Source organism: Ambystoma mexicanum, chromosome 2p, assembly GCF_040938575.1.
Source record: "Ambystoma mexicanum isolate Mex_15411 chromosome 2p, UKY_AmexF1_1, whole genome shotgun sequence".
Taxonomy (NCBI): Eukaryota; Metazoa; Chordata; class Amphibia; order Caudata; family Ambystomatidae; genus Ambystoma; species Ambystoma mexicanum.
This window is the reverse complement of record NC_090923.1, coordinates 1344283414-1344355502: the sequence shown is the minus strand read 5'-3', so window position 1 is coordinate 1344355502 and position 72089 is coordinate 1344283414.

Genomic DNA, 72089 nt, shown 5'->3' with positions numbered 1-72089 from the left:
GGCTTGCTCCCTTATTCAGGTGTGGAGAGAAAATATGAAGTTCGGGGAATAATGCCTCTGGCGGTAAAATTCGGTAAGTCTATTGTGGTGAGAAGAGTTCCCCTGATTTGTCCCTTCGTCTCACTTTGTTGTCCTTTTGTTCTCCTTAGGGGCCGGGGTACGGCAAGGATGCAATGGAGACTGCGCTGACCCGTGAAGAGGAATAGTAACCCCGGCGGTAATCAGGTAAGTCTATGGGGTAGTTACTATTGCCTCTGTTTATTCCCTTGGGTCACCTTTGCTGTTCTTGTGTTCCCCTTAGGTGCCAGAGTGCGGCGGGAACGTGCAGAAGGATGCAGTGGATCGTGAGGATGCTGCAAAGGCCGGTGAGTTCAGCGCTGCAGCAGGCGAGGCAGCGCGCGTAAAATGCTTTTCTCCAGCATGGGGTCTGGCATGGATTCACATGCTCATGAATATTCCCCGTCGTCAGGCTGGGAATCCTCGGTAAAGAAAAAATCAGTATCAGTTTCGTTTCTGATCGGTCTTTCGTAGTAGTAACTGATCTCTGCGTCATACTGACCACAGCCAATGACTGCCCTCTACCTAAGCCACGCCTCTGGCAGCCATCTTCAGATTTTTACCGCACGTTCAAGTGTTGGGATCCTCGTGCTATTTTTCACATTTTCTCTCAAAAAATTTATTTTTTCAGTCAAGAGCCTCAAGCTCCACCGTTTCTTCATCCGATCAACGGGGACCCGTGTCGCATTCGTCTACACCCCTCAAGGGTGAAGATTTCGTCGAGCCACGCTTTTGGAGGACTCCAGAAGTTTCTCAGGCCCATCTCGGACATGGCCCAGGAGAAGGGAAGCTCGACGCCTGGAAAGCTGTTCAGGGTCTGCCCTCGATGCCAGCTTCAGAATATCTTTAAGGAGGACGAACACTCCCTTTGTCTTTACTGCCTACATGAGGACAAGACGCACGTGGAGAAGGACTGTGCGTTTTGCGGCAATATGTCGGAGCGGACCATGAAGGACCGCCATCAACGTCTCGCCAACTGGCTGGAAGGGAAGAGCCTGTCAGGCGAGAAGAAGAAGTCCGAGCGGTCTTCTAAGACCTTTGAGGGTGCCCCGGCGACGGGGATCCAACAGAAGGCCAAGCACCGTGAGTCTGCTGGCACCGGGGGCGCCGAACGGTCGGGCTCTATGGGCGCCAGGCAGGGCGCATCCTCCACAGCGCCATAAACCACGAGCCAATGCTCTGGCTCGGGTAAGAGGAAGGCCGAGCACCCGGCGAAGCTCCTGGAGAGACCCTTGTCGAGCTCGAAGGCCCCATCGAAGGGAGAGCGAGGCAGTGACCCTCCCCCCAAGGAGAAGGCGGTGAGCGCACCTAAGGTGGTGAAAGCCTTAATCCATCCGGCCAAGGCCTCTATCGAGACAGTCGCGGCGGCCCTGGCTCAGCCTGTGGAGGCTACACCAGTGGTGGCGACCTCGGGGCAGAGTCTCCCTGCCACCGCGGAGGGAGTCCTTGTTTATGCCCATCGACAGGACCCCCGTGAAACCTCCGGTGGAGAAGAAAAAGGGGGGTCAGGGGGGTGTCGTGGATTTGGCCTCAACCTCTGAGGAAGAGCTGATTGAAGTCTTAAGCCACGGCGTTGGCGTGGAAGAAGACCAGCCCGTCGGGAGGGACCCCGACAGAGACGACGATAACGTTGAGGGTGCCGACGGGGCTCCTGACCACCCGTCGGACTCCCCTCAACCAGTGCCGCAAGACAACTTGGCGGCCATTTTGTTGGCTATACAGTCCTTATGCTCGGAGATAAGGACGAGACTGCCGTTACCACCAACGGAGGAACCGCTCCCGACGGGGGACCCGGGGCCAGGCCCTTCTGGGAGCCCTCCCCCTAAGAGAAGAAGGATTCATCCTCCACCTCCTTTTCAGCCATCGTGCCCTCTTCAGCCCTCCTCCCCGACACGTGGGGATGATACGGGGACTGACACGGCCGCGACGGGTACAGACGACGAGGTTTACGACGAGGATCTGCCGTCGTCACCTCCCACCTGGGCTTCTCCGCCCGACGAGATTGGATCGTTTCACTCCATGGTCGCCAGGGCATCCGAGCTTTTCCAGCTTTGCCTGGAAGAGAAGGAGGAAGGTTTCCTTTATCAACGGTGCGAGGCCAAGAGGAAGACGGTCCTCTCTGTACCTCTACTGGACGATGTTTGGGATGAGGGCCTCGCCCTCCTCAAGAACCCATCCACGACGCCGGCTAGAAGGGATCGGTACGAGAAGAAGTACCGGGTCCCGGACGCGGCCCCCCTTGTGCCTTTGGGCACAGCCGACCCCGGACTCGGTCGTCTCCGCGGCGGCCAGGAAGAAAGCGGGGGGGGGGCGCGGCCTCTACATCGACCTCCCCGCCAGACGGCGAGGGAAAGAAATTAGATACGATGGGACGCAGAGTCATCTCGTCTGCAGCGACGACGATTAAGGCGGCCAACGCCTTGGCTATCGTAGCACGCTACTACAGGGAGTTGTGGTACAAACTAGCCCCCCTGCTGGACTTCCTACTGGACGACAAGAGGGCGGAAGCCCTAGAGATCTTGCAGGAAGGAGAGGTGGCGTCGGACCACGCCATTACGATTGCGACGGACATCGCTGACACTGGATTTCGCCAGTTGGGCAACCTTGTGTGCCTTAGGCGGCGTGGATGGCTCAAGGCAACTGACTTCCGTCAGGACGTGCAGACCAGAGTCTTGGACATGCCGTTCGACGGAAACAATCTGTTTGGGAAAACAGTGGACGATTCCCTTCAAGCCATCAAGGCGGACAAGGAGACGGCCCGGGCTCTTGGGATTCTCCAGCAACGGTGGCCGCCCTTTCGGAGCGGCGGAGGCAAACAGGGTGCCTCCAAAGGTTCCAGTGGCGGATTTTCCACCTACCGTCAAGCGGCCCGTTCGTCGTCACAGGAAGCTTACAGGGGATGAGGCAAGTCAGGCGGACCCCGCCGTCGTCGACAAGGCGGCAAAGCCTCGTCTAAGCAGGACTGAACCGGCCGTGGGGTCGGGCCCCCACCGAAGCACCCCGGTGGGAGGCCGGCTGGCGAGCTTCGTCAGCGTGTGGGAGTCCATCTCCACCGACCGTTGGGTGCTGGACGCCCTAGCTCAGGGTCACGCGCTCGAGTTTCTAAAGAGGTGCCCGCGCGTCCCCCCTGTGGCCAGGAAAGAACATCACGTCCCTCAACTTCTCTTGGAGGTAAAGGCGATGCTCAAGAAGGGCGCCATCGAGCTCGTCCCAAAGAGGCTTCGGGGCTCCGGAGTTTACTCAAGATCCTTCCTCGTGAAGAAGACGGGAGGATGGCGTCCTATCCTGGACCTACGACGACTGAACAAATTCATCAAGGCACAGAAGTTTCGGATGGTCACCCTCCAACACGTCCTGGGTCAGCTGGAGGAGGCCGATTTCCTGTCGTCGTTGGATTTGGAGGATGCCTACTTCCATATTCCCATCCTAAAGGGACACCGAAAGTTTCTCAGATTCGTGGTCCAGGGGCGTCACTACCAGTTCAGAGCCCTTCCCTTCGGATTGAGGTTGGCACCCAGGGTGTTCACCAAGTGCCTCGCACCGGTGGCGGCGCAGCTGCGCCGAGAGGGGATCCACGTCTACCCCTACCTGGACGACTGGCTCATCCGAGCGAAGACGAAGGAGCTTGCTGTGGAGCACACGGCAAGGACCGTCCAACTACTCACGGACCTGGGATTCTCCATAAACTACGCCAAGTCCCACCTGGTGCCCGCGCAAGACGCACTGTTTCTGGGAGCGAAGCTCGACACAGTGTCGCTTCTGGCCTCTCCGTCGGAGGAAATGACGAGGGCCATCTTGGGCAAGGTGCAGCGGATGCTGGTTGCGGACGCGGCCAGAGTGAGGTCCATCAAGTCCCTCCTCGGAATGTCTTCTTGCATTTACCTCATCCGCCTGTGCAGGCTCAGGATGCGCCCGTTGCAGGAGTTCGTGGACGCGCGCTGGATCCAGACGACGGGCAGCTTCGAGGAGAGGATCACACTCGACGAGAGTTTCCGACGAGCGATCCGGTGGTGGGGCACCCGCACACATCTGACGGCGGGCATGGACTTCCAGACCCCCGGCCACCAGGAGCCAGTGACCACGGATGCCTCCCTGGAAGGGTGGGGAGCGCACACGGAAAATCTCCACGCGAGAGGCCTTTGGCTTCCGACTGAGAAGTCCCTCCACATCGTCGTTGAGCTCCGTGCAGTGTTTTGGGCCCTCAGGTCCTTTCTTCCGTCCCTCAAGGGCAAGGTGGTGAGGATCTTCACCGACAACACCACCACCATGTTCTACATAAGGAAACAGGGCGGAACCAGGTCCCCAGCTCTGTGCAAGGAGGCGCAGGGTCTGTGGCATTGGGCCGTCGCCCAAGGGATGTTTCTGGTGCCGTTTCATCTGGCAGGGATAAAAAACACCATCGCCGACTCGCTCAGCAGAGAGCTACGCTCGTGCCACGAGTGGGAACTACGACAGGATCTAGTGGACCGCCTCTTCCGACGGTGGGGCACACCCCAGATCGATCTGTTTGCGACGGCGAGGTTCGCCAGCAGGTTTCCCCAGCCGAGGAGCGTGGGCGATACTTTCTCGCTCCCCTGGGAGGGCCTGTTTCTATACGCGTTCCCTCCATTGCCATTGTTGATCCGGCTCATCAACCAGCTCAAGAGGTCACGGTGCAGGATGATCCTCGTCGCACCTGCGTGGCCAAGGCAGATATCGTTCCCGGACCTTCTGGACTTGTCAGCGTCCCCGTCAATCAAGCTGCCAGTGGACGCGGATCTTCTCTCCAGGGAAGGAGGTGCCATCCTCCATCACGACCCGAAGTCGCTGAGCTTGCAGGCCTGGCTCCTGCAGCGTTAGAGTTTGGAGGATACGAAATACCGGCCGACTGCAGAGAGGTTATTGCAAAGGCCAGGGCGTCCTCAACTCTTAAATGCTACGGACACAAATGGAAGAGGTTCTCTGTCTGGTGCCACGCACAGAAGATTAACCCTCTATGGATTACGGCTCCCCAAGTACTGCCGTACCTACTGACGCTGGCCAAGGCTGGACTGGCGCACGCGTCCATCAAGATTCATCTTGCTCCGATACACCAGAACCACGGGGCGGACGTCTTTGTGGTCTCATCGTCTGGTGAAAGAGTTCATGAAGGGACTGTTCAGATCGTTCCCGCCGGTGAAGGATCCGGCCCCGGCGTGGGAGCTCAACGTGGTGCTGACCAAGCTCATGGGACCTCCGTTCGAGCCTCTGCACTCGGCTACGTTGAAGTTCTTGTCGTGGAAAACAGCGTTTCTTGTGGCCATCACCTCCGCATGACGGGTGGGAGAGATCCAGGCCCTTTCCTGCAAGGCCCCGTACTTGACTTTTCACGACACTAGGGTAGTGCTCAGGACGCACCCCTCCTTCATGCCCAAGATGCCGTCGGACTTCCACCTCAACGAACCCTTGGTGTTGCCTGTTTTCTTCCAATCGCCTTCGTCGCCGGCTGAAAGGACTTTGCACTCGCTGGATGTGGCTAGAGCGCTGAAGTTCTACGTGGACCGCACAAAGTGTTTTCGGAAGACGTCACAACTCTTTGTGAACTTTGGACCTGTCAATCAAGGGAAGGCTCTCTCGAAGGCTTCCATTTCCAGATGGCTCTCCGGCTGTATCATGTACTGTCATCGGTTGGCAAACCGACCGCTGCCTGGCCGTCCGAGAGCCCATTCCACCAGAGCGATCGCAGCTACCACGGCGTTCCTATCTGGTGTGCCCTTGCTGGACATCTGCAGGGCTGCTACGTGGAGGTCGACGCACACCTTCACGAAATTCTACTGCGTCGATTGGGATTCCAGGGAGGAGTCCAGGGTCGGCCAAGCAGTGCTGCGCAACCTGTTCGCCTAAGGTGAGCCTGGTGAGGAGGTAAGAATTGCTTAATGTTGAGTTTGATCTAATGCTTAATGTTGAGGCTTTGCCACCTCCCGTGATTGTGCATGTGTGTACTGCTATGTATTCTTTATTCATGAGCATGTGAATCCATGCCAGACCCCATGCTGGAGAAGAAACAAGTTACTTACCTGTAACTGTTGTTCTCCAGCATGGGTCTGGCATGGATTCACATGCAAACCCTCCCGCCTTCCCCTCTGCGGCTCTTCACTTGGTCATACTGCCACTTCACGTGCTACCAAATCTGAAGATGGCTGCCAGAGGCGGGGCTTAGGTAGAGGGCAGTCATTGGCTGTGGTCAGTATGACGCAGAGATCAGTGATTGGTTACTACTATGAAAGACAGATCAGAAATGAAACTGATACTGATTTTTTCTTTACTGAGGATTCCCAGCCTGGAGAACAACAGTTACAGGTAGGTAACTTGTTCCTTCTTCCAGCTCGAACGCGTGGTGGATCTGGAATTCAGGTAAGGATCGAAGGTTTTGCTCTTATTCTAACCTCTTCTCCTTCTGTTCCTCCCTTTTTCTAGGAGCTGCAGACTCGCGGTGGGCGTGGCAGACGACTGGATGCAGGCTTGCAGACACGGTGAGCGTTACGCGGCTGGATGCAGAATCACGCTTAGTGTGTGTCGCTCTTCGGGCGTGGTTTAAATAGCCTCCAAAGTAGTCCCAGGTAAGTATTCCTCCCCAGCCCTGCCCGAGTAAAAAATAGTCCCTAGGTAAAATAGTCCCTTCCAAGCCTCATTGGCTTGGAGCTCTGCAGCATGGTCTGCATCAGGTAAGTTCTACTCTATGAGCCTGGCGCCAGGACTGACTCTCCATATGAGCCTGGTGCCATAGGTGCCAGGACCGCACCCAAACAGCCCCTAGCAGGGGTTTTTGGGCTTGATCAAAATAACTTGATGCCTGCTTCCGGGGTTGCTGGACCTGGTCTGGTTCCCCGGGGGTAGGCATCATGACACAGCGGCTCTGCTCGTGGAAGAAGAAATTGTTCAGCGTTACTATTGCTCATTTAGCAGAGGAAATGGTCAATTTAACCAGAGGGAACAGAGAAGGCAACCTCGAGGCAGTCGAGGACATACAGGCAGAGGAGCTGGAACAGTATCTGCTGCCTTGCCTTCTGCACCAACCGGTGCCACAAAACCACTTTGAAAACTTGAATCATTCGACAGTGATGGGGGGCAGGTTATCCCAGCATCTGAAAGAATGGGTTGTATTACAACCAATGCTTGGGCACTACAGTCATCCATGGTTACTGTCTACCTTTTCTAAAGAGACCACCCGACTGTCCCCCAGGAGGCCAGTCCTTGAAAGTACCAGCTCTGCTCCTCCCACCGGGAGTTCAGACACTGTTGGTAAAGGGTGTAATCGTCCAGGTACTTGTAGCAGAAAGAAGTCAAGGCTGGTACACTCCTTATTTTCTGATCCCGAAAAAGGATGGAGGGTTGCGGCCCATCTCTGACTTGATGCTTGATCAAGTTCCTTGGTAAGGACAAGTTCAAGATGGTCACTCATCGGATCTTCAGGATGTTTATTTTCATGTGCTGATTCATCTGAAGCACAGACAATACCTGAGATTTGCTGTTGGCATTTCTCCCTATCTGTTTTGGGTACTGCCATTTGGGCTGACCTCGACCCAAGGGTTTTGACCAAGCTGATGGCTGTGGTGGCAGATCTGCAGAGGGTGGGGATTCACATCTACCCCTACCTGGACTATTGGCTGATTAGAGCGTGTTCATCCAAACAGGCTCTGGAACATCTGAACAGCACCTATCATTCTCACCACAAGCTGGGCTTCTCCCTCAAATTCAAGGAGTCCACCATTACCCCTTCCCAGAAGTTGCAATTCATTGGAGCAGTCCTGGACTCTGCTTCGGGAAAAGCTTTGCCACCCGAGGTGAGGCCTATCCACATAGTGCAGATGGGAAACACATTTAAAAGTTCCTCAGATCTTTCGGCCTTTGACTTTCTGAGCTGGCTCGGTCTAATGGCATCAGGATGGGAGACCCACACTTTTGAGATTCAGGATAATTTTAGTTTAATCTCTGAATTTTGGTGATGATACATATATCAATTGTTAGCATAATGACAGTTGTACATTTGATATGTAGGTGTACCACTAGATACCACCCTCAAGAGTGTGGAGGGTGCAAGCCTTCTGATGGTGCAATATCTCTTGGATACACAGTTAACAAGGGTTTACAACACAAGAGTGAATGCAGCCCAGGACATCAGTTGGTCCATGGGTATTGTCATAGGGAAAAAAAACACAACAGGTGTGTACAAGTAAGCAAATGGTGGATTCTTGTACACACTTGTTGTATATCAAATGTACAACTGTCTCTTTGTTGTTATGCTAACAATGGATATATTATATGTATCCTCACCAAAATTCAGAGAGTAAACTAAAATTATCCTGAATCTCAAAAGTGTAGGTCTCCCATCCTGTTATTTTGTTTGAATATATGTTCACCCTCCTGGGCATATCAGGACCTAGCCAGGTTCCCTGTATTGCCTGCTCGGTCTCATGGCATCCTGCATGTTTCTGGTGCGAGAGGCCCGTCTAAGAATGTGGTCTCTTCCGGCAGGATGGTGGATGTGGTACAGATTCTGAAAAGGGTTGCGCAGGATCTCCTGTGGTGGTCTGTCAAGGAATGTGTTGAAGGGGGCGGGGGGGCCCTTTTGGCAACCATGGCTGGAGATTATGGTGGTTACAGGCGCCTCCCTATTTGGTTGGGGAGGTGACACCAACGGTCTAACTATCCGCAAACGCTGGTCTCTGTCTGAGTCCAAACTGCATATCAACCTTTTGGAGCTGAGGGCAATCGGATTAGACCTGATGACCTTTCTGCGCGAAGAAAGAGTGTTCGGATAATTATGGACAAGTGCCCCCATGCATTACTTCCACGTGGGGTGGGGGTCACTGCCTCTGTACAAAGGGGCAATGCAGCTCTGATTTTGGGCACTGAAAGAATGAATCTGTCAGCAGGTTCATCTGGCTTGGAGAAGAAAACCAGCAGGGAATGCTCTAAGCAGGCAGAGCAGTCTCACGCGAGTGGGGGTTATCTCAGGAAGTCCTTTAAGAGATCTTCACCCTCTGGGGGGTGGGGGGGGGGGGGGGGGGCCTACAAGTGGATCTGTTCTCGACCATTGTCAACCAGAAGTGTGAACATTTCTGCTCCACGGAATTTCCCCCGAGAGGAGCTCTAGGCAGCGTGTTCGTAGTGGACTGGGAATTTCACCTTCTGTACGAGTTTCCGCCAGTCCCCGTCATTCCTCATGTTCTTGGAAGGCTAAGAAAATTTGGGAAATACATAATCCTGATTGCCCTGGTCTAGGCCAGGAGGGTGTGGCACCCAGAACTTCTGGAAATGTCCATCTGCCCTCAAATTCATCTTCCACAAAGAGAGAACCTTCTCACGCAAAAGTGGGGTTGCATTCTTCATCCAGAGATCAGGGCCCTCAATCTCCAAGCATGGTTTCTCAGAGATTGGGACCTTCTAGAAGATGTGAGGTGTTGATTTCAGCCAGAAGGCCAGCAACAAACTCTTTATACTGCTGCTATTGGAACACATTTTGTAGCTGATGTAGAGATAAATGAATTGATCCATTTATTTGCGACACACCATTGGTTTTGGCTTTTCTGTTACGTTTAACTCCTCAGGGGCTACAGGTTGCTACAGCCAAGGGCTATCTGCCTGCACTGTCCATTTTCAAGTGTTCTCCGCATCAAGGTTCCTGTAGTAATCCAATTCCTGAAAGGGTTGACCAACATCTTCCCACTGGTTCCTTTTACTTTTCCGGTCTGTGAAATTAACCTAGTTTTAAGCTTCCCAATGGGTTCTCCATTTGAACCATTACATCCTTGTCCACTTAGAGTGTTGTCTTTAGAAACTGTATTGTTAACAGCCATTATTCTGCTCGCAGAGTGAGCGAGCTTCAGGCCTTGTTTTCAAAGCCACCGTTCACAGCGGTTCATGAGGACAATGTAGTTTTGAGGGTTTGCCACTCTTTTCTGCCAAAAATAGTCTTGGAAGCTAACGCAAAAGATTCTTACCGGCCTTCTACCGTCGTCCTTGTCAATCTAAAGAGGAGAGATTACACAGAATTGACCCTAGAAGAGCCTTGAGCTTTTTCATCAACAAGGTTTCTAAAAGAAGGGTAGAGGACCTATTTGTTGGCTATGTGGGCCCCAGAAAGGGACAAGCGATCGCTAAACAAATGCTGTCTCAATGGATCATACTTTGTATAGCAGAATGTTACAAGCTGGCCAGGAAAGAGGTTCCTGAACGTGTAAGGGCCCTATGAACCAGAGATGTAGCCACTTCAGCCCTCCAGAGAGGGGTACCGCGACATCTGCAATGCTGCCACCTGGTCTTCTGTGCATTAATTTACGTAATATTACTGTTTAGATTCCCTTTTGGGTTGGGAATCCAGATTTGGAAAGGCTGTGCTACACCGGATAAACCTAAAATGAAAACCCTTCTTTACGACGCAATGGGAGAATATCAAAGATGAGGAATAGGTGGTAGGACACAGTCCATTCGAACGCCAAATTACCCCTTGTAATGTTCTTTTGACTGGATAATCCTTGCACGTCTTCAACTCCCTTCCATCCTTCCCCTGTCGAGGAGATTCTGTGGTTTGCACAGTCCTCTCCGTTAATGTTCCAGTATTCTCATCTTAGACTGCTGTGCTGATTAGTGGAAAAACACTAACTGAGGCAACGGATGCGGTGTGTGCCATATATACCAGCGTTGTTGTAATCTAGGAGGATAAAGGCTCTCGAGGGACACAAGGTTGAATAAGATGCATCCCGCCCTCTGAGAGTTTCCAAGCTTCCAACAGGATATCGCAGTATATCAAAGATGAGGAATACATGGGAAGAACATCGTCGAAAAAACATTACCAGGTGTATGTTTTTGAACATTAGTTTTGCTGAAATTCTTTGAACACCCCAGTTCAAGTACTGTGTTCCATCCATTCTCCAGCATTGGATCTTTCATGGATTCACATGCTTAGAATATTCCCCGTCGTCAGGCTGGGAACCTCGGTGTATTTATTAAAACGTTTTCCATTGGAAATAAAACAATACTTTTGTGTCCTATCGACGTCCTTTTGGGACGCTTACGCATGACCCAATAGGATGTAAGGTATAAATAGCCCCGCCCCCATGGCGCCCTTCAGATTTCAACCGTCTCCAAGTAGTCTGGATCACCTCGTGTTTCTACACTTTGTCAGGTTGTACTTTTTTCCCCAATGTCGGGGAAAGCGTTTTATGAAGGGTATGGGCACATGGATTGCCTTTGTCTTTACCCCCCACCACTCTGCGGACAACTGTGGTGTCTGCAAGGGGTTCTCGCAAAAGACATTGAAGGACTGTAATTGGCGTCTAATAATGTGGCTGAACGAAGGGGCCTACCCTCCATCAGAGGTAGGATCAGTGCACAGTCTGGCATCGAACAGGCCTAAGTCCCTTGTAGTTCCTCGCCCCTCTGTGTTGGCGGAGCCTCTGGTAAAGAAGCAGCCTACGGAAAAGAGTTGCTCCTCTTTGGGGAAACATCTGGCGAAAGCCGCCCTTTCATCAAAGCATGGTCGTGTCGACCAGGACCGTAAACAAGATAAATCTTCCTCTTAATTTACCTCAAAGGATAAGAAAGACCCTTTATAGCAAAGCACCAGTCTAGAGAAGGCGGGATCGCCTAAAGAGTCTGTGCCACAACTACCACCGTCGTCAACGGAAGTCCCGTTGCCAACGGCTTCACTACTGCCCGCGCAGTCAATACCTGCAGTGGCCTTGTCGACCCCGGCGGCGACGATCGACCGGGAAGGGGAAACTCCTAGGTTTCCATCGTCGACGGTGGATCCTCCAGAGGTTTGGCAACCGGCGGTGTACGATACAGTTCTGCCGGACACCCTATTGCAGCAGGAATCTTTCTCGGTATCGTTGATGGAGGAGGAGAGGTAACAGGTTGTTCATCCAGCCGATCTCTGCTTACAGGACGTTGGCCCGTTGACAACCTCGGGGATTCAAAATGCCCCCTCTACATCTTCTCTGCTAAATCCGCAGTTGGTGTTGTCTTTACAAGATTTGTCTACGCTGCAATCCCTCTTAAGCCAGTTAGATGCAAGATTGCCTCCCATGGGTACACCTCCAGTAATACCTGTCGACGATGCGGCAGTTCCTACTCAATGGTCAACATCAACAGCTGGGTTGCCGGTCTCCTGTCTGGTCAGCGAAGAAAGCCCCGCCCCCCCCCCCCCCCTCCCACCCGGAGGAAGGTGAATTACAAGACTCTTGCATCAGATCAAGGTCCTAGAGACTCCTTCTCGGACATTTCATTGTTGCTGTCGAGGGACCCTACGTGGGAATAGGATGGAGAAGTAGAAACTCCTAGAAGCCCGGCACAACAGTCACCTCCAGATGACATTGGGTCCTTTCATGCGATGATGGCGAAAGCCTGTATCGAATTTGGTCTGACCCCAGAGGAAGAACGGAAGGAATGCTTCTTATTTGACCATATGGAGAAGAGGAGAAAGTCAATCTTCTCAGTTCCGATTCTGGACCACGTTTGGCAGGAAGGCTTACTTACCATTTCGGAGCCTACAATCAAGGGCAGGTTAGAAAAGGAAATGTAAAGCCCCAGACTCTACACCTAAGTGTTTGACTGCACAGCCCTCCCCGGAATCAATAGTGTCAGTGGCGGCTAACAGAAAAGCTAGATCGCAACAAAAGTGCACAACACCTCCAGACAGTGAAGCTAGAAGGCAGAATGCCTTTGGTAAGAAAGTCTTGGCAGTGGGAGTGTAAGGCGTCTAACTCATTAGCTATCATGGCAAGATAGGACTGTGAAATGTGGCATCGCTTTGCCCCCATCTTGGAACACTTGCCTGAAAAGCACAGGACGACAGCCATGTTACTGGTGCGTTAGGGGGAGGAGGCATCAAACCACTCTATCAGCATCACTGTGGATTTGGCGGAGTCAGGATTAAAAAAAATAATAATAATGGAGTGGTGCTAAGAAGGCCGGGCCGGTTAAAATGTACAAACTTTAGGCCGGAAGTCCAGTATAAAGTGCTAGACATGCCATGTGAAGGTGAATAGTTATTCGGGGAAAAGGTGGACGACGCCCTTAAAGGAATGAAGGAAGATGCAGATACGGCAAAGTCACTGGGGGAGTTACAAAGCGGACGAGCATTTAGTCCTTTTTGCCCCTTCCGCAGAGCTTCGGGGAATTCCCGATTCGCTGCATCCAGGGATTGGAATTTCAATAGATGAACATACTCCTCCCAAGGATACAGGCGACACGAAGAAGCTGGGATTTCCAAACTTCTAGAAGGAGTGGAGGACAGTCTTCGTCAACCAAAAGTAAGCAATCAAAGTCGCAGCAATGAAAATCTTTAGGACGTCCTGGGAGGGAGAGTGTCCCGTCGCATTGACGAATGGGCAAGAATAACATCGGACCGTTGGGTGTTGGACACGGTGAAACTAGGCCACTCTTTGCAGTTCAAGATCATTTCATTTCACATTCCACCTGTGTATTCGGCGCAACCCCATCTTCACATATTACAGCAGGAGGTTGTGCTTATGCTGCAAAAAGGGGCTATAGAATTTGTTCCGATGGCCGAGAGATGCATAGGGGTTTACTCCTGTAACGTCATGGTAAAAAAAAAAAACAACGGCAAGTGGCGACCCATTCTGGACCTTCGAGCTCTCAACAAGACTCTGACGCCTGTAGTTCAAAATGCTTTTGCTTCAGGAGGTCATCCGGTCGATACAGCTGGGGGATTTTCTGGCTTCGTTGGACTTACAAGACGCATATTTCCACATACCCATGTGTCGACGACACAGAAAATTCCTGAGGTCCGTGGTGTCAGTCATTACCAGTTCAAGGTGCTTCCATTCGCCCTGGAATCGTCTCCCAGGATGTTTACGAAATGTTTAGCTTGGGTGGCAGCATGGCTACGAAGAATCACGTCTACCCTTACCTGGACGACTGGCTAATAAGGGGCTCGTCGCCGGCAGTAGCACACGCAAGCCTAGATGTTACCATGCAACTACTACGACTGTTGGGCTTTGCAATCAACTTTGAAAAATCCTTTCTGGCTCCCTCAACATGCTTGGTGTTTTTGGGGGCTGAGTTCCAGACTGTCAGGACTGGTGAAACCTTCTTTAGAGAGAGTTCAAAAACTCAAACAAAAAGCGGAGGAGTGGAGAACTGAAACCAGAGTGTCAGTCAGAAGATACATGTTGCTTCTGGGAGCCATGGCGGCATGTATTCCGCTAGTGTAGAACTGTCGTCTCTTCATGAGACCCATACAGGAATTTCTGGCAGACCGATGGTCTCAAAGTTGCGGGTTGTGGTCTGACAAGTTGAGGATCGGCAGCGAGCTTCTAGAAGTGCTCCGGTGGTGGCAACTCTCAGACAATCTGACAAGAGGGATGCCTTTGCTAGAACTGGAATTTCAATCGACTATTGTGACGGATGCATCTCAAACAGGATGGGGGCACTCATTCCAGAATGCTCTCGAGCGAGGCTCAGGAACTATGGCATTGGGCCCTCGAACAAGAAATAAGCATAGTGGCGTACCACCTACCAGGGGTGAACAATGTACAGGTAGACTCTCTCTTAGCAGAGAGATGAACCAACTCCACGAGTGGGAGCTGAACGATCGACAAGTGTTGAGCATCTTCCGGAAATGGGGTCGTCCTTCTCTGGATCTCTTCGCAACCTGGGAGAACAAAAAGTGCAAGCAATTTGCCAGCAGATGGCCACAGCCCAATTTGCTGGGGGATGCGTTCTCCTTACCGTGGATGAGCAGGTTCGCGTACACGTTCCCTCTGTTTCCGCTCATTTGACGGACCCTCCAGTGCATTCACAAATATCCATGCCATGTGATTCTAATTGCCCCTCACTGGGCGAGACAGCTGTGGTTTTTGGACCTGCTCCAACCGTCAGTGGCAGAGCCAGTGAGATTTCAAGTGACGCTGGATCTTCTATTCCAAGACAAGGGAGAGATTTGGCATCACGACCCGGGCTCCCTCAGCCTGACGGCGTGGCTTCTGAGTTTGGGGCCCTGAACATTTCTTCAGATTGTCGCCGAATTTTAGAGGCGGCGAGGGCTCTGTCCACGAATAGTTCATATGCATGTAAGTGGAAAAGATTCTGTGTGGTGTAAGGATCAACCGGAGGTGGACCTGTTAAACATTTCATCGGAGCAAGTTCTGCCTTATTTGCTACACTTGGTGAAAAAAGGTTTCTTTCTCCTCCATAAAGGTTCGCTTGGCAGCCATTTCAAGATTTACTCGAAAAAGGCACTTGACTCTGTTGTTCAGTGATCGGCTAGTCAAGCATTTCCTGTAAGGGTTATTTCGGACTTTTTCTCCGACCAAAAAGTACCCTCCTATTTGGAGTATGAATCTCGTGCTATCAGGGCTAATGAGGGCTCCTTTCAAGCCTATGTCGTCGTGGAAAATGGCCTTTTTGGTAGCCATTACTTCAGCAAGAAGACTCTTGGAGCTGCAAGCGCTGGTGATTGATTCCCCCCTCCCATACTTGCGTTTCTTCAAGGACAAGGTGGTGTTGGCAACTAACCCTCATTTTATTCCAAAGGTTCCCACTACATTCCACAAGCACTATCCGATTGTGCTACCAGCATTCTTCGCTGCGGCTTCTTTCGCAGAGAAGGCTCCCCATACGTTGGACGTCAAAAGAGCATTGAAGTTTTATGTTAAAGGTATTTGTACCGCGCACCATCACAAATGGAGTTGGTCTGAGTCGTACTCAAGAATTCAGGCATATGAGACAACTGTTTGTAGCTTATGGACCCTCTGTAAAGGGAAGACCAATCTTCAAACAAGGACTAGCCCGCTGGGTTTCGTCAACGATTGCCTTCTGCTACTCTAAAGCGGGGGAAGCCTCTGGAAAGGCATCCAAAGGCTCACTCGACAAGATCCACCACGTCATCGGCGGCATTGTGGTCCGGAATCCCGCTCGTGGACATCTGTCAGTCGGCCTCCTGGTCGGTACTGCATACATTTACTCTGCATTATTGCCTGGAGCAACAGCATGCAGCAGATGTGCAGATGGGATGGGCAGTCCTGCAACACCTGTTTCAGTAAGGTAAGCCCCCCACAGAGGGGGTTACCATACTTTCAATGTACCATGGTTGTTGGCCTTTCTTGCAAATTGCAGGTTGCGTTCCTGTAGTATTGGTTTGCATTGCACACCTACAGGTATAAGAATACTGCTATGTAATCTATTCTAAGCGTGTGAATCCATGAAACATCCAATGCTGGAGAAGGGAGTAGTTTCTTACCTGTCACTCCATTTCTCCAGCGTTGGTATCTTTCATGGATTCACATGCACCCGCCGGCCTCCCCTGAATGCAAACTTGGTATTGCCCCTACTTTGGGGGTTAAAATCTGAAGGGAGCCGCGGGGGCGGGGCAATTTATACCTTATGTCCTATTGGGTCATGCGTAAGCGTCCCAAAAGGATGTCGATAGGACACAAGTGTCAGGTTTTTTCCAATGGAAAACTTTTTAATAAATATACAGAGGTTCCCGGGCTGATGACAGGGAATATTCTAAGTATGTGAATCCATGAAAGATACCAACTCTGGAGAAATGGAGTTACAGGTAAGAAACTACTCCCTTATGATCTGCAATGTTTGTCGTCTTTCTTATAGAGGTAGGATTTTTGCTTTTGTTTTCAAACAATTCTTTAAATTTTGGTTATTATGTAAGTCTAAACTTGATTGCTTTTTTTTTTTTGTTTTTTACAAATGTTGGATTGCAGTTTGGGTTGCTGCATCTCCTCCCTCCCCTCTTGAAAGTATAGCCTGCCTTTGACCTGTGTTAACACACAAGGTCGAATGAGGTATACCTGTCAGCTGTCTGGTTTACCTCCATGATTGGGATCAGTGTTGGTTTAATAGTAGTGTGGTGTTTAGTAGGCGGTTTTATCTTCTCCTCATCAGTCTACTCCTGTAGGACCGTAATTGTTTTCTCACACCAGAGTAGAGGAGGATTTGGGCAGTCTGTGTCTGCACCCTCTAAAATGGGCAGAGCGATGTTTCAGCTTTACCTCTCGAGGGAGAAAGGTCTTGAAGCTAAGCTGGTCCGTCTGCATGTGATGGCGAAGATTCTTCTGAATCTGGTGGACCAGGGTTGCTACTATTGAATATGCTGCCCAAGAGGGACAAAGTGGAATGTAGATTGATCCTCAATCTGTCTGCTATCATTGAAGTCCTGCCCAAGGGAAGGTTTGAGATGATTAACCTGGCTCAAATTCTTTAGTCCCTGATGGATGGGGATAGGTTGTGCCTCCAGGACGTACATATGCACATCACAATATGGGAGGCTTGTAGAATTTTCACAGATTTTCATTACTGGATTGCCATTATCAGTTCCAGGTACTCCATGTGGATCAATTGGATCCCAAGGGTATTTCCAAAGAAATTGACTGTGTGATGTTGCATTTGTGTATCCACCGGATTAATATTTATGCCTGTTTGGATGATTGAATCTTTAATGTGGAGTTGAATCACAGATTAGCCAGTTGATTTTGTTCAACTGGTTTGTTCTGGGCCTTTCAGTGAACCAAGAGAAGTTGAAGGTGCCCGCTCCCAATCAGAGAAAATCTAGTACAGTGTATTCATCAGGAACTGTGAAGTGGGCCAACACCTTCCCTCTCATGTAGTAGATTAGGCATCTGGATCGATTTGCAAGAAATTTCTGAAAAGCGCAATTTTGGCATTGAAATTACAAGGGCTGCGTGGACTGATGGCCTTGTGGCTGGGTTCCTCACGCCAGATTGCATATAAAATGCACCAACTCCCATGAGCATGCCGCTGGTGTTGGGACACACAACTTCTTTCTAAATTTATTCTAATTTCCATGAATCTGCTCCGGTGACTGGACAAAGAAAATATCATACTCCTACATCCTGTCCCTTTTCCTCCAAACTTTTGGGACATTCCGTCCATCGGGATGGCACCAGAGCACTTTTGAAGCATCAAAAAAACGTTTTTGTCCTTATTTTTACACACAGCCACTGCATGTGACAGTAGCCCGGCCTTCCTGGGCTCTTCCCCACGCATCACCCTTCTGTCCTTTACTCCATGCGATTAGGGTCAGATGCACTAGCATCAAAGATTTTCTTTTTTTTGTTCAATTGTCTTCCTGCTCCGGTTCCATGGTCTGCTTTCCTCTGTCTATGCTAGAGCATCTGGGATTTGTATCCTGTTCTTCCTGTGAACGTCTTTTTGCGGGGGCTGATCCCCATTATCTCTGTCTGGAATGCTTGGGCCTGGAACATTGGTGGGACGCTTGCTTCTACTGCAACTCTCTCTGTCGTCCACTCCAGCGTAGGCTCGTCCTACACATTTACAGCAGTTAACAATTGAAAAAAAGGAAGTGTTCGGTAAGTTCTTTCCATTTTAGGGCACCCCGGGTCAGAGGACTCCTTCCTGTGGTCTTCCTGGAGGGGCTAAAGTGGCTCTGGTACCAGGGTTCTCCCTGAGGTGTTCAGAAAGGGAGAAAACACTGGAATCCAGGTTAGAGCTGAGGTCCCCTGTCAAGGGGCTGTAGGGACCGGATATTCATCCGAGGTTCCCAGTCTCTGGGGCTAAGCCCAATGTTTCTGGGGATGTTTTGACTCTGGTTATTCCTGAGCTTTCCCAAGCTGGAACTAAATGTACCAAGCCTAGTCTCAAGGTTTCCTGTACAGTCACTAAAGGTACCAGGGCTATGCTTGAGGATCCCTGAATAGGGGCTATAATTAAAACCGGTAAGATTGAGGGGACTCACCAAGGGGGTCTGACTATGGAGTTTGACCCTAAGCCTTCCCACAAAGTTTCTTGTGGCTGTACTGATCCTGCTGAGGGTGCAAAGCAGGAGGGCAAAGGCCCGAAGTCGTCAAGTACTGACTCTGCCGAGGTTCCCTGTCACAAGGCTTTTATGGATAAAAAGCCCCTAAAACCCCTGTGGTGGCAATGGCCTCACTGAAACCTGTGACGCAGATCACCTCCGGCAGTGACAAAATGGCAGTTCATACCATGTGGCCTGAGGGAGCCAGAGCTCTTTCACACCAACGTTCTCAGCGGTTTGTGCAGAGGGGCCTATTTTTGGGGCCGAACAGCGTTTTCCAGGGAGTTTGGACAATGGCAATCTCTTCCGCTCTCCAATGGATTGACATGCTTGGTTTCCACTTAGTGTCTCGCTTCTGCCTGCGTCCCGATCTTGGGAGGATAGCTCAGGGACAACGTACTTGTCTTGGAAGCAAGACGACACGGAGCAACACAGGTTCGATTCCCCGTGTCCGTGCTTAGAAACCTCTGGGTATGAAGCACGTTATAAATAACCTATCAGATCAGTGTCTCGCTTCTGCTCCTTTAGTTTATGTGGATCCTGTTGGTGGAGGGCCATCCTGGCAACCAGCCGCTTTACAATCCTGGGTGTATGCCCCTCCACAGTGGCCTCTACCCACCCCTCTGCATAGACCTTTCTCTGAGGATGTGTTCTTTGGCAAATTCCAGGCCCTTATGCACTCTGACCCGATGAAGGCTTACTTTAAGCATCTATTCAAAGAAGTGTTTTCTAAGCCTCTTGACCTGTAGCCTGCTCCGACTACCCCTCAGCAGGTTTTGGTAGTGCTGCCCCCTCCTCTTCCTGTGGGTCCCCCTCCTACACTGCCACCACTTCCACTAGTGCTTAAGATGCCAGTTGCGCAGACAAGTATGCCAATGGTGTCTGAGGTAGCACATGCTGCGTATCAGTTTTCTGTTCCTGCCATAACTGATGAGGACCAAGTGGACCAGTATAGCGAAGACCTGCCCCACTCGGAGCCTTTCACGACTATGTTGTGGATATGATGGGTTGCTGGATATTGCTATACTTGAGCCTCTGGCTCCACAAGGTGTTCTTTCAGTAGTTGACTTTTACAACACAGGATCGTATGGGCCTTTTCCTTCAAAAGAATGTGCTTGCTGAAGCCGGCAAAGTCTGGTGGGAGAAAACTAATTCCGAGTTGCATGTAAATAGGAAAATTGATGCTTGCTACAATCATGAGAAGACATACCCTTGACTGCATGTCCACTCCCCTCGTTAAAGGTGGTGGCAGCAGCTATGCTCCTGTCTAAAATGCCTCTCTGGTCCTGTCCAGAGAGGACAAACTCTTTGATGCCATTGGGGGAAAAGTATTTTCCAATTCTGGTCTTCGGCTGCTCCAGGTGAATACCAAAGTCGTCCTTGCAGCAGCAAATCTCAAGTTGTGGAAGGAGCTTTCAGAATTTCAGGAATGTATCCCTCAGGACAGGCTGGAAGATTTTAAAGTTTCCCTAATCGATGCCAGTGTTCTGGCTCAGCACCTGCTGGAAGCTGCTGCCCATCGTGAAGACACTTCTGCTCTGGGCCTTATGGTCGGAGTAGACATCTGCTGCCAAGCGTGGTTGAATGCTGCAAAGTTCTCGAAGGAGGTTCAGGACAAAGTACTTGATCTTCCCTTCGAAGGTAAAGAGCTGTTCCACTTCTCACTGATGAGGAATTCAATAAAACAAAGGCAAGCACGCAAAGGGCTAAATCTTTGTTGGTCCTTGCAAAATCCCCAGCTAAAGCAGCCTGTATGCAGAGGTTGGGGACCCAGACAGGGTCCTTCTTGGGTTTCGGAGGTTTCCAGGAGCACCAAGCACGCCGGCAGAAGGTTCCTCTGCACCTCGTCACAGGCAGCAAAGGCAAAGTGGCTGTTTTTTCTCTTGGTCATCAGCCTCCACTTTGGCAACAGGTGGTCTTGCCGCTAACAAACCATCGAAATGTTTCCATCGGTCACACAAGACTCCAGTGGGAGAACGTATATTGTTTCATCTGGAGCCGCGGCAGACCATCACAGACGACAGATGGGTTTGGTCTGTCGCGCAAGTGGGCTTCAGCATACCCCTCCCCTTCAGCAGAGTGGGTCCCCCTCCCTCAGAGCTGAGGTACAGAAACTGCTGAACCTTTGAGCGGATGAACCTGTGCCTTTTGTGGGAGCAAGGGGAGGGCTATTACTCCAGTCTATTTACAGTGCCCAAACCCATCCAGGCTGGCCTGGGCACTATCCTTGACCTCTCCGACTTCACTCTTCCTACCCCAATATAAATTCAAGATCACGCCCAGCCAGATAAGGTTCTTTCTCCGGAAGGGCAATTTGCTCAGTGTGGTAGATCTTCAGGACACTTACATGCATATCCTGATCTGGGGGCCCACATCGGAAATACCTACTGTTCTGTGGGAATGGAACACTTTCAGTGCTGCTGTTTGGTCTCGGCACTGCCTGTCTTTACAAAGATGATGGCAGTCATCGGAGCGTTCCTCAGACTGCAGGGAGTTCATGTCTATCCATATTTGGACAATTGGCTTCTGCTGAGGTCTTGCCCACGGGCTGCAACGGTCAATCTTCAGTCACTCTTCCAGCTCCTGTTCCAATTGGGGCTGTCAGTGAACTGGCGAAAATAGACTGACGGTTGCTCAAAACTAGATTTTTCTAGGTTTCTGATGGGATACTGTCAGTGCCAGAGTGTGCCTTACAGAGGACAGAATTGTGGATGTATTCACCACGTGCCATCTTTTCCTGAATTCCTCCCACATGTCAGCCTGGTGGTTCCAGAGACTCTTGGGACTGATGGCTTCATGCGTGCTAGCCCTGCCTCTTGCAGGACTGAGGCACACACAGCTTCGGGGCTGCTGTTCCCAAGCTGTGGACCAGGATTTCAAAATGATTCCCATACCATCTTCCATGACAGTGAATCTTCAATGGCGGTGAACCTGCAGCAACCTTTCAGTAGGAACCTCCTTGCAGGATCAAGATTACGGTTACAACATGCTCATCCCTCCTATGCCTTCAAGATTCCTTAGGTCAACATGAAGGCTTATGCCTTCCCACCTTTGCCTTCGGTTGCTCTGGAAACTCGGGAGTGCATCCAACGGCTCTCGCCTCTTCATAGCTCCTTGGTGGTCAGCCAGGTTCTGGTTTTCAGAGCTGCAGTACCTATCTGTATGCGACCCGATCAGGTTGCCACAGATTCCCAACTGCCTTCACCAGAGCAATCACCAGGTGTGACACCTCTCCCCACAATCCTTCAGGTTGGCGCCTTGGTACCAGAGTTCAGGTCCTTAGCACAGTTTAACCTTTCAGGTGACATGTAAACCTTCTATGAGGGCTCAGTACAAAAGTAAATGGCTTTGTTTTTGTCATTGGTGTCTAGCAAAACAGCTTGATCCTTGACAAGCTTCCAATTGACTGGGTCCTGTCTTTTATATCAGACTTTGCAGCCTTTGGCATCCATGTCTTAGCGTGCAGAACAGATGTCAGCCATTGCAGCTTATCTGTCTACAGACAGTTGATCTTGATCACTGTTAAACCCAGTAATCAAGAGGCATTTTGCACAGCTTCACATCTTTCAGCTGGTCAGGCCTCCTCACTCGAAATGGGATCTGAACATAGTCCTGACTGCTTTCTGCCATAAGCCATTTGAACCAATGGCCTCTACCGAGCTCCAGTACTTTCTTGGAAAGTGGTCTTCTTGATTGGGGTAAAATCTGTGAGAAGAGTAAGAACAACTCTTTGTTACTTTTGATGACCCAAAAGGGAAACTAGCTTCAAAAGCATCTACCTCAGGCTGGATCGCTTCATGCATTTTAGAGGCTTATACAATTTGAGGCCTTCAGCCGCCAAAGGGCGTTCATGCTCGTTTGGTCTGTGGCTAAGCAATGCTGTTGTCTTACAGAAATATGTTCCTTGGGAATCCATTAGCCAAGGCTGCTACGTGGATTTCTCCCTCAGCCTTTTGCAGACACTATTGTCTTGACCTGAGCTTCTGGACTGATGCCCAGTTCGGCCAGGCAGTTCTTTATTACCAATTCCCATCCTCTTGTTTCTTTGGTCAGCGCTTGGGAATCTCCCAAAAGTATGCAGGAAAGGGGGTGTGATGTAAGAGTATAGCAAAGTTACTCCTGTAGTGACTACCTTACACTTAGTCCCCTTTCCTACATAAGCCTGCCGTCCCCTCTAAAAAGTATCCTCTATTTTGCTAATGGTACTTTGCCGATAAAAAAGCTGCAGGGCGATGGGTGGAGCTCAGGAAGGTGGGGCTGTGGTCATGTGTGGTGGCCCTTGTGTAAAAATAAAAGGACAACGTTTTTTATGCTTCAAAAGTGGTCCTGTCCTGATTAATTGTATGTCCCAAAATGATGGAGGAAAGAGGACTAGAAGAAAGGTAGTCACTATGGTAACTGTTATTGACAAGCTACCCTCTGCACCCAATGAGCATCCTTTTGACGGACTACTCACTTACGCAGACGTTCTGGTGAACAGTGATGGTTTCTTCAGTGGTGCACAGTCTCGAAATGTCAGAGGAATATCACTGTAGCTTGAACAGTTTGTAGTTGAAGGCAACCTTCCTGGTGAAGAAGTGCTTCCTGCCCAATCTTTACAGGTTGCACGTTTTCATCTGCACAGAAAAGCACATTGCTAGTGTTTTACGTTAGCGAACTGGGGCATGAAGTCTCAAGCCCTCTAGCTTTGGAGACTTGGAAACTAGTACTTGGGACATTCAGTCTCTCGGATAGTCTCCATCTAGCTAGAGAGGAAAATGTGCGGGCAGGTTTGCGCTGCAAGAAAGCGCCCGTCACGGTAGTTTTGAATCCCATCTTCAAGGCCTGGGAGACTCATCTCCTAGTTCTATTAGCACACATAGAAAACCATACGTGCTCGAGGGAAAAGGTTATGAACTCTATAGGCAATGCTTATCTTCTCACCTCAGTTGGGCAGACCTATGCCATCATCTGTTCTCACAGAAGGTTTTGAATACATTGAAAAATGTCCTTGGGCTGTTGTCTCTTTTTTTTTCTTTTTTTTTTAAATTTAAATATATATATATATATATATATATATATATATATATATATATATATATATATATATATATATCCCTTATCCTGAAGAGTGAGCCTACCGGTCTTCTCCTGCTTTGCATGGATCTATTCTATTCTGAACACTGGGGAAGTGGGACAGGCCTCTTCCCACTCCCGCCGCCTCAGTTGCAGATTGATTCCTCCTTCAATGGTGCTTCAATCACCTTGGGACTCAATGATTGCCCTTCCTTATTTCATTTTAAGTGCAAACACCTTTGGAGCCAATGGCAAACTTTGAGGTTTGTTACTTTTGAAAACTGTTGTTTGGTTGACTAACCCATCTACCTGGTGTGTATGTGAATTACAAGCAATGGCCAAAGAACCTCCGTTCCTGTTCTTTCAGAAAGATGAGATGGTTCTGAGCACACCTTGTTCCTGAAAGTTGTGACCACCTTCCACATTAATCAGGAAATCTCTGCATGTTTTTTCCTGAATCTTACCTCTGATTGCAGATAGGATGCTACATTGCTTGAGAACACAAAAATTGTATTGTCAAAGAAGAGGTTAGAAAATTATGAAACTCGATTTAACCTTTGGAGAAGGCTCGATCAAAGTGGACTGTACTTTATTGGCTAGTAACTACCATCCTAAAAGTCACTCTACAAGGGAAGGAGTACAATACCCCTTCCTGAGTGCTTTCTTGGCTGTTTGAGGGATTTGTTTAGCCTCTTGACTTTCAAATAGGTGTTCGTTAGAGAGCATATGCAAGGCTTCTTCCTGGGCTTTGCAATTGAAATGCTCTTAATTCGAACTCATGGGCAAATTCCTTTGTTTTTAACTTGGCTCTCTGTTCAGCGATGCTTAGGAATCTCCCATAGGCTTAAGGATGTAAGAAAGGTTAGTCACTGGATTGGCTACTGTACACAAAGTCCATAATTAAGCAATATGCCCCGAGCGGTGGGGGCATTACCGAGTCAGGTAATGCCCCGGGCCTATAGTTATAGGCCTGGGCGAAGTGAGGGCCTTAACGAAGGCTGTGGGCATTACCTTGCTCGGTAATGCACCGCCGTGAGAGGTATATTGTTATTAGTACCCTGGCCTGCAAGATCTGCGAGACTGGGGTACCAAAAGCAGTTTTTTCTGTCCTGAAACACTGTGTTTTGGAACAGGGAAAAAGAAAATGACTGAGAAAATGGCCGCTGTGGAAGGGAAAACTGAGTCTGTTTTCCCTTTCCATGGTGGCCATTGGGTGCAGACATGCTGGGAACACTTCTGTTCCCAGCGCGTCTGCTCCTGAAAAAATAAAGAGAAGGTAAGTGGGGTTGGGGAAGGGGGCGGGAGAAAAAAAAGACTTACCTGGCTTCCCGGCAGGGGACGATGGAAGCCTCCAGCCATGTGAAGGCTCAGAGCGGGGATGGCCCCGCTTCGAGTCTCCACACAGCTGGAGGCTGTCATCGACCCCCCTGCTGTGGACAAAGCAGGTAGAAGGTAAGTGGGGTTCGGAGGGTGGCGAGGGCCAATCAAAATGGTTCTTTCATTCTGATTCTCCCTCGCCGGGTACTAATACCTGTTCATCCGCATGCCCCCCTGCTTAAGAAGTTTCACTTGATAAATAGACTGATGGTTAGGCGCTGTAGGCATGTGAGAGGGGATCCCATTGTGGTGTTACTTGTGTGCATGTGTGGTATAGTCTATTAGAAAGTAAAGCGCTGCTGCTTAGCAACAGCTCTGGTCCCCTCCTTGTTGCTTGGGACATCCAAATGTATGGGGCAAAAGGGACTACGGACTAAGAGTCCTTTAGTCATTTAGGTGAATAACCTTCTTTTTATTGTTTATTAGAATATCTTATTTCTGCAACCAGTCCAGTGCAGAGAAAAGTTATCATACTCCATGTGCGTGCAGAACTTGTTTTCTCTTAGTGTAGAAATGGAGTCCCATCAGCAAAGTAGGGCTATCCAAAAGGCTAGTGTATTGAATGCTACAAGCTAGCAAACAACTCTAAACCAGCGCTCATTCCACTAAGACAAAAGAGCCCGGCAATTGCCTTCTTAGCCAATGTTGTATTGGTTAACTTGTGCAGCAGTAGATAACTTGTAGCTCAGTGCATACCGTCACAACGCGTTAGGCCACTGGTGCAAAGTAGGTTTGCAGTGGGATAAGCAGTCAACATATAAATATTTCCTCAATATCGCGCCCTTAACAAGGAGGAATGCTAAAGTTTGCAAACTATGAAAAGCAGGTTCACAAGCTGCGATTGTATTGCTTGTAGAGTCATGCTCTCATAACTACCGCCCCTTGGTGGTTACAGTAAACGAGAACATACATAGATTTAGATTTACTTGCCTTGTGAGGTTAGTGTTCTGAACATAGTGTATAAGAAATGCACCTTTATTAATTTGCTTTTCCTAGCTAACAAGTAGTTAGTATGGACCTAGAATGTCAAAGGGAAAATGGCAAATCAGGTATGTAGGTATCATGTGTAGCATACTCTGCTGACTGCATAAATAGGTCTACTGCAGCAGTCTTTAAAGTGTGTGGCTGGCCCCCTTGGGGGGAGGGGGGGAGGCGAGGCCTAAAGGATGTCTCGTGGGTGCAGGGGCATGAGGTCCTTCAAATAAGGGCCCAGCGGCGCCAGCACCGCCCCATGTAAGTGGGAGGAACTGATGCTGGTTGGGTACAAAGCAGCTGGCGGTTCACACAGGTGTGCTGCAGTAAAGTTAAGTGGGGCGGGATGTAGGTTGGAGGATACTGGGCTGGGGCATGCAGGCAGAAGTGATTTATCTGATCGCTGTGCTTTAATTGGAGTCAACGGTTTCCTCGGATGAATTACGCATAGCGCATTAATCACATGGCTTTATAAAGATTTACAGATTAATTTCCTATGTGTAGAGGTTTTCTTTCTCAGACTGATTATGGTGTCTAGGTATGGCACCCTTTTTGATTAAATCACATTACTCATACGTCCTGTCCCCTTTCCTTCATCCTTGTGGGTGTCCCCCAGTGTGGGTACGCTACTGGAACCTTTTGACAGTGACAATGAGCTCCCCCCTTTACATTTATAGCCTGTGGAGGCGTGCCCCCAGGCCTTGGCATGTCCTTTAGCACCTGCCTTTGGCTGCCTCACATCGGTCCCTTTTTCTGCTTGGATGGTATCGGACCTGGGAGCTTGCGCTGGCTTTTTTTTTTTTTAAAAATATATAACTCGCTTAATACCAGAGTGCGGTTTCTAAGTGGATCTAGGTTTCGAACATCTGTTGCTCTGCGTGGTCTTGCTTCCAAGACCAGCATGTTGCCCATGTGCTATCCTTCGTTCTCTGTTTTGAGCTTCACGTTCTTCCCCATGCTATTTTTCTATCCTTCCCTTACATTGTGCGACAGGTCCTTCCTGGCATCAGACCCCCGCGCACTTTGCTTGGACTGCCTGGGGCCTGACCACTATTGGTAAATATGCGTGGTGTGCGGTCCCCTTGCACCGCGTTCTTTGAAGAACAGTCTTTTCTGCTGGAGGGGGATCTTCAACACTTTGCTGCCTGGACACCTGAAGGGCTTGGTCTCCAAATCATTGCGGCATGACAAGGTTATTCACAAGCCTTAGTGACCTAGGCTTCACCCAAAAAGTAGAAAGTCCTACTCACGCCAAAGGCCGCATTCTAGACTGGATCGCAGACCACAATTGCCTCTCCACTATCACCTCACTGCCATGGACCATCTCCAAGCCCTCCTCCTCCCGTCCCACCAGGACGCAATACACCAACTTACTCCACATCCCACGCATCAAAAAAGCCAAAGCCGGTGGCCTAAGCTTCCCCTACATTGCCGCCAACACCTGGAACGCTCTCCCTGCAGACATTAGAGCAGAGAACTCACTCCCGATTTTTTTGCAGGAAACTGAAGATCTCCTTCCTTACACAAAAATATGTGACACACGCGAACCTATGTAAATATACTGCTCTGTAAATTTGTACAAATGTTGTATTTGCCCATGGATATAATGTACTTTTATGTAACTAAGATATGCCTGTAACAAGCGCCACGATGCCCCCGGGCTGACGTGCGCTCTACAAATCTGAATAAATAAATAAATGTTCAAAAAAGCACCCCAGCAGGAAATTCCTTCTCAAGTCACTGTCGGGGAAGTGCTTTTCCAGCTCTTCCAGCTCTTCTACCGGAGGTATGCCTGAGACCATAAAGGTTGTCGTGCATGTGCTGAACGGGGCCCTACTGGGTCTGCCTCCGAAGGGCTTCCTTGATGCTGCACCAGGGGCCTTCGGGCTCTAGTTTGAAAAAGAGGGAGATGGCATCTTCTTGGAGCTCTTCGACTATGGTGGTCTGCACGTTGGGTGGTGCGCCTACTGGAGCCATCTCTGAGGTCAAGTACCGATGTCAGAGGACTACCAGTTCGACTAAGGTTGCCACACATTCCTGAGTCCACTCTGAGGTCCCTGAGGCTCAGGCTGGGCCATCCTTTCTGGAGGCCGTGAGCACTCCTTGGCTGCTTTTGCGCAACCCCATAATAGCGGCCAAGCATGTGGCACCACCTTCCAGGCCGTAAGCGGGGCCCCAGAGGACAGTTGTGGTCTCCAGCAGGAGGTCCTGGCGCCTCCCATGGGGATTTCCAGGACTGCATTGGAACTGTCAAGGTTGCATTGTGGCCCTGTTTGCGTCCTGTCCCCCTTGGTTCCACAATCTCCCTGGTCGGAGTGTGCTGTTCAGGGTGACATTAGTCCCACCCCTGTTGGGGGCAGGCCAGATTAGGAAAATTGGTCTTCCCATGGGTACCAGTTTGCTCGTCAGCTGTGGGGATCCCCGCTTCAGGTCCCTGGGGGGTGGTGCCTTCCAGACAGGTTAGTGCCCCGGAGGCTCAGGCTCAACCACGTGCCCTCAGTGCTTCAGAGGGCTAGGCTCCCTGGCTAAGCCAGGCAGCATGCAAGGACTGCATTTTCGAGAACTCTGTAACACTCATGAAATAGTATCAGATGGCGGGCTACCTTAAGGATTTTATGCAGGATGTGGTGCTACCTCCACCGCTGGATCCACAGCCACTGGCTGCTCTGGTCCTGGCGGCCTCAGGCTCCCATACCTCCCCCAGGCTCTGCCATTCCAGGACACAAGCCCTTCAGTGGACCCCCTGGATGATCAGCAGGACATTTCCTCCCATGTCCAGGATGACACTGATGCGGATGAGGCCGAAGGTTCTGCGTCTGTCAAGGCCTTTCATGATTTGCTTCAGGGGTTGGCAGATTACTTGGGGCTCCCTGAACCGGAGCAGACTCGGCAGTGGTGGGGTGTGTTGGGTGAAGTCTTAGCTCTCAAATTGGCCAGCAGGTCAGCACGGAAAGATGTCTTTTTGGTTGCCTCAAAGGTCTGGGAGAAGCCCGGAGTCAGCTTGCAGCTGAATAAGCAGTTTGATAGTCGTTTACGGCAGATGGAGAAAGACCAGGTGCTGCTCTCTTAACCTGGGCCTATCCCTAGAACGCTTCAAGATCATGCCCGCACAGATTGCGGAGCCACTATGTTCAGGTGACTGGATGTGTTCCCTAGATGCTTATGTCCACATCCCCCATCTTCCGACCGCACAGACGATTTCTGCGGTTCTGCACTGTTTTCAGTATAAGGTTCTGCCGTTCGGCCTCAATTCTGCCTGTGCATCTTCACCAAGTTTGTGACTGCAGTGGTGAGCCTCTTCAGGCTGGAGGGCCTTCACCTGGATCCTTATCTGGATGACTGGCTGGTGAGGTCCAGATCCCCAGAGTTGTGCCAGAGCCTGGTGGATGTCCTCTTCCAATTAGGATTTTTGGTCAACCAGAAGAGGTCCCAGCTAATCTCTTGGAGGGGGGGGCGTCAGGTGGTATACCATAACTCAGGTTTTCCCTACTCTCATTTGGCTGGCGGTGATCTGCAAGGTAGTGCACCACTTCCTTCGCAATTTCTCAACATCAGCGTGGTGGTTTAGTGCCTGTTGGGCCTTTTGGCCTCCTGTGTTACAGTTCTGAACGCCAGGTTCAAGATGAGGTGGCTCCAGCTACATTTGGTTGCTTCATGGGACCAGGAAACAGGTTCTTAATCGGACAAGCTGTGCATTCCTTTTGCTATTCACCCTGCCCTACACTGGTGTCTTCTCAACATCAATGTTGCGCGGGGGGGGGGGGCCCATGTGCTCCTCTGGAGTCTCTGGTAGCGATTACAGACTTGGTCCCCTGGAGGGGGTGGCGGGTGCATCATTGGCAGCGCACTCCATTCATGGCTTGTGGTCCGATGAGGAGGACGCTTCTCACATCAATCTTCTGGAGCTCCAGGAATTGGTGCTCTGGTCTTTTCTTGCCCTGCTAGGGGGCAGATCGGTGCTTGTCGGGACTGAGACTGAACAGTGTGAGAGGGGGGTAGGTGGGGAGGTTCAGGTCAAGAGCACTCTGTATGGAGGTGGTTTCGATCTGGCAATAGGTTCTGTCTCGGGGCATCTGGATCAGAGCGGTTTAACTCCTGGGGGATAGCAATGCGGAAGCAGACAGGTATAGCCGGTTGGACTCTTACGAACTAGAAATGTTTGGGGGCTCGTTCCCTGGATGTAAGCCTCAAAGGCGTCCATTTCCTGCATGATGATGATGGCCGTTTCTGAGGCCTGCATGGCCATGGGTTAAAAACGTTCCAGAGGGAATCCATGCTCATGCAGTGAGGGCCAAAGCCACGGTAGTGGCGTTGCAAAGGCATGCTTCATTAGCAAGGCTGCTACTTGGGCTTCTCCCTCAGGCATTACTATTTGAACAATATTTCCAGGAAGGACATTGTGTTTGGCCAGGCAGTCCTCCGGAACTGGTTTGCCTCTTGTTCACCACTGAGTCGTTTGTTGTCTCCTTTCCTCCATACGTTCCACCCAATTCCCCCCACAAATAGGCCAGGGGCTAATAAGTTATCAGTTCAGCCAGGTTTACAAGCGTCTGATGTGTCAAAGGGGGCCTAGGTCCTGGTACCGTCCCATGCTGGTAGACACCCACAAGATGGAGGAAAGGAGAGTTAAGGGCTAGCTGTACACAATTTTGCTACAACCATAATTAGAATAATTTTACCGTTTGTTGCCCTCCCACCCCCAAACATTTTACGGCTACCCCTTCTACCCACTAACAGCATGACATGCCTGCGGGACGGATGGTGCCAGTTTATGGGGAGGACTCTGTTAAAAATGTTGCTAAATGGCACAAATGCACTGCTGTGGCTGCACAGGGGAGTGAGTTTCTGCTGATTGGCACATTTCAGGATGGCTCTTGGAACTCTGTGTTCTACTGGACTCCAAGGGGGTATAAACCACATGATTTTTGCGCTGTCATACTAAAGAGTCTGAAAATATGGCACAAGATCTATTGCACAAACATAGAGAAGAAAAAGTTGGAGAAGAAATTGCATGACGAATGAAGTGATAAAGCAGAACATGCCCTTTACCCTGTCTTAACACCCACTAGTATATTACACAGCAATGATGGTGACCCGCCTCCAATATACTACACACATACAGCTACTGTGCTGCCCCACCACCACCATTGCCACACTGGGTGGTGGCATCCCAAGTACACTACCTCTCACTCACAGCACTGTCTTTCGCCCATGTGCGTTAATAAGAATACAGAAATCTCCCTGGCAAGCTTGTCTAGCGACCAATCTCCATCTACAATGAGTCCATGACTGTTGAGGGACTTCAGACAGTAATTATAAAACAATATGTTGGTCTTCAATATGCTCTACTAGAAAGTGTGTCACAGTTGGGTAAGGACCGTACTAATTGGGATGTAAGATCTACTGGATGATGAATTATAGAAAGATGACAGGTTAGGGGGTATACCACCCTTATTGAGCAATGTACTACCCCCAGAAGAAGTCTGAAGGGACACACCTGTATCCTGTCTGGACAATTCCTGCACCCAAGGGATGCTGTACCATGTGCCTGGACACCAGATCAGATAAGGTCCGTTAAGGAAGCATTTCTGCCACTATACAAACCCTAGAAAGTTTGTTCGCAGGCTAGAAAGCATCATGGCTTCCTATAACCCTACAACTGCAGATTTGGCAGGATTACATAAACAAATCCTTACCGCTGAGCATCTACAAACAGTTGGAACAAAGGCAGAATGGCCCCAAAACTTTAAAAAGTTATCAATGGGGAATGCTGCTTGAACACATCTGTGTCTGGACATGACAAATATTGCCCAAAAGCAGTGAAATACTGGATCTAAAGAATTGGCAAAGGCCAAAACAGATTGGTCATAAGTCTTGTCTTTAAGACAAGACAAAGTAGAACATCCTGAAGATTTTCATTCGAGAGTAATGGCTACCCTGGAAGATCATTCTAATTTTGAAGATGTCAATAATGCAGCCCGTAAATTAACAACTCAATATTTTGTTGGTGGTCTCGTGCAATTAAGAAAATGTTGTACAAAAGGTACGTTACTGACTGGAAATGTAAACATGTGCATGTATTTATGCCAATAGTGGTGCATATGTATAGTTTATATTTAGGGAAGAAAGATCAGAAAACTGAGAAACTGCTTATGCTACAGTTGTCGGAATTTGACTGATGGCAGAGATGGGCCTCTGAGGCAGCACTGAACTCGGAAGGGGGATGAAAAAGGGGAGGGGAGCCCTAGAATGCCCCAGATATTGGCTCCCAGAGTGCCCCCAAGAAAGATGGCTGCCTAGATGCGAAGCTCCATGCAATGGCACAAACTGATTTTCCTCTTCAATATTGAATGCAGCTGGGTTTGAGGCGCGCATGGTGTTTGGGGGCTATGATCAGCAAGTTGTTGAAATACCGGACTCCAGGAATGCCTGCATCAGGAAGATATGATGGGGTGGCGACCTGCAGGACGTAAGGCCATGAGGGCAGAGGAGGTGCTGGGCAGATGTTGGTGTTGAAGACTCAGGAGTTCCCCAGTGTGTATCAGTGTTGTGCTCCTGTGAGGAAGCTGGTAGGAGGGAGCTGAGCAGTGTTCTCTCCACGTCTGTAATGAGCTTGGGAGGGTGGGTACGGAGTGCGGGGGCCAGTGGGGAGACTGCACACTCGAGCAGTGGAAGACACAGTGACCCCCCAGCGAGGCTGCATCCCAGGACCACGCAGCAAACAGGAGAGACTTGCGTGTTGGCTGGACCTTCTGGCTGCAGCATTGCTCGATTTGAAATGTTGTGCTACTGTGAAAATGATTAAGATGAAGCACCATAAAACGGCGGTGAAGAATTCTACCATCTTAGAACTCCCAGCATTCAGTATCTGCTTCCCTGCAACGATTCCTAGAGCAAGGCACTGGCAATTAAGTGTGCGCAGGCTTACCACAAGTGGGGTCCCCAAATGGAAGACTGACAGCCAACGCTTGAGTGTCGATCTGGTAGCCGAAGCCATGCTCCGAGTCACTGACCGAGGAGCTGTGAGACTGATATCACAGAGCCCCATCTGAAGGCAGAGGATCATTATCGTCTGCTGGCTGTCGCACATCCCTGGAGTGCTGGGCATATAGAGCCGCTGGCACGCCTGCCCATCACTGAGAAGTGGGTTCTAAGAGAACAAAGGCTACATCCCTCACCACGTAGCTTTATTTCATACAGGATGTGATTGGCAAAACAAGTGCCTCTTTACAGACTGTCCATGGGAGCAGAGCCACAGCAAGAGTTGGGGGACGGATTGCCTGACATCGAAACAACAGTGTACACCGAGGAAACATGGCACTGGTTGGAAGCAGCTGTGTCAGTTTTGTTCTGTTTGTGTCGCCTCGGTTTCATTTGCTGTGGTAAGATAGTGAGAACATGAAACAGTGAATTAATATTTATGACTTTTTGTAGGACCCTCTGTGTGGACATAGAAAAACCAAATGATTGAGCGCAGCAGGTATAACTTCTTTGGGTATGCGGAATGTTACAAACACTGTTGCGATGAAACGCCTGCAAAACAGTGGGCTGCCCTCCCTGTTCATGACAGCTCTTAAGTCGCTGGCCTACAAAACCCCAACCCCAATGCCAACATTTTCTGTCCTTTGGGAAAAAGATCTACTGTGCTCCGCCTCTTAAACTGTACAATACAAACAAGAAGGCGGTGACTGTATTTATTGCTTGGAGTGCGCCGCAGGCATCAGGGCCCACGTGAAACACGTAGAACAAGACAACTTACAACACTGACAGATGCATTGGCTAGTGGATCAGCATAAGGAGACAGAGATTCTAGTTGAATATTATGGTCTTGAGCCGCTTAAAAAATGTGGGGAGACTCTTCTCTATATGCAGCTCGGCTGGGAGTCCATTCCAGGCAAGTGTTGCTATTACCGGAAAATAACATCCCTTACTGTGTGTTCTTTTGACCTTCGGGCATATAAGCCGGAAGATATCGCTAGATCTTGTTGATCTCCCCTGTGATTGTAGGGTGAGACTTCTTTTAAGGTACACCGTTGCAGATCCATGCAGACATTTGTGTGTTAAGGTAAGGATTTTAAAGGTAATCCTGGACGTTACAGGCAGCCAGTGAAGTGCATTCCTAGCAGGGGTTATGTGGTCCCTTGTAGGAATGTTTTTGATTATTCAAACTGCCACATTTTGAAGCATTTGAAGTTAATTTCTGCTGTTCTTACTTGCTCCGCCTAAGAGCGCATTACAATAGTCTATACAAGGCCTAATGATGGCTCTTACCAGGGTTTCACAGTTCTTACTCGTGACATAAGGTTTCACCAGCCTAAGCAGCCTGAGATGATATTGTGATATTTATTTTTTTATAACATTTTCCACATGAGCATCAGCACCTAGTGAGTGGTCTACTATTACAGCCAGGGTTTTAACTTTATCTAAAGTTTTAATGCTGTGGCCGTCAATAGAGAATTCCAAGTACCCTGGATCCAACCTCATTCTTGCTTGAGGGGACCCAAAGACAAGTAACTCGGTCTTTGCACTATTCAGACAGAGCCAGTTAGCGGTCATCCAGTTTTTGACCAGTTGGTAAATATTCTGAACGTTCCTTGCGTCCTCAGCATAGTCCCTACTCAGTTTGATCAGTAACTGAGGGTCATCAGTGTAATTTATGAATCTGGGTCCTACTCTAGCAAGAATATTGCACAGGGGGCACATGTAGACATTACAGAGTGCAGGAAACAAGCATGCTCCTTGCGGAACTCTGTAGTTGGATGTTTTGTGAGCGAAGGATGCTTGTCCCCAACACACACTCGACATCCTGCCGACAGAAATTACCCAATCCACTCAACATTTGATGCAGAACATTGGCCCACAGAAGATAATATATATATATTTTTTTTATTAAGCATTATATAAGTTTACATTTAAACCGTATGTGCTTTAAAGAATCCAAAATACAAAGTAAAAATGTATTTAAAAAATAATTCTTTAACAAAAGCTAATGATGCTAAAATGTCAGTAGTACTCCTCCCCTGACTCAAATAAGCCCAGAGTTCGTTGGGGCAAAAGTCGTTAAGTTCAGAGAAAGTGGGCTTAAGTGCCTGGTTCTCAAGACTGTCAGTGCTCCGCACTCTGTTACCAGGTGTGCAAGAGTTTTCCAAGGCCCCTGACATAGCCGACAAGTGTAGATGCGCTCCAATACAGATTTCCGTCTCTCCATAACTTCCCTGGTAGGATAGAGGTTAAAGCATTGTCTCACAAAGTCTTGCCTCATACTTGGTGAGGGTGATATTGTTAATTATCTGGGAATCTCCCCTCGTTTCCTATTATCTCGGGTTATCCCTTCCCCACTTTTCATGGTACGAATTCTGTAGATATCCAGTCCAAATCCAACAATTTTCTCTTTACAAGGTCCGGATTTGCCATCAACGACTCTTCATTTAGAGCACTGCTTTTTAGAATTTCAACACAAGTATTCCTCCATTCATTAAGAGACACTTCACATTCGCTAAACAGGGCTTTATTAAGTACCTCCTATAACCCCCTTTTCCTGGAGGAGAGGAATCAGGCACTTTCTCAGGAAAGACAGTGATTTCCACACCATAATGCTGTAGAGTTGAGGTTGTGCCCATCTCTCATCTTATCACCTCTATTGGAAGTGATATGGGCATATTCAGGACTCCTCGCCAAAAACATCCCTCCACTTGAGACCAGACTGACCCTGAAAGTTGCAGCTGCGATTCCGAACCATAAGTAAGGATAGGAGTCACCTTTAAGCTGTAAAAGTTAATTACTGTGAGTAAGGAAAATTTATCGTATTTATGGTTAATTATTCTCGCCTGGATGGTCAGATTATTTTATTTTAATTTCACAGTGGCTTCTCCATGGGAATCGACCATGCTGGTGTTTAATGTTTGTCCTAGGTTCTGCATTGCCAGTACCTCTGGGATTTTCACCCCTTGTAGGGTCCAACTTCTCTTTAAACCTCCAGTGCCCCTTGCACCACCAATAGTAAAAAATGTTTAGGATTTATGGAAAAGACGTTTCTTCCAACATATATTGACAAGGCTTTCAGTTGTTGCTGTAGTCCTATCTCGGTTTGATCAAGGAGCAAAAGGTCATCTGTGTAGAGGAGTCTTCCCATTGGAATTCCAGCAGTCCTTGGAAAGCATCTTACACCAACAAATGCCTTCTCTACGTCAGATGTACATAAGTTATAAATTGCAGGAGCCAGTCGACAACCTTGTTTAATTCCCTTAGCGGTCCTAATTTCTTTTGTCACAGTTCCAGCCCTGTCTAGCCGGACTCTTATCATTGTGCCTCAGTGTAACTGTTCCAGAGCCTCTCTCAGGTCAGTTGGGCAACCCCAGGTTCTCACCTTCTTACACAACAGTTCTCGATCGATAGTCAAATGCATGAGCCAGGTCTATTGAGGCAATGTAGATCTTGTTATGGCCAGTTGCTTTTGCCCGACATTTGAGTAGATTTATGAGGAACAAATTCAGTGCTGTTCCCATCCCCTTTTTAAAACGTGACTGTCATTGGTCTTGTTGGTTATTTATCGACAACCATTTGTCTAGATGTTTCAAGAGAATTGCTGAAAACAGTTTGCCCACTACATCCAAAAGAGCGATAGATCTGTAGTTAGTCAGGTCTGACCTATCCACCTTTTTGAAGCCTGGCACTACAATTGACTTAGTCCAAGAATTTGGAATTGTTTTGGTCTTTTTAATTTCCTCAAATAACAAGACCATAAACTCTGACCATTGTTCCGGGTTCTCTTTTAGTATGGTGTTTGTAAGGCCGTCAGGGCCAGCCACCCTGGAGGAACTTGCTTTTTTTTATTAGTGGCTAAATTTTTTGTCAAATTCAAAACTCTAAACTGTATTTGATGGAGTTACCATGCCATAGCCTTCAATTGTGGAGCCAGAGGACAGGGCCGCAACGTGATTTTCCCAAGTAGAGGCTGGGACCGAGTTCTCAAGGATAGCGTCCTATGGAGCTGCCGTCTTGTTCAGTAGCTTCCAAATCTCCACTGTGTTTTTGGTGGCTAGCAGACACATCATTCTCTCCCCATCGAACTGGAGTAAACAATACCAGTAAAATTTAAGCCAGGTCTAACGGCTTCACTTAAATCCGGTGTACTTCCTTTTTTCATCAGGCGAGTGAGTCTTTTCAGAGCCTTTTTCCTGTCTGCAATTTCCTGCTTATAGTGTGTTGTCTCGTATAAACCTGTCTCGGGCCTGTGACTTTCTTAAGTGCCAAGGGGTACTGGAGCAGAAACGGCTCTATAACGTTGCTTTTATCTGATGCCGACAACCTCGTTTTGGCCCATAATGGCGTCGGGTGGAATTCTTAGCCGGTTAAGGCCTGGTGTCACCTCCATACTTGGGGTGTAGATCTTTTGTGCCACTTCGCCTGACCATCCCCTTACTTGCGTTCCTCTCATCTCCAGAAGATTATGGTCACTGTTTACAGAGGTAACAACTTCCAATCGTCCCATTTGTCCCAAAAGCGAATATAATATAGCTAATAGTTTCCTATGATCCAGGGGGTCAAATGCTGCTGATAAATCGAGCAGCATTAGCAATTCTGCCTTACTCCTGGCCATGCAATCCAAAATCGGAGTTTGAAGATCGAAGAATGCACTCTCCGTGCCATGATGCACTCTAAATCCAGACTGCCTCGGGTGTAAGATATTGGCCTTGTCCAGATCATTTTGTAGTTGCATAGTGACCACTTGATCTACAACTTTTAGAAGAAAAAGCAACATTTGTGATGGGTCTGTAGTTTTTTTTTTTTTAGGTCCAGTCCTGCCTTTTTTAGTAGTGGTGTAACCACTACCACCTTAACGTCATCTGGAATAGTTCCATAGCAAAAAGTGGCATTGGTGAAGCGCTTTAAGAACGGTGCCTAGGAGCCTATGATATTCCAAATCATTTTAGCAGCCAAAGTATCACTATTACAAGATGTGGGGTGCATATTCTTAAATACTTCCTCCATGGCCTGCACTGAAATCGGAGAAAAGCTAAAAAGTGAGTGATTCTCACTCGAAGATGTTACAATATCCGTGGGTGATGCAACTGAAGCAGGGTCTGCAGCAATTTTCGCATATACCCCAGTAATTTTGCCTGTAACGGTTAACGTTGCTGTCACTCCCAGGTCAAGAAGGACTTTTCTGGTGGGGCTTATACATCTCTACCCCTAGTCATGAGTGTTTGGTCTGCAGTTGGCTGTGATGTGATGGCTGGCATACCCATGTAGGCGCCAGAGAGGCTGCCTACCCGTTCTCAGTCTCTCTTCCCCCCTCCATCTCTTTGCATCTCCCTCCATGGTGCTTCCCATTGCCCCTAATTATTCGGACTGCTACTCTATCACCAATCATACCTCTTTTGAAGCTTTGAAGGAAAAAGTTCAAGAAAGATCTCCCATCCTTCAATGCAGGCCTGCCCATTGCTGACATCTATGTCAACCTTCCAGGCAGACTATCACAGACATCCTCTTTGTTGCTCCCTCTCCGGACCTAGGGACTCCTACATGGGCTCTGTCCTCTCCCCTTTCTCTTCATCGCCCATAAATGGTATGCCAGATGGGAAGTACTCTTGGCATGCTTCTCATCCCCTAGGGTGCATCATTAATGTCTGGCAGAATGGCACTGTCATGGCCTATGGCACTCAGTCCAACTTGCTCCTTCTAAATGGGTGCCTTCCGTCTCATCAACTTCCTCCCTTCTCCGGCCACCCCGCTTGCCCCTTCTCCATCAATGACGGGCGTACCACATCCCTGTACCCCTCCTCCTCGGAAGACCTTCAAAGGTGGCAACCAGCTTCACCTAGCTACCCTCAACTCGCGCTCTTCTGTTTAACGCTTCTCTGATCTGTCTCCTTCTTGAAGACTTTGACTTTCTCGCTCTCAATGAGACTTGGTTCACTGCCAGCTCTGTCACTGCTTTTGACACACTCTTCCCTGAGAGCTCCAAAATCCTCTCTAAGCCCAGGCTTAACCGATCTGGGGGCGCAGTGGCTTTGGTCTTCCCTGAATGGGTTCCTGCTACTGCCATTCCCACTCAGACCTACTCCTCCTTCAAATGACTCGTCTGCAGGCGTGGTGTCTCCAACCCTCTCAATGACTCTCGACGCCATATACAGGACCCCTGGTCTGGTCTCCCACTTCCTCTCTCAGTGGCCTGACCTCGCCTCTTCTCTCCTTGCCGCCACCTCCAAGCTTCTCCTCGTTGGATACTGCAGTATTCACCTTGACTCTCCTGATTCAGCCACTGGACTCGTCTGTAGCCTCTGTGACTTTCTATCCCTAAACATTCATCCCTCTGGTCCGACGCACTCAGCCGGACATACCGTGGATACTTTCATCACAGCAGACATCACCATCCCCAACCCTCTCACTATACCTCTCTCCTGGTCTGACCATGCCCTCCTGTCCTCTCACATGGATCTTGTGGGTATCCTGTTTAAGCCTCTGCCTCCATTGCCAGCCTCCTTCTGTCATTCGACCAATGAAGCGAGTGTCAGTTGCTGCTTTTGACACTGACGCTACCCTTTCTAATCTTCTCTCCATCACCCTGGACGTTCTTGCCCCTATCATGAGGATCCGCAAGAAGCCTGCCTCCAAGTGGAACACCTGGTGTGACACCAGCCTACCCTCTGTGAAACGCATGTACAGAGCTGCTGAGTGGAAGTGGCGGGCAACAGGCAAATCCTCTGACAGACTGGCCTGCTGAAAAGGCAATACAAACGTTTGATCTGCTCGACAAACATGGCCCATATCCAAGCCTGCATCTCTGGGGCCACTAACAACATAGGCAAACAGTTTAAAATCTGCAAGAAACTTGCCAATCCCACTGCACTCTCTGCTTCTCCCCTGCCATCCCTGACCTTCTGCACTTCACTGGCATCCCACTTCGTAACCAAAACGCATGACATCCTGTCCTCCCTCTCCACCCTCCCCATTTCTCATGCGTCCCTTGCCCCCCCCCCTTACTGCCTATCCTTTCTTGCCCATAGCACCGGATGAGGTCTCTATACTAGTCTCTATGAAAGGCTCCTCGAAACAAGTGCTCCCCCCTGCTCCTCCAGAACTATCAAGGACAACATTGTCTCCCTTGCACCAGCCTTGGCTGATGTCTGTAATCACTCCTTTGTCACTGGCTCCTTTCCTGTACCCCTCAAGCACTCCCTTGTGCATCCTCTCTGCAAAAAGCCCTCTACTGACCGCCCCTGCCCTGCTAACTACCATCCTCTCTCTATTAGCTCTTTCCGTGGCAAACTCCTGGAGCCGCTGGTCATCTCCCGAATGACCCGAGACACCGAATCTGTTGGCTGTCTCTATGACCACCAGCCTGGCTTCAGAGCAGCCAGAGGCACGGAAACTGCTCCACTCAACACCCGGGAAGACTTGCTCTCTAATCTTGATTCCAACTCCACATCCATTCTTATCCTTCTGGATCTTTCTCCGGCATTGGATCTTTCATGGATTCATATGCTGTGAATATTTCCCCGTCGTCAGGCTGGTAAACCTCTGTAACTTTAACTTGCCGTTTTCTTATGGAAAACTTTGACACTTTAGTGTCCTATCAATGTCCTTTTTGGGTGCTTTAGGCCCCACCAATAGGACGTCTGGTATAAATAGCCCCGCCTCCGTGGCTTACCTTCAGATTTCAGCCGTCTCCAAACTGTTGGGATCACCTTGTGTTTCTTTGTGTTTTTGCTCATGCGTTTGGTTCGTGGGCTAGGATGTCATCGGTAGCCCAGAAGAAGTCTCTTTTTCAGCTGTTTGCCACCTGCGGCATGAAGGTCTACAAAGGGGATGGTCATATGGACTGTCTTTACTGTTTTTACTGTCTCTACTGTCTCTAGCCCCATCACGCGGCAGATGCCTGCCAGACATGTCGGGGGTTTTCGCAGAAGACCTTGAAGGCCTGTAATCGACGGCTTATATGCTGGCTTAATGAGGGTACATACCGAGCTTCTGAGGTGGGTTCGGCCCGGGTGAGCCAGTCTTCGGAAAGAGCAGAGAAGTCCATGGAGCATTGCCGATCGGCGTCGGCGTAACCCCCTGCTAAGAAGCATCAGACAGCGTTGCCTGCGTCAGAGGTGGGGAAAGGCAACAAGTCTTCACCTAGGCTGCATCATTCGAAGGGGATGAGTAGCTCGTCGTTGTCCAAGCATGGTTGGCCCCACGCACGATGTGCCACCTGTTTTCAGAGCTGGCGGTGAAAGTTTGCCTTGAAAATAAATTCTACCCCTAGATGCCTGGTGTCGCAGCCCACACCCGAGTCCGTGGTGTCGGCGGCTGCCAGTCGTAAGGCCAGGAGCCAACATAAATGTGTTACGCCTCCGGACAGTGAGGCCAGGAAGCAGGATGCCTTTGGAAAGAAGGTCTTGACGGTAGGGGCTACGACTGAAGGCTTCTAATTCATTGGCGATTACGGCCAGATATGATTGTGAAATGTGCCATCGGCTGGCCCTGATTCTTGAACATCTGCTGGAGCAACACCGAAAGGACGCAATGCAGTTGGTTCAAGAGGGGTAGGAGGCCGCCAACCACAGCATCAATATTGCTGTGGACCTGGCGGAGCCAGGTTTTATACAAATTAATAATGGGGTGGTGTTCAGACGGCTGGCCTGGTTGAAGTGCACAGACGTTCGCCTAGAGGTCCAATATAAGGTCATAGACATGCCCTATGAGGGCGAACACTTGTTCGGCGAGAAGATTGATGAGGCCCTGAAAGGGATGAAAGAGGATACAGAAACTGCTAAATCCTTGGGTTCCTTGCAAAGTGGTAGCTCTTTTTGCTCCTTTCAAGCTTTTCGTGGAGCCTCTGGGAATGCCCGGTTTGCTTCCGCCAGAGATCAAGGATACAGGCGCTCCAGCGACTCGTCTCAAGGTAATCAGCGATCAGTCTAGTTGGCTCAGAAGGGCTGGGACTTCCAAGCTCAGTGAAAGAAAGGTTTGCAGTCCTCTGCGCCTAAGGGACAGCAAACAAAAGCTCAACAATGACTGCCATATGGACAATTTACTGGGGGGCAGGGTTGCCATCCATGTCGATGAGTGTTGAACGATAACATCAGATCGCTGGGTGCTAGACACAGTGCATCTCGGCCACTCGTGGAGTTCCGGTGTCCTCCGGTCCCTATTCCGCTGGTGCATGTGCTGCAGCCGCATCTTCCAATCCTGCAGCAGGAAGTGGCTCTCATGCTAGAAAAAGGGGCAATAGAACCAGTTCTGGTTGCGGAAGAGGGCCAGTGGGTTTACTCCCGGTACTTCGTCGTGAAAAAGCCCAACAGCAAGTGGAGGCCTATTCTAGATCTTCGGGCGTTGAACAAAGTCTGCAACGTCTGAAGTTCAAAATGCTCACCCTTCAAGATGTCATCCGTTTGGTGCTGCCGGGCGAGTTCCTGGCGTCGTTGAATCTGCAGGATGCCTATTTTCACATCCCTATGAGCAAGTTCCTGCTTTTTGTGGTCGGAGAGGAGCACTATCAGTTTCTGGTCCTCCCGTTTGGCCTGAAGTTGTCCCCCAGGACGTTCACAAAGTGCTCTAGTGGCCTTCCTCCGGAGGGAGAGTCATCATGTGTATCCTTACCTGGACGATTGGTTGGTGAGGGTTTTGTCGCAGGAAAGGGCACGAGAGTCTCTCATGGTGACTTTGCAGCTTTTGCAATGGATGGGATTCACCGTCATCTTCGAAAAATCATATTTGACACCGTCCAGAGAGTTGGTGTTTCTCGGGGCACAGTTTCTTACCCGGTAAAATCTGGTAAAGCCTTCCAGCGAGCAAGTGGAAAAGTTGTGGGCCAAGGCAGGCGAGTGGAAAGGGGGTGCAGTGGTCTCGGTCCGAGGATAAATGTCGCTGTTGGGGGCCATGGCGTCCTGCAACCCTCTTCTTCCCAATTGACGCCTGTTCATGAGGCCGGTGCAGGAGTGCTGTTAGGGAGAATTCTCTGTTTAGGCTGAATTTCCGAACCTAGTGAGCCCCCCAGCAGCTTTGCTGGATTTCTGGAGTTTGTTTTTTTCTCCTGCCAAGAGTGAGTCTCTTTTCCTCACACTCTTGGACATGATTTGAGGGGTTCCTTTGACTGTTAATGTGTTTTATGGGCTATGGGGTCTTTTATTCCATAGGGTCTCGTGTTTTTACTATGTGTGTTACACAGCACCCTCAGTGCAGTAACACAGGGGTGTCATAGTGACACCCCACCATAGACTCCATACCCTGGGACTGACTACTGTCTCCCAGGGCATGTAAAGTCACCATTGGCTTTACTAGTCCCAAATTATGAACAGAAACCAGTACAAACCATCATATTGTGGACGTACTGGTCGGGGCAATTTGATTGCCCCGGGGTCTGTTATTCGAGGGGGCACGTCTCCGTCCCCCCTGATCGAGTTTTGGCTGGTGGCAGTGGATACTACTTTTTATATTCGACCGCGAATATATCTCTATGGGATTTTCCCATTGTTCGAGGCTACCAACTTTAATTATTTAATTCTCATAGCCTCGAACATACCGCCGGTTTATTTATTTAATATTAATTCGCCGGTTGGTATTTTTTGCCAGAACTCGATTCTAAAATGGCCTTTGTGTTCTCTTCTGTGACTCCAACCAAAGTCGCGCCCTTTGTTCCACTTTTTGGCGGGCTTCTCCACAGAAGCCCCCAAAAGTGGTGCCACTCTGTCTGGGTACCACAGGGGGTGTGGGAGGGGGTTTAGGCACCCTGGACTGAGTTTCCTTGGTAACTCAAGTCGCACTCTTGTGTGATTGGCCCAAGTCGTGATCCGGCCGCTCACTACTTAGCATGTTTGATTGACAGCTAGGCTGAGTGAATGGGGGTGTGCTGTATAAAAGCAGGGCTTTTGGGACTGGAACTTTAGAAGTCGCCACAGGACCTGAAAATCCGACAAGGGAGAAGCTGAGCCGACCTGCTACGACGACACCACCGGTGGAGCCCTGCTGAACCGACTCACCACTTCCCAACGACAGAGAAGATCTTCCGGCTGGAGAGTCTTCTTCCCCTGACTGGTGGGCACAACCAGTTTACCTTCTTTTTCTCGCATCCACGGACGTCTTGTGGTCGAATTGCCCGTGCAAAGCACCCTGGCAACCGGATAGCCACTTACCATTGGACCGCGAATAAAAGGACCGCTCCTTTTAACTGAGAACTCTGTGGCTGCTTTCTTCCCTGGCAGTGCAACGGACTCCTGTCTCCCTCCCCGACGAGATCCTCTCTTCCCCCAGACAAAGCACCGACTTGCATCCACCGCCAGGAACAACTGCCCCCGCTGGAGTATTCTCACCACTTTAAGGTACCGTGTCCACCAGGCCTCCCTTTGTAAAGATTGCTACAAGGTAATAATAATCCCTTAACCTTCTGGACTGGGCTGGCCGCCTTGACCATCTAACTGGTCCCTTTCTTTTTGGTCCAACTCTTTCTGAACTGATTGCGAGACTTTTGGGCACTTTGAACCGTGTGACCTTGGACACATTTCGACCGGAGCCTCTTAAAGTGGGTCCGGCCTTGTTAACTTTGACTTTACGGTTTTAATCTGCCTTCTCCTACTGTGTTCTTTCTAAAGTGTTGGGATCTGTTTCTATCTTTGCTCTGCCTTTCTCTCCCTTTTAAACCGATTGATTAGAGTGCCATCTTCGTTAAGCGCTCACCGCTGTCTGAAAATAAGTGTTGCTTTACTTAAGACTTGTCTAACTAATCATTGAAGGGAGTGTATATCTTTTAGTGACCGTGTTTTTGAACTGCTTGATATTAGTGCCAGTGTGGATTATTAGATGTGGTTTTAAATAAATAATTATACCTCTTTTACACCAAGCTCTGGTCAGTGTTTGCTTGTTCTATGGTGTTCTTTTGACCTATTGTGAATACTCTGTATACTGCCTAACTCTTCTTGAGGGAAGTCTGACTGCTCAGCCACAGCTACCAAGTGAATCTGTGTGGTACAGAGTGCTACCAAGTGGGCTTACTGCCAAACACCTGTAGTCTTAAATCTTTTGCAGTGGTCCCAGAGGGAACTGCACAGGTTTCTGCCTAACAAGTGCCTCGCAGACAGATGGTCGCAAAGTCGAGGATTGTGGTCGGACAAGTTGGTGGTCGACGAAGGCTTGGTGGATACCCTTCGCTGGTTGACATGCACAACCAATCTTGTAAGGGGCATGCCCTTGCTGGAGCCAAAGTACCAGTTTACGATCGTAGCAGATGCTTCCCGGGGGAAGGGGGAGCACACCTCGACAAGTCACAGGTAAAGTGGAGACTGTTACATATCAATGTGCTCGAGTTGAGGGCGGTGCACTTGGCCCTGAAGTCGTTTCTTCTGCGCATCCGCGGATCAGTGGTGAGGGTGTTAACAGACAATACCAGCACAACGTTCTATTTAAGGAAACAGATGCATACATTCCAGAGTCCTGTCGACATTTCTTTTTTTTCCACATTTTTGCAGTCGACATTTTCACTATAAACCCTTCACCAGGCATTACTGTCTGAGGCAGCAACATGTGGAGGATGTGCAGGTGGGGGGTGCAGTCCTCCAACGCCCATTTCAATGAGGTAGGCCCTGCAGCTTTGGGGTTTTTCTATTTGCTATATCACTTGCTGGGTTTGTTGTCTCATGTATGTGATTAAGTACTGTTTGTTGGTTTGCCTGTGACACACCGCCACTCATTGGTTGAACTGCTATGTAATCTATTCACACCATGTGAATCCATGAAAAATCCAATGCTGGAGAAGGGAGTAGTTTCTTACCTGTAACTCCATTTCTCCAGCGTTGGTATCTTTCTTGGATTCACATGCGCCCACTGGCCACCCCTGCCGACAAACCTGGGTTCGGGTTCCCTTATCTTCGGAGGTTAAAATGTGAAGGGAAGCTGTGGAGGCGGGGCTATTTATACCAGACTTCCTATTGGTGGGGCCTAAAGCACCCAAAAAGGATGCTGATAGGAAAACGCTAAGTTAAAGTAAACAAGGTTTCCCAGCCTGACGACGGGGAAATATTCACAGCATGTGAATCCATGAAAGATACCAACGCTGGAGAAATGGAGTTACAGGTAAGAAACTACTCCCTTCCTCTGCCTAGGATACAGTCAATCATGTCACCCTTAAAAATTGGCTCTGTGACATCCTTGACATCCCGGGCCTGCCATTTGACTGGTTGTCTTCATTCCTCTCTGACAGACGTTCCCAGGTTCAACTGGGCCCTTTTCTCTCCCCTATCACAGTCCCTCAAGGCTCTATTTTCTCGCTGTTGCTCTTCAACAGCTACCTTGCCCCTCTGGCCCACCTGATCTCCTCCTTCTCTCCTCACTTCCAGTTTTATGCAGACGACACACAGCTCCCCTTCAAGCTTCCCTCTAATATCTCCTCTTCTTCCTCTCTCTTCCCAGACTGTCTGACTGCTCTTCAGGCATGGTGTGCTGCCAACGATCTCTGCCTTAAAGCCAGTACGACTGAGATCCTTCGCATTGGGACACCTGCTCCCTCCTACCCTCTGGTTGCCCTCTATGGGTCCCCTCACGCTCTTGTGAGGGGAAAAAATCTTGGTGGCATCTTTGACTCCTACCTCTCCTCACATTGCAGACTTTGCAAAGAAGCCCCACCATCAGCTGCACCTTCTTAAAGGCATTCTCCCTTTCCTCAACTTCCCCCAGAAACTCATTGGGTCTCATCATGAGTTGGGCCTTAAATACAGCAGAAATGCTATTACTGCTCCATTTAAGGGTTGGCCCAATCATGAGTTGGGCGTTAAATGGGAGTTTTACCTCCAGCTTTTTGCTAGAGGTAAAAATGTACCCTTTTTGGCTGTTTTCAGTGCTATTACCGCCGGCGGTAATGGCGCCCCCAACCCCATTGAGTCTAATGAACCCAATGGAGAATGGGAACTTTATTGCTGTACCGCTACTCGTGATCAGACGCTAATAGTGTTGGACCGAGTAGTGGTAACAAAATTTGCGCTGGCGTTATCCCGGGATACCGCCAGACTACTGATGAGGCCCATTGTCCCCAGAGCCCTGGTCCTTTCTAGGCTGGACTACTGCAACAGCCTCTTCCTCAAACCTCACTCCACCCCCTTCAACTAATCCAGAATAGGACTGGGAGACTTATCCTTGGTCTCAAGCTCAGGGACCGCATCTCTCCAGCCCTAAAATCTCTACACTGGCTCCCGGATGCTGCTAGGATCAAGTTCAAGACCCTCTGTATTATCCACAAGGCTTTCTGGGGCCTGGGACCCCGCTGCATCCAACTCTCTCCCTCCCTGCTAGAGCCCTTCGTTCAGTCTTCGAGCTCTTAGCAGATCAGACACTTCTCTAAGCAGAGAGTGGGGGGGCAGTGTTAGAATCTCTCTCCTCCATAGAAACCTCCCTCTGGAATCGTCTCCCTGCCCCTCTCAGGCTTGAGCTGGATCTAAGGCCCTGTTTGTTTCCTGTAGCTGGTACGTTCTTCTATCTCCAGACCCTGGAGGGTCTCGCTCCCCTCCACCTTGTGGCCTGCCGGCCCTGGGCCCCTGCACTAACAATAGAAGGTAAGCCCTCTGGCTTTTGTTGACTGTACATTGTGCACTGAGTGCTACCTTGGAAAAATCAAACTTCAACATCAAAATATGTATTTTACAAACTTTGACATTGCCATCATGTTGTTTAGCATGGAGTCTGCCTGCATAAGCATTTTCGTTTGTATTGTACATGCTGAGCTCTTTGTTCAGGCCCTTCCAAGATGGCCGCCGTCTTCTTTGTTAGTTTTTGAGCTGCCTCTTTACACCAGCCCTGCCTACCCTGATTGGCTGACTCTGTCTTCATCTGAGCCAATCGGGCTAGCCGGCAGGCGAATGCCGGCCCGCCTCCAAGACCCGAGACTAAGGCCCTGTTTGGTGCATGTTCGTAAGGTAAGCCCCCCTCCTTACACCCCCTGTTATTCCCTGACGTCCCCCCTCCCCACAACCCATGTTGTTCCCTGATGTCCCCCCTCTCCTCCTCCTGCATTGTTCCCTGATGTCCCCTCCCACCGGGATGTTCACTGATGTCCCCACTCCCATCCCCTTCACCCGTGTTGTTCCCTCTGTGCCCACAACCTGCGTTGTTCCCTGATGTCCCCCTCCCTTCACCCGCGTTGTTCCCTCTATGCCCCCTCCCCACAACCGACGTTGTTTCCGCTGTGCCCCCTCCCCTTCACCCCGTTGTTCCCTGATGTCCCCCTTGAATCACCTGCGTTGTACCCTGATGTCTCCCCTTCCCTTCACCTACGTTATTCTGTGTTGTCCTCCCTCCCCATGACCTGCGTTGTTCCCTGATGTCCCCCCTCCCTATGACCCGCGTTGCACCCTGATATCCTCCTCCCCTCCTCTTTGACTTGCGTTGCTTGGTGTGTCCCCACCTCCTCCATTGACCCTTGTGGCTCTCCCTTCCCTCCCCCTTCTCCTCTGCTCTTACCTTTTCCCCCCTGATGCCCCCTCATCCCTCTCCACGTCCTGTGTTTTCTGTTTTTTTCCCCTTCCTCTTTTGTCTTCCCTTGTGGTGATTCCTGCTGCTTCTCTGCCCCCCACTCTTTTATCTTCCTTTGTTCACCCCCCTGTTCTACCCCCTGCCCCTCCTTTCTCCCTTCCTCCTTAGCACTTATGTTTTTCAAAACGTGGCATTTCATGTCCTATTCTGAAAGACACTTGTCCTGTCTTCCTCTCCCCCTCGTCCTTCCCCTTACCCCTGCAGCTCTATCTGAATCGTCAGCAGACCTAGTAATATAGTTGCCTCGTTCTGTTCTCCTCCTTCTCCCTCTTTCCAATCCCCCTGGCCCACCCTCCTCCTGTTTTCTTTCCGGCACTACCTCAATTGTTGTTAGGCATAGTAATGTAGCCGCTTGTCTGTCTCACTCTCCTGCCCACCACTCCTCCCAATCACTGTTTATTTTGCTCTTACTCTTCAGATATGTCCCCCAGACATATCTGTTGCAGCTTGTTTGTTCTCCCCTCCCTTTATGTTCCCCACTCAACCCCCCCTCCAGCACAATCTGAATTGTCATCTTACATAGTAAAATTGTTGCTTGTTTTGTTCCTCTCCCTAATCCCCCCACCCCACCCTCCTCTCCTGTTTACTTTCCGGCACTTCCTCAATTGCTGCCAGGCATAGTAATGTAGCCGCTTGTCTGTTTCACTCTTCCTCCCGCCTCATCCCCTTAGCACTTGCACTATCTGAAATTTCGTCAGGCTGATTTTGATAGTTGATCTTTGTTCTTTTCACATTCTGTGCCTCATTACAAGTCAGGGGGTAAGGGGTTAATGGCGCAGCTAAAGGTGCCAGTGCCGTCAACCCGTACTGCCTGATTACGAGGTACCCTCGCGGGACCCGCTCTGCACGTCTGGTTGTTTGCTCCCTCTCCCATTCCCATTCAGCCCTATGGGGGCTGAAATGGAAATGGGGAAGGCCCGGGTCGGGTTCCCAGAGGGTTGAATTACCGGGCCCTCTGAACTCGGAATGGCCAGGTAATTCCTCATTCTGGGAACTCAGACCCGATTTTGGCGGCAGCCATGCCACCAATAGCGACATGGCTACTGCCAAAATCGTAATGAGGCCCACTGACTGTTTCAAGGACTGAAAGAATGTTCATTGTATTTTTTCCCATGTTCCCTCCACTTCTTGAAGTACTTTGAAACACATTGGGCCTCATTACGAGTCGGGCGGTACAGGGTTAACGGCACCGGTGCCGTCAACCCCGTACCGCCTGATTCTGAGTTCCCCTCGCGGGACCCGCTCTGCACGTCTGGTCTCACCAGACGTGCAGAGCGGGTCCCGCGAGGGGAAGAGGGAGCAAACAACGGGCCATCTTGTAATGGCCCGTTGTTTGCTCCCTCTCCCATTCAGCCATATGGGGGGCTGAAATGGGAATGGGGAAGGACCGTGTCCGGGTCCTCGGAGGGAGGAATTACCGGGCCTTCCGACCTCGGAATGGCCCGGTAAGTCCTCATTCCGAGGACCCGGACGCGATTTCGGCGGCAGCCATGCCGCCAATAGCGGCATGGCTACCGCCAAACTCATAATGAGGCCCATTGTGTATAGGCGTTATATAAACAATCAATCTCCTTAAGTGCAGGAAGCTCATCAAGACCATCCTCTTCTTCCTTGCCTCTCCCCTGTTAACACCCCTATCTGCCTCATGGACTGGCTGCCTAGTTCCCTCTGAGTTATACAGGGCATCACCCCACCCCAACCTCCTGCCCAGTCCGCTCCCCCCCTCCTTTGCACTTAGCATGTGGACCCTCAGCCACCTGCAGTTCCTGGCACTTGCCCTCATGGCCTCCCCTTAGCACTTGCCTAGCCCCTGTTGCCCTCATCCACACCTCACCTCCTTTCACTTGCTCTCTCTCCTCCTTACCCTCCACTTGCCACCCTACCCACTTTGCATTCACGCAGATTGGCACTTAACCCCCCCTCACACTACTTATTACTGTACTTGCACGATCTGAATGTCACAAGGCCTAGTAGAACAGTTATTGTTATCTTTCTCCCTTGTTCTACCCCCCACCGCTTTCCTCTGTCTTGTGGCACCTTGAAGCACCATTTCTTGTGTAGGCGCCTTACAAATATCCAATAAATAAATAAAATTACTGTGAAGGATTTGGCCGCTGGAAGGCAGAGTGTCCCAATAGGTTTACGCCTCATATGCCACGTGTCCCTCTATGCCATGCGTGTGGACTAGCCAGAACCAACAGATACCTTAAGCCGCCACCACAAGGATCCCCTAATAATAAAAATATGCAAAGGCAGCCACAAGACCATATGAGTCAGTTGAACCCACCAGCGAACCCATATAACACAAGATAGTCTGATTTCTCATACTGACATGAGGAAGCCCCAGAACAATGCATCATAGTGCCCATGTTTACATTGGGTACCATCCACCCATTGCTGCTGGCTAAAATATAAGGGCATCATACAGACCTAGTAGACACAGGAGCTTCACAGAGTACCCTTCAGGCCCAAGAATTTCCCTTGCCATGTTCTGCGCAAGCAATAATGACGATGGGAGTGAAAGGTGTCTCAACAAGTTTACCTTTAACCACCCTAACTGTGTTAACTCTGGGGAATATCACCATGACGCAGGCATTCTTGCTGGGCCCAACTACCCCAGTGATCTCCAGGATTTGGATTGCCTCAGTACCCTGGGCGTCACCATTTATTGCAGGCCCCAAGGCAGTCACCTACCTCAGGATCCCGCATTTGTGGTAGATCTTCTGATGTCAGTAGAAGTCTATACATTAGCTACGCACACAGTAGTACTTGGAACTTTGAAAACTATGTTGGCCAAGTGGCTTCAGGATGTTCCAGAAGAGTTCTAGACAACAGACTCCACTGATGCCGTGCGCATCACTTCTTGCGAACCAGTAGTCATACCTTTTGAAATGAAATGTCACATTCCCTAAAGTCAAACATTACACCCTTACACCACAGGCAATACAGGGGGTTGAACCCATATTTGGTAACTTGTTCACCCGAGGGCTACTTTTGTATACTATTTCTCCCTGTAGCATGCCGATTTTTCCTGTGCGAAAAGGCTCACTAGAGGTAAAATGGAGACTAGTGCAGGAATTCAGGGCAATTGATGAATTTGCGGCCCCTTTGATTCCCAATACACACAATTCTCTCAGCAACTCCCTGTGACACTGCTGTTTATAGTGTAGTTTATTCATGCTCAGTGGTTTTCTTGAATGGGGGCAGTGTATATTATTGTCAGATATCAAAATTGCCAAAGGACCTGCACTAGCCTCCCCAGGAATTCATGCATTGCCCTGCCATCTTTTCCACAATATTGCATGCTGATATGGCATCTTTGTTTTCCGGGAGACTCAACGTTCATGATCTATTACTTGCTCCCATGGTCTAGCTCCAGCACAAAGAGATGTTCATTATTTGTTGAGTAACCTGCCGAAGTCAGACGATAAGGTGGCCCCATCCAAAATACAGTTGTCAACCTGAAGTGAAATAATTGACAACTCTTAAAGCCTGGTCACTGAGCCTTGGGTCCGTCCAGAGTAAATGTAATAATGACCATGCCCCCACCACACAAAAATTGCAATAAACTCATTTTTTGAGTGCTAGGTTATTGCTAGCAATGGAGTGTGGATTACTGTCACGCTCACCTGATTCCCACGGAGGCGCAGGTCTGGCTTCGAGTGCTGATGCTTCTTCTATGGTGAAGCGCAGGGCTCTGAAGATGGACTCTCTGGCACGCAGGAATATTCCCCTGTGCGTGAAAAGGGAGTATTACCCACTGACGGAATAATGTTCAAGCCTCCCACTCCCTTCCAACCCTCCACGATACCCTTCCTCGATTCCCCGTGAAGTCTCACCTTAGGGTCTGGAAGGATGAGTTCTCCATCCTGCTTCTGATGCAGGGGCACGTTGAAACCCAGTTACTTCACTGGATTGAGGTTTGATGGGAGTTTAAATAAGCTTGACTATTCAGGTAAGGCGCTGTAAGAGTTCTGTAGCAAGTTCAAAAGTTCAAGCTTAATAATAATGTTCATTGTCTTATTGCAGCAAGCGCTAACGTTTATGTCTTTTTCCCCTTAGGGGCCGGGGTTCGGAATGCCAGAGATATGGCGCCGACCCGAAGTGAAACGTGCAGTTCCAGTAAATGACAGGTAAATTCTGGATGAGCGTTCGGGTAATGTCTTTGCATTCGCTCATTCAATATCTTTGTCTTTTTTCCCCATAGGGGCCGGGGTCCGGAATGCCAGGAAGCGGCAGGACCCGAAATGAAATGGGAATGACCCAACAGGTAAGTCTTAGAAGGAAACTGAGCTTTCCTATTCCCTTCCTTCTCCCACCTTGTGTTCTTGTCTTTTTCTCTATAGGCTCTTGGAAGTGGCTGCGGATCCGGATGATCGCTGCTGAAGATGGAGGTGCCCAGGAAAGGTGAGTGAAATGCAGCGCTGCAGCGATCGAAGCGAAATGCTTTTAAAATGATGTCTTCCCTTTCAGGTTTGTCGGAGTGATGTCTCTGTGATGCAGCTTTAGCAGGTAAGGTCTTCTTTCTCTCCAATTCTCTCTTAGCAGGTGACCCAGGATGCTGACAGGCGTGGCTGAAGTCCAGATGCAGGAGCTGACACGGTGAGCGTCCAGCTGCGAGGAGCAGAACAACGCGAAGCGTGAGTTGCTGATCGGGCGTGGTTTAAATAGCTTTGGAAGAAGTTCCAGGTATGTATCCTTCCACCGATCAGGTATGTATCCTTCCCCGACCACACCCAGGGGAAAGTAGTCCCACAGGTAAAGTAGTTCCATTCAGGCCTGAAGAGGGCCTGGATGTAGCAGCATGGTCTGCATCAGGTAAGTGCACATTAAAACACTTGAACACTTGTCTAGCTTTATGAGCCTGGCGCCTAAGTCGCCAGGACTGTGTCCAAAGGGCCCCAGCTTGGGCCCGCTGGCACTTCCCTGTGGGGGGGGGGGGCAAATGATGCCTGCCTCTGGGGTTGCTGGGTCGGACCTGGCTCCTTAGAGGTAGGCATCATGACAATTACTCCATTTCAGCGATGAATCTGCATGGTGCATGTAAGAGGAACGCCCTAAATGAGATTGTCTGGACACTGGTGTTCAGGGAAGATTTTGGTCAAATAAAAAATGCATTATGTACCGTCCCCAGCTTTAGGCCTGCCATCATATGAGAAACTTTTTGAGCGCCCTGGAGATAGCTTCTGGAGTCCTCACACAGGATCATGGGGGCAAGTCATGCCCAGTAGCATATTTTTTTATACACATCTGGATGCAGTGGCTCAGGGTTTTCCAGCATGTTTGAGAGCTGTTTCAGCAAGTGTGATGCTTATTAAGAAAGTGGCTGCAATTGTTTTAGGATCATCTTTGATGGTTAGGGGGCCACATCTGTACAATCATTGTTTGCAAACGAAGGCTCAACACAGCAGCACTATGAGGAAACACTCTTTTATGATCCTTCTGCCACATTACAGCGGGTCTACCCTCTTAATGTTGCCTCCTTGTTACATCGTGTGGTTGAGACGTTCCATCTAACCATTGGATTGGGGATGGTATCCTGACCTTAAAGCCCAATCCTCTCCCAGCGACTTCCCAAAACAAGGAAGTATACCGTGTTCCTCGATCGGACAGAATGGTACTGGGAAGACCCTGCAAACGGACTATGGGCCTCATTACGAGTCAGCTGGTTCGGAAAGAACGGTGGTGGTAAATCCTGACCTTGCGGGTTTAACACCACACACCCGCCTGCAGGCGGACATGGAAACACCTGCACCATTACAGCATTGTGGCGGTGTTTCCACTTCCCCATTCCCAAGGTGTCCTATGGGACTCCATGGGAGTGGGAATTAATAGAATTCCGCCTCTGGAATTACCGGGTCACCGGGGTTGGAATGCCCCGGTGATTCCGGCAATCAAGGAGGCGGAATGGTAATATGAGTCCGGCGGTAACCTGCTGGAATTTCCAGCAGGGTTACCGCCGGACTCGTAATGAGGCCCTATGTCTCTCAAGAAGACTTGTGCCATCTCAGGGACTCCTCTTAATGGGGAACAATATTACTGAAACTGTCCACGGTTACCATTATAGCCAAACAACCCTGAGAGCAAGGAAGATCAACCATGAAATCAGTGGATATAGGAGTACAGGGTTAAGTGGGTAACGTGGGCTGCATAAGAAACTCAATCTGTTTTTGCGGTGGTGTACTTGTTTCTGGTGCATACAGGTCATGACAACACATAGGGCCTCATTACGAGGTGGGCGGAATGGGTTTAACGGCACTGGTAATGGTGCCCTATTACGAGGTTCCCTCGCGGGACCCGCTCAGAACATCTGGTCAGAGCAGACGTTCTTTGCGGGTCCCGCAAGGGGACCAGGGAGCTAATAACGGGCCCGTTATTAACGGGCCCGTTATTAGCTCCATCCCCATTCCCATTGAGGCCTATGGGGGCTCGAATGGCAATGGGTTTTTTGAATGAGGAATTACCGGGTCCTCCAAGGTTGGAATGACCCAGTAATTCCTCATTCAAGGGACCCGGACCCGAGTTTGGAGGCGGCCATGGCACTAATAGCACCATGGCTAACTCCAAACTCGTAATGAGGCCCATAGTTCTTTATATCCTGATTGATGGAGGGCCACCAAAAATAATGATTTATAAGATCAGTGGTAGCCGCAACTCCTTTATGTCCAGAAATTTGGGTATTATGTCCCTAAGAGAGAATCTGCAGTTGGAGTGTCTTGTTGGGCCCGAATAAACAATTCCCGGAAGCCCAACCCCTCCTTCCTTGTTAATTTCACTTGATCTCCAGAAGCAAGAACCAGACTTTCCCCATAAGTAGCTTCCTGGACCTGGGGGCGGGCGTGGCTTGAGTTTGCAGCCAGAATGCGATGAGATGGTGTGCGAAGACTGTGAGAACACCTGTGGAGAATCCTGCAGAAAATTGCAGAGGGACACTGGAGGAAACGGCACAGAGAAGATCCCCAAAACATAGTCTAAAATGGTGGCCGTGGGCTGAGATATTCGCCGACTGGCACCAGTTGGCCACAGCAGTGTGAGCGACGAAGCATAACACACGGCGCAGCGACAGCGTGGGCAGCCATGTCATAGGCGGTGCCAGACTAGCGAGCACAAGCCTCACTTAAACACACGGGAGACTGGGAGAGCCTGCAGGCCGCATCGTGGCAACGTCCGCGGCACGCTGGGATGGAGACGACAGACGAGGCGCAGGACCCCAGTCTCCGAGATAATAGGCAATGAAGGCCTGGCATCCAGGTGGTGGCTGGTCACGGACATTGAGTGGGATGATTGCCTCGGGCCCAGAGAGCGGGCGCCCAGGCTCTTCGGGGCCAGAAGGTGGGGTGAGCCCTGAACCTCGGTGCCTCTCAGGTTCCCTGAGAAAGGGAGGCAGCAGTGAACCCATCCCTGGTGGAGGATGGCCGCGGTTGTCAACTGGAGACGCTGCTTCACCAATTCAGCGCCGGAGTTGAACAGGGAGAAATTGCGACAGCTGCACCTGGACACGCATCGGGTGCAGACGGACCATCGGAAGAGGAGAAGGGACCACGAGGGAGCATTTGCCCACCTGCCCGCATAATGTCGGCACCTGAGCCTGGTGTCTGATGCCTGGGGGGCTGAAGTTGCAGAGCACAAGATCCAGGAAGCACCGTAACACGGGAGAGTCCGGCGCACACCAGCAGGCCCCAGGGATGATGAGGGACCTGCGTCGAAGAGCATCGGAGGGAGTCGCACATCCAGCAAGACTCTGGTTTTACCCGGCAATGAGGCAGCCCATTGTTACGCTCACCTGGCTCCCACAGGGGTGTCGAGCGGAACTGGACAGCCACAGTCTCCACCAACGTGATGCGTAGTGCAGAGATGACTGACTGCACTGGCCCACCTAGCTTTGTCTGCTTGACCCATAGAAGTAGTCTCCTAAAGACGGGGAAAGGGAATTAGCCACCCATGGATTTCAGTATTAACACCTCACTGCGTCCCCACTTATCACTTCTGACATTCCCTTTCACAAAGTTCACCTTATAGTTTTGTATGATGAGCTCTCCATCCTGCGAAGAATGCAAGGGCGCGCTGATGGCCAGTTACTTCACTGGCTTGAGGATATTGGAAGAGTTCTGGACAAATCTTGGCTCCAAACCTCCGGGGAAAAGCCGTAAGTATATAGTTCTAATGAGTTCAAAATGTCTGATTAATCACTCTTGTCCAATTCCTTATTTCTTTTGCAGCTTAGACCCAAAAGATCATCGTCTTGTGGCAGCCGAAAGCGTTCAGGTAAGAGTCTGTGTTTCGTAACACTGTCCGGTAAATGATGCCAAGGTTTAACTCGCTGCTTTCTCTTTTCTTGCAGGTGCAGCATAGGAAGATTTGGCGTGCTGGTGGATAATACCTCCTGCGGTAAAATCAGTTAAGCATATGGTGGCAAGCGATTGTCCTTGTTTGTTCCCTTGGCTCACCTTGTTGTTTTCTTGTCCCCCTTAGGCGCTGGAATGCAGCAACCAGGTGATGAAGAGAGCACCGGATCGTAGAGATGCTGCGAGGAACGGTGAGTATGGCACGGCGCTGCTGCTGGCGATGCAACGCGTTTGAAATGAAGTCTGTTTCTGGTTCGAAGATGCGCTGAATCCGAAATCAGGTAAGAAATCCAGTAAAGTTCTTGTTCTAACCTTTCTTCTTCTTTCCCTTCTTTCTAGGCACTCTGGGCTCCAGGCGGGCGTGGCAGGATGCTGGATGCTGACTGCAGACACAGTGAGCGTTACGCTGCTGGATGCAGAATAACACAAAGCATGTGCTGCTCTTCGGGCGTGGTTTAAATAGCCTTCAAAGTAGTCCCAGGTAAGTATTCCTCCACAGCCACAACCGAGTAACAAAATAGTCCCTAAGATAAAATAGTCCCTTCAAGCCTCACATGGGCTTGGATGCTTGGATCCCTTGCAGCATGGTCTGCATCAGGTAAGTTTTAACATATGAGCCTGGCGCCTGTGGCGCCAGGACTGATGTCCCATATGAGCCTGGCGCCATAGGCGCCAGGACTGTACCCAGATAGCCCCTAACAGGGGTTGCTGGGTTTGCTCCAGGTAACATGATGCCTGCTTCTGGGGCTGATGGACATGGTCTGGATGCCCGGGGGTAGGCATCATGACACCCATATCCGCCATCATCCCATATTGGCGGGCACACAGCAGGGACATTTGACTGGGCTTGAGGGCCTGCAGGACCATATCAAGACTTGTCGCTGGGGTGAGGCACAGCCACTCACCAGCCTAAAACACAAGATCTGCAACACCGTGCCGGTACGGTGGTAGCAGGGTGCACGCTGCGACATAAGGCGCTTCAAGCCTGACCATTTAGCAATGGCACACCCAGCTGGGAGGGTGGTGGATTTGAGCTCAAGGCGAGAGAGTTGCAGCCGGTGTAACACTTCGCTGACCCAGTCAGCTTGGGACAGTGTTGGAAGCACATTGGGCTGGGCCCATAGTGGACAGGCAGAGCAGTACGATCCCCCCAGCTGCGCAGAAACCCTAAGGACCCCCCCCCCCAGGGGGAACCAGACAAGATCACCAGCCAGTGGGGGGGCTGGTCGCGTTGGGCCCCTATGGGCACAAGAACAGCCAGGGCACATTCGGGACACTTATTATAAGGAGCACTGCATTGCCACTGAACCCTGAGTGGGGAACGGGCCTGTGGGCGCCAGTGGGACCCACACCCTGCCACATCCAGCACTAACGCGGGACCAAGAGCACGCTGCACGACTTCCTCCCCAGGGGTACTTTCAAACTGCTAAGCCAGCAGGAAATAACAGGAACCAAAGGGGGCAAACAGGCATAGCGACTGGGTTACGGCAGATCCTGGTGGCCCAGGACTTAAAGACTACCAAGATTACAAGCTGCGATACAGGAGCGGCAACGGTCGGCAGAGGCTGGACGACGTGGGAGAGCACAACCCACTCGCTAAGCACTACAGTGAAAATCAGAAGGCACTCCTGGGGTGGGGGGGGCAGGGCCAATCAAGGAGCAGACCCAACACAGAGGGAGAGAAGGGGAAGGGTGCTGCAAGAGCTGCAAAGGGCACAGGAACGAACAGGAAAGACTGACCGATGTGAGAGCATACAGCTCCCTCGAGGGGTAATATAGTGAGAACCAGAGTAGAGAAGGGAATCCAGGAACAGTGCCTCACTGGACCAAGCTATGCAGCAGATTAGGAGCGAGCGAGGCACGCTGTGGACCCTGCACCCGAGGAGGCCCAGACCTGGGGTTCGCCGGAGCAGATACTAGCATTGACTTCATTTACGAAAAAGTCTAACAAAAGCCGAGCTCTGCGCAGCAGGTGGGAGGTGGAAGTGAGGGTCAAATACTGGAAGCGATAGCAGCCCTGAAGGCGTCCCTTGAAACCGAGTTTGACACAGTCAAGGTGGACATGAGTCTCATCCGGCAAGATGTAAGGAATCTGACAGACCGAGTGGGTACGGTGGAACAGCAGGTACAGCAGAACACCACCGACGTCGCTACCACGCGGACCTAAATGTCAGATGTATTGCAGCGAGTGAAAATCCTGGAGTACAGAGCGGAAGATGCAGAAGGAAGGGCCAAAAGGAACAACATCCGGATAGTTGGACTGCCAAAGGGAGAAGAAGGCAGAGATCCCACAAATTACGTTGAGACCTTGCTGCTGCAGGAGATAGGGGCAGGAGCACTGTGCCGGGGCTTCACAGTGGAGAGAGCCCACAGATCTCGACCAGGATACCCCAACCGGGAGCCCCCCACAATCAATGATTGCTAGGATCATGAACTTCAAAGACCGGGGGAAGATATTGACATTTTCAAGAGAAGGGGGTAGGGGGAGATCACCAGGAACTCCTCCAGAATAACCATTTAATCCGGACTACATTGTTATGGTTCAAAGACCAAGGGCACGCTTCGTCCCAACCAAGGAACACCTTAGGGCGGCGGGCATGCGGTACATGCTGTTGTATCCTGCCAGACTGAAGGTGATACATGAGGGCAGATCATCTTTCTTTGAAACGACGGAGGAGGCCCATGTATGGATGGATCGGCAGGGTATCCCTCAACAGAGACCCAGAAACACAAACAACGCTGAAAACGTGTCCCGATGAAGACACGGCTGAACCCGACAGGCGGAAGTATACTTCGCACCACAAACATTACGCAAGTCAGAAGAAAAGAACAACGGAGCGACAAGCTTCAGTTTTGCCGCAGAGGATGACAGGACACAAAACCCCAAAGAGTTCTATTATTTGAGATGTCAGTTTTGAGGCATCACGCTTCGGCGGGCTGGTCCCGTCTCGGTGGGCGGAGCAAGAGAAGCAGCAGGGCCCGAGCAGGGGGAGGGTGGCTGGGCAGCTGGGCGTTTGTTTAATAGCTGTAGTTAGTCCGTTGTTTGGTTGGTTGGTGAAAGGCACAAAGAGTGGAGGAAGCAACACACAAAGATTTGCAAGGCACGGCGTGAGGAGCAATGGACTTGACAAGGATCAAATAAAGCCAGTCCGGGTAGGATTCCCTAGTTGGAGGTCCCTGGCGACAGCAACGCAGGATGACACTACCGAAAGGAAGAACATCAGCTTGCGAGGAGGCAGGACAGTGCAGACTGGAGCCAGAGAAATGAGGAACAGGCAGGCGGGCTTGCAGAAGGACAAGGGAAGGGTAACACCAAGGGGCACACCACAAGAATGGGTCTGGATGAGGTAACCATTGCAACCTGGAACGTCAGAGGACTCAACGCATATGTCGAAAGACTCGGCGCTTGGCTGAACAGGACAAAGGTTAAAATCGCTCTGTTACAAGAGACTCATTGAATGCCTGAGAAGCAGACTAAAGTGGCTAAGAAATGTGGTGGCCAAACGTATGGCTCGACATATTCCAGCTATGCCAGGGGAGTGATGATATGGGTTGCTCTGGGGGTCCCGTTCCAACTGATAAAGCAAGAAAGTGACCCGAAAGGCAGACTTGCGCTATAGCACATGGAATGCTGGAGAATAAGGAAATATGCTTGATAAACACATATGCCCCGAATCATGATGCAGCAGAGTTCTTCACAAATATTGCACCCAAACTGGTCCACTACAGGGAGGCGATTTTCATCTGGGCAGGCGACTTTAACTGCACCCTGGACCCACTTCTGGATAGATCAGATGACAAGTACAGGAAACCAGCACCGCCAGCAAAGGCCCTACAAATGACCCTAAACCAGCTGCCTCTGGCGGACGTATGGGGGAAGGTGCATGAACAAGGGAGAGGGTACACACACTATAGTGCCCCCCCATGGGACATGCATTAATTACTTATTCATGGGTATTGAATCCCTGGGGGAATTCATGGGGATAAGCATTAAAGCACGAACACTGTCAGACCACGCACCATTGTTAGCAACATGGGGACATACTTATAGGAAGGCCCCTATACCAACGTGGCGGCTGAGGGCAGAGGCATTGAAGGAGGGCTAGTTACAGGAATATATGCAAGATACGAAAGAAGATTACTTTGAGCACAACGTGGGAAGCGTAGAGAGTACCGGGGTGACCCTGGATGCCTTTAAAGTAGTGATAAGGGAGGGGGGTGATAGGGAAGACAGGGGGATTAAGAGGAAGTGCTCTGGCGGATCTTGGGGCGGTGGAAAGGGAGATAGAAGTAGCTGAATGCAAAGCGGGTATAACAGGAGAGGAACCTGGGGATCTTACAACGTTGAAACTGAGATGTATTGCAATCTGGGAGCGGCTGTGGAGGTTGGATTATGGGAGGTATATACAGAGACTGCACACGGAGGGGACAAGCCCAGCGGGCTCCTGGCCTGGCTTATCAAGCAGGAGAGACCCTATTAATGCGATAAGGGACAAAGCAGGGTTGGAGGTCAGGACCCAAGAGGGTATCAACACAATATTCTCACAATTTTATGAGAAATTGTATGCCCCCAACCCAGCGGTGGAAGCGGTGATATAGCTAATGCCCTGGCAGAGATCAGATTACCAAAGTTAGCGGAAGAGCAGGTCCAAATACTTGAGGCCCCCCTCATGGTGGAAGAGCTAGAGACCGTAATTACAGAGCTCCCATCTGGCATAGCCCCGGGACCCGATGGGCTGCCGTGTGAGTTTTATGAGGAATACAAGGGCACCCTAGCACTAAAACTGTTGCAAACATATCAAGAAGCTACGAGAAGGGGCAGTTCCCAGATAGCATTTCGGAATCGGTCATTATACCGATCCTAAAACCAGGGAAATCACCACTGGACTGTGCCTCCTATAGGCTGATCTTCCTGATCAATCAAGATTCTAAAATCCTTACAGCAGTGCTCGCCAGCCAACTTTAACAAGTGACACCCACGCTGATCCACTTGGACCAAAGGGCTATGTCCCGGGAAGGAACATGACGTGGAATCTGCGGAGACTCCACCATGTGGTGAACCATACGAACCAGAGACGGGGCGAATGTGCCATAGCGTCAATCGAGGTGGTTAAAGCTTTCGACTCTGTGAACTGGGAGTGGCTGCTGAGTGTTCTTGCCCATTTTGGAATTGGTGAGGGGTTCCTCCGCTGGGTCAGGCTACTCTATAAAAATCCCAGAGCGAGAGTAAAGACGGGGAGACATATCTCAGAGGTATGGAGGATTTACAGAAGCACAAAGCAGGGATACCCACTGTAACCAATGTTGTATATATTGGCTCTCGAACCACTGGCAGTCTTCCTTAGGGCCGGATACAGGGACAGACATAGATGAGGTTATACACCAAACATTGTCATATGCATATGTCATGCTCCTCTATGTGGGGAACCTGCGAGTGCATCTATCATGCTTACTGGAAGCAATAGGTGTGTATACCAGACTTTCAGGAATAGCTATAAACAAAGACAAGTCCTCTCCATTCCACCCGGCCGATCTCAGATGGGTCCCCCCGAACCAATTGCCAGACCTGGGACTCACATGGGCACCGCACTCTTTCCGATATCTGGGGATAGACGTACATCACGATATCAACGACACCCATAAATCCAACACATGGGTAGCCCTCGATAAGACACAGAAGACCATGACCTTCTGGAAGACACTTCCACTAGGGATGATGAGGAGGGCAGCCTGCTGAAGATGACAGTATTGCCATGCATGCTATACTACTTCACAAACATCCCATACGCTATACCTAAGGCTTTCTTTACACAACTGAACACATTGGCATGAGAATTCCTGTGGAGCGGGGGGAGGAGCAGGATCGCGCTGAATACTTTGCGAAGAGACTATGAAGCAGGGGGTATAAGATTGCCGGACTTTGAGCGCTATGACCTCGCAGGGCAATTGCAGTTTGTGATTAGATGGCATGGGGACGAAACATCGATGACTCCATACTCTTTCAGCCGGTGTTGAAGCAATACTGCCTGAGGAAAATCCTGTGGATCGACAAGCTCCTGACTAGGACCCTACCCAATATGGTCATACTGGGCCTGACCCTGTGGAAAAAAGCATGGAAACTCCAGGGGGTGCAGAACCATTGCTCTACGCAGATCCCCCTCGTGGGTGGGTTTCGTTGGAGCGGACACGGGGACCCTCGCAATATATCAATCTCCTTGGGAATCCAAAGGCGTAGCTCAGATAGATTTGTGAAGGGAAGGACCATGGGTGGAATTCCGAACTCTGATTGAGGAGCATGACATACATGGCGGTCAGTTCATACTACATAATAACATTGTTCAGACTATAAAGAAAAGATGGCCAGAACTGCCAGATGATGAGGATCCAAGGGGGATGCTGGATGTGTGGTATGATGGATCAGAGGTGGGACAAATGGTCTCTAGACTGTATGAACAGTTGCAGAAAACTAACAATGAAAGGGAGCTGCAGACGAGAGAATGCTCGGAGGGGGAGCTCCATTGGCCCTTGAACGACCAGGAGTGGTCCAGGGTCCTGAGATACCCCAAGAGAGTGTCCAGGAATGCAAGATTTAAACAAGCACAGCTATTCCTCATGCATAGAGCATACCTCGCACCCAAGAGAATGACTGCAATATGGATTGGGGAGCCCCGGGGCTGCCCAAGTTGCGCAGCAGAAGATGCTGACACGCTGCACATGTTTTGGACCTGTCCAGTGAATGAGATTATTTGGGAGGGAATCAAAGAAAAGGTGGAGGAGGGTGGCATCCATATGCAAGCATGGTCCCCAGAGTCCTTCCTAATGGGCCTCTTTCCTAGAGGAGACAAACAAAGAACACATCTGGCTAAGATATAGGATCTGTGTGTATTCTGGCAAAACGCGGAGCATTGGTTCCTGGTAGGCAGATATCAAGAAATGGTCGGTAGCGGAGACAGCAGTGTGGACAAGGGCATTGCAGAGAGGAGAGTGGGAGAGTGGGCATAAGATACTTGCATGGAACTCTGTGATACAGGACTTGTTTGGACCAAGGGAGGAGAGTGGCACAGATAACCCCAGAGGAGAGGAAGAGCATCAATAGGTGAGTGGGCAATCGAGCAGAGTGCCCCCGACAAGGAGAAGGACAGGCATATGGACCTGGGAACAGATGGGATAGGACGCATGATCAGCGACCAGGGCAGCACAGCCACGGAAGCGCGCCAGGACAAACGAACAATGATGTAGAGCAGAATCCACAAGAAGTGCCAGAGTGAATGTTATGTTTTGTTTGTAGTTGTTTTTGGTTTATGTTGAAAAACAATAAAGAGGTAAAAACAAAAGTAGCTTCCTTTACCTTTTGTAGAAAAGAAGAGAGAGAAAAAATTAACTTGTCTTCGTGGAACATGCATTCTCCTTTTGAAGAAGATTCAATACATAACATCGGACCTCGGGATAGGCTATCAGCAATCAGGTTCTTGCTTCCAGGAATGTAGGTCACAAAGAAATCATACTGGGCAAAGAAGAAGGCCCATCTGGCCTGACAGGTTTTATAACAGTCCATCTGTTGTAACACACTGTCCAGATCAGAAGGCTCAGTATCAGTTTGAAGGCTTCCACCTCCTCCTCACCTGAAGAGCAGGTGCTTGGCATGGACAACTTCTTCCTTCCTCTGAACCTGTAGTTTTAAAAAAAATGTTTTTACTCTTACGCCCCATCCCCTTTCCTCCATTCTGCATGGGCGTCCCTTCCAAGGGACGGGAGACGGAACCTTTTTGACCAGAAAAAAACTTCTTCCCCTTTAAATTTAGAGGCGCGCAGAGTGCAGCCCTGGAAGCATGCGCTGCCCTGACTCAGCCCTCCGGCTCCACACCTCGGTCCCCTTTTCCGCATCAACAGGAACGGGCTGAATTCACCAGCACTCCTGGGTTTGGCTTCTGCCATATAATTCCACGCGCGGATACTTCTTCTCTTTTGTCTTTTTATCATTCAGGTACTCAGTCCTCAGGCGTCACACCTCCTCCCCGGCGCATGTCAACTTCTACAGGGTACAGCAGGTGTCCATCCTGCGATGGGCTGTTCCCAACTAAAGACCCCATGCCCTCTGCCTACAGTGCCTTGGCCCAGACCATGGCTGGCAAGTTTGTACTGCGCGCAACACGCTTTCCTCAAGGTCTCTGAAGAACAGACTAGCCAGGTGGAGAGAGCTCTTCCAGAGATCGCCTCCAAAGGACCTAAAGGACTTTGTCTATCATCGATGCAAGCCCAAAGTAGGGCCGCTCTTTTCCAGTGCACCCCGCAAGGGAGACTCCTTCCCAAGGACTCACCTGTGCGGGAGGGACCGCCCAGGTCCTGGTACCAGCACAAGTACCGAGGCTGAATCAGCTACCGGCCGACAGGCCGAGGGATCAGTAGATCCTCCCGGTGACTGTGCTGAGGGACCAGAAGGTTCTTTTACGGGGTCTTCACCCGAGAGGCTACGCCCTAGTACCAGCAACATGTCCCAGGGGGTGCCTTTACGCAGTTCTACCGGCAAAGATCTGCCAAGGGCGAAATGCCTACCGGGCCTCGGCCTAAGGAATAGGTAAACCCCATGATCTACACTCAAGAATCTTGGACGGGGAGGGGCCCAGTGAGCCGAGCAACACGACGCAGGCACGTGGAAGGCAGCTCGACAAAATGGCCACCGCAACAGAAAATCCAGACATCCGGTCCGATGCCACTCCAGGGAAGGCAGCAGGTGCAGGATTGTGTGTCATGGTGGGACTGGTGTCAACCAGGTATGTGGACTACAGCTTACCCTTCCTTCGTGCAAGGCAGGTTCCCGCTGCATCCGTATGGGCAGGGCACGCAACGGCTCCAGCAGCCCCTCGCTACCCGGTCAATATTTGTCATGACCACTGTGAGGGGGCACAAGTTGTGCCACAAGCAGGCTCCCACCAGAACCCTGAGGGCCTTAAAACCACTGCAAAAGGGCTCCTGGAGCCAGTCCTGGCGCCTTTGGCACCAGGCTCATATGTAGGAAGGAAGGGCTGTTCAAACTAGGTCTATTTATGTACATGGGCCTTGAAATCCAACATGGAAGCACCCACACAGTCTAGTTCTAAGAACCAAGACATGCAGCCTAGTGTTTTGGGTGTGGCAGGCCTGGAACTACTTTCCCTGGGCTATATAAACCACACCCTGACTGCAGAACATGCTTCGAGTTATTCTTCAACCCGCAGCGTGAGGCTCACCATGTCCAGCTCCTGGTCTTCAGCATCTTCCTGTAATCCTGCAAGAACAAGATTATTCTGTTTTACCTGAGAAAACACCATCCAGCACTCGGCATCTCAACTGGGCTGCAATCTGTGGAAACCGAGAGAAGATGAAACATCACTCACCTGTGAGTAGTAGCTTAAGGACTTCTGGCGAACCGCTACCACAGCTACTGTTCGAACATTGCGACCTGCAATAATGAGAAAGGGAAAAACAATATTAGAACGCGCGCTTCCAAAACATCGAATTCCATCAGTCTTATCTGGATTCCATCGCGCTACGCCACGCTTCCATCCGGAGCACCACAGCAACATCTGCAAAGGAAAAGTGACATATTCAGGCTCGCTTTTAATATTAAACAACCGCACAGCGATGTACTTACCTTAACGGATTCTGGGGGCCTGTTTTTCATTGCGCTCTCATCCACTCGCAGCACCACAGCGTCCTGTGAGGAGAAGAAGAAGAAAACACAGGTTAGCTTTAAAAGACAATAAAGGCGCTGCGCTTCACGCATTCTCTTAGCTAGAAAACGTGCCTCTCCATCCGGCACGCCAGCATCAAGACCTTTGCACTTGAAAAGAAGGTGATAAAGACATTAACAAATTCCCACCATAAACAGAACAAAGACTTACATTAACAAACCTACCTGCCTACCAGCAGATTTGGGGTCACAGCAGGCCTGGGCCCAAGGATGGCGAACGGCACCAGTGAAGCAACTCTGGCAGCTCGCCAACAAACGTCAAGCGCCCCTGCACAAGAAACGCAGGAAGGATAGCACACCCTACAAATAACTAAGGTGAGAAAAGAACCCAGTGGGAAGGGAATCGGTCAGAGGGAGGTGGGAGATTCATCCATTAGAGACAGTTATCACAAATCCTCCCTTCTGAATTGCAGATTCATTATTCAGCACTGGGCAACTACGCATCCAGGGTTCCAGATCTCAGAGCCTTCCAGACGCCCCCGGGGATATCAGGTGAGCGTAACAAAACTCAAAGCCTTTAAACCTTATCCTCCTTGGCGTCATGGAGACATCTGAAACTGATAAGTTAGCCCAGCTTTTGGGACAATTACATGCTGAGGTACACGCAGCCTGGCAGGAAACCAATGCCTTAAAATGAGATTTAATAGTCACAAAAGACCGTACTGATGAACTAAGCAAGCAGCTACTACAAACACAGGCGAGGCAGGCTCCATTGCCCGGATTCGCCCCATCCATCGCTACACCATCAGTCAATCCAGTACAGATAACGTTGCCGGGATCAGTACCCCTGGCACCACCAGAACGGTTTAATGGAGACCCCAGAAGGTACGTAACATTCAAGAACCAGTGCCGCCTCCATTTTCTTTGTAGGCCTGGGCCTTTCCCAAACGACCAGGCGAGGGTGGCCTTCGTGTTATATTTGAGTGGAAGTGCTGCAGACTGCAGACTGTTCAGTACCTTTAGTGAGCCGGGATGACCCATTACTGCAGAACCTCAGGGGTTTTCAACAGGAGATGGAAAAGTTATTTGCTCGACACTTGCATGGACAAGCTCTTGATAACTAACTCCTGTCCCTCCGCCAAGGGAATCAAGATTTGCTGACTTATATTGCCACCTTTAATAGACTGCTTGTTGAAGCATGGTGGCCAGAAGATAAAAGAACCACGTTGTTTCATCGGGGCCTACAAGGAGACCTGAAGGATGTCCTTGCTCAAGTGGTATACCCACCAAAAGACTGTGCAGAGTTTATCAACCTGGTACTTCAGTTGGACCACAGATTACAGGATCGAAGAACAAACCGAAGTAGACTCAAAAATCGTGCCATATACATATGTTCAAAAGATAATATTCAACGTCCATCAGAAAATACCACAGAACCCATGCAGATTGGAGGAGTACGACCCCCTTTAACCAAGGGTGAAAGAGACAAGAGGAGACAGCTACAGTTATGCTTATACTGCAGTAAATTGGGTCACTACCTCAAAGAATGCCCAGTGAAACCTCCAAGGAAGGTGGTAGGCGCTACAGAGAAAGAAGATGATGGAAAGGAATCGGAAAACTACCAGGCCCGTCAAGCGTAGAGGTCCGCTTGTCGCGCAAAAAGGATGAGTAACAGACCTCACATTTCACCCTACCAGTAACCTTGATCAATCACCAACGCCCGCCACGGATGCATGCCATAGCGGCATATATAGACAGCGGAGCAGTTGGTAATTACATAGATCGCGATCTGGCAACAGAAATGGGACTTCCCTTATGCACAAAACCAATAACTGAAAAGGTAACTACTGTTGACGGTATAGAAATTGCTTTGGGACCAGTAACTCAATACACAACAGAATAAACCCTTCTGTGTCAGGATGGACATCAAGCAGCAATCACGTTTGACCTCATCAAAGCTCCTCAGTTCCGGTTGATCTTAGGTATGTCATGGTTAATAACTCACAATCCCCACATAACTGGCGTGCAAAGAGACTGACCTTTTCCGACGAATGTGCCCACGCTTGCTACCCGAAATCTATACCACAGCCAAACCTGAAATCTGTTCAAGGAATAGCATAGGGGATTGCGGAACCAATGGACACCTTACCAAAAGAATATCAGGATTATCAAGATGTTTTTCAGAAGGAACAGGCTAACACATTACCGCCACATAGGCCCTATGACTGTGAGATCGACCCAATACCTGGCACACAGGTTCCTTGTAGTCGAATTTATGCACTTACGGAAACTGAAAATCTCCACTTGAAGTCCTATCTAGATCAATACCTGGCTTAATGGGTTTATCTGCCCGTAAAAGTCACCGGCTGCCTCTCCCTTATTCTTCGTACCCAAGAAGGAAGGAGATTTGAGGACTTGCATCGATTACCGCGCACTTAATCAAATCACAGTAAAGAAAACGCTACCCTTGGCCCCTTATCCTGGAACTGTTGGAGCAAGTCAAGGATGTCCGAATCTGAGGAGCATAACACCTTGTGCGTGTTAAGAAAGGGGATGAATGGAAAACCATGTTTCGCACCAAGTATGGCATGTACGAATATCAGGTAATGCCTTTCGGGCTGTGCAACGCTCCCACAGCGTTCCAATACTTCATGAATGATGTATTACGGTAATTAATCCATGTCTGTGCCCTGGTCTATATTGACAACATCCTGGTGTATTCCCCCTCTGAAAGAGATCATGTGGAACATGTTCGCTCAGTCCTTGCAAAACCTCGCCAGCACAAACTGTACGCTAAACTCGAGAAATGCTCCTTCCATGTCACCGAAGTTGAGTTCCTCGGTTTTGTTCTCTGGCCAAAGGGAGTCAAGATGGATTTACACAAAGTAGATGCCATCCTTAATTGGCCGTCACCTTCTTCACTTAAAGGAACCCAAAGCATGCTCGGCTTTGTGAATTTTTATCGCTGATTTATTCCAGATTTCTCACAGATGGTCCACCCAATCACATCGTCACTGAGAAAATAACAACAAAAAATTCCAATGGACTGAAGAAGCGGAACAGGCCTTTCAAGAACTCAAGAAAAGATTCACCTCTGCGCCAATTTCACGACATCCTCGCCCTGATCTCCCCTATGTAGTGGAAACTGATACTTCCAGCATAGCTATGGGAGCAGTTCTCTCTCAAAGAGATCCAGAGACAGGCCAATTACACCCCGTGGCCCTTTGGTCATGTAAATTCTCACCACCAGAACTTAACCATGCAATTACAGACAAGGAATTGTTGGCAATAAAATCAGCCTTCAAAGCCTGGTGGCAGTATCTTTTAGGTGCCAGACATACCATCACAGTAATCACAGATCACCGAAACCTTCAATACCTAAAGTCAGCAAAAGCCCAATCGTCACGACAGTTGCGGTGGGCTTTATTCTTTGCAGAATACGATTACGTAATAACATACCGACCAGGAGTTCGGAAAGGGAAGGCCGATGCCTTGTCTCGTAGGGGTGTTAAAGAAAAAACAAACAGTACCCTGGACCCTGTTGCCATCATCCCAAGTTATAAACTACTGGGACTCACCACCACATTGACTCTGAGTGAACATCAAGATAAGATTCGAACCTTAATGAACCCCGAGATCTTGCAGAATTGGAATTCCCAAAATGAACCTCACACGGTTCTGGATGGATTACCCTACTTCAGGGAGCGACTATATCTAACTAGTGCGATTCCCTGATCGAAGGCCATCCCGGAATTGCTAAAACTCTAGCCAAGGTTAAACGGAATTATTGGTGGCCAACCTGGCGTAAGGACATTGCTCGATTTGTTCTATCCTGTGGGATATGTGCTCAGAATAAATCACAAAAACAGAAACCAGCTGGTCTCCTACAACCACTGGATATTCCACCGACTCCCTGGCATACTCTTTCTCTTGATTTTATTACAGACTTACCTCTCTGTCAAGGTTTTAATACCATTCTGGTGGTTGTAGACCTGTTCTCTAAAATGGCACATTTCATTCCATTCAAAGGACTTCCTAACGCTACCGGTCTGGCAAATGCATTTCTTGAACAGATTATAAAACTGCATGATTTCCCCTCAGTGTTAATCTCAGATCGTGGAAGCCAATTTGTATCCAACTTCTGGAGGAAATGTTGTACCATGGCACAAATTGATGTTCAATTATCCACTAGCCATCACCTCCAAACGGATGGACAAACAGAAAGAACATACCAGACATTAGAACAGTATCTACTTTGTATGCTGCATCAAGTGGAAGAGAATTGGAAGGACTTGTTATGGATAGTGGAATACGCATACAATAACTCCAGACACACCAACACGTGACAAAGCCCGTTCTACACAATATACGGAGACATCCACGTACCTCTGAACTAGACTCTCCCATGACCTTGGAAATGCCAGCGATAAAGACTCTACACACAAGCATAACCCAAGCCTTCAAAAGGGCAAATGAACATTTACTGCAAGCCAAAGACAGACACAAACAATTCTCGGACCAGCATCGAAAGAAAGCACCCGATTACCAAGTTGGAGACGAAGTCTGGTTGGCATCAAAATATGTGCCCATAAAAGGTACCCAGACCTTTCGTCCAAGATATTTAGGACCCTATACCATCGAATCAGTGATAAATCCAGTGGCTGTCAAGTTACCCTTACGACCAAGCATGCAAATTCATCCGGTGTTCCATGTGTCACTTGTAAAACCTGTACAACCAGGAACCTGAGTCTTAACACCAACAAAACCTGTGCTAGTTGATGGAGAGCCTGAATTTGAAGTTAAAAACATCCTGGATTAGAAACGTACCAGATGTAAGCTATACTATTTAGTGGACTGGAAAGGGTGCAGGCCTCAAGACAGAACTTGGGAACCAAGTGAACATATTCACGCACCACGTCTGATTAAGAGGTTTCACCTGGATAACCCCACCAAACCCGGACCGGAAGGATACCATGAGAAGGGCCTTGGGAGGGAGTGCTGTTATGACCACTGTGAGGGGGCACAAGTTGTGCCACAAGCAGGCTCCCACCAGAACCCTGAGGCCCTTAAAACCACTGCAAAAGGGCTCCTGGAGCCAGTCCTGGCGCCTATGGCACCAGGCTCATATGTAGGAAGGAAGGGCTGTTCAAACTAGGTCCCATTTATGTACATGGGCCTTTAAATCCAACATGGATGAACCCACAAAGTCTAGTTCTAAGAACCAAGCCATGCGGTGTAGTGTTTTGGGTGTGGCAGGCCTGGAACTACTTTCCCTGGTACTACTTTACCTGGGCTATATAAACCACACCCTGACTGCAGAACATGCTTCGTG